At 33.4% G+C, this 71,590-nt stretch overlaps 7 protein-coding genes, 1 long non-coding RNA gene and 1 other non-coding gene across 11 annotated transcripts in view; 6 read left to right on the top strand and 3 right to left on the bottom strand.

The window, feature by feature from the left end:
• LOC108457344 (serine/threonine-protein kinase D6PKL2) overlaps positions 1-1,068 on the top strand; it is a 3,830-nt gene extending 2,762 nt beyond the window's left edge. The window contains exon 2 of the mRNA XM_017756699.2: positions 152-1,068. Coding sequence (XP_017612188.1) covers positions 152-947 — 796 coding nt within the window. The 3' untranslated portion in view covers positions 948-1,068. The remainder of the gene's footprint in view (positions 1-151) is intronic.
• Positions 1,069-19,229: 18,161 nt separating this feature from the next.
• LOC128295798 (small nucleolar RNA R71) lies at positions 19,230-19,336 on the top strand. The gene has a single exon (XR_008286348.1). It is a non-coding gene; the product is annotated as a small nucleolar RNA R71 (small nucleolar RNA).
• Positions 19,337-26,289: 6,953 nt separating this feature from the next.
• On the bottom strand, positions 26,290-27,243 carry LOC128295107 (uncharacterized). The gene is made up of 2 exons (XR_008285422.1): positions 26,953-27,243; positions 26,290-26,648 (listed from the first exon to the last, which is right to left on the bottom strand). It is a non-coding gene; the product is annotated as an uncharacterized LOC128295107 (long non-coding RNA).
• Positions 27,244-32,509: 5,266 nt separating this feature from the next.
• Positions 32,510-38,806, top strand: LOC108451935 (peptidyl-prolyl cis-trans isomerase CYP71). Of its 3 annotated transcripts, XR_001866324.2 has the most exons (14): positions 32,510-32,817; positions 33,116-33,201; positions 33,439-33,527; positions 34,473-34,712; positions 34,834-34,955; positions 35,197-35,272; positions 35,397-35,504; positions 35,582-35,758; positions 35,888-36,105; positions 36,505-36,637; positions 37,213-37,436; positions 37,867-38,020; positions 38,286-38,441; positions 38,524-38,806. XR_001866324.2 is itself a non-coding variant. In XM_017749647.2 (13 exons), the coding sequence occupies exons 1-13, from the start codon at positions 32,663-32,665 to the stop codon at positions 38,367-38,369; spliced, it is 1,866 nt and encodes a 621-aa protein (XP_017605136.1). In that variant the 5' UTR covers positions 32,510-32,662; the 3' UTR covers positions 38,370-38,806. The 3 variants fall into 3 exon arrangements, 2 of the variants coding, with proteins under 2 accessions (XP_017605136.1, XP_017605148.1); XM_017749647.2 differs by having other exon boundaries at positions 38,286-38,806; XM_017749659.2 differs by lacking the exons at positions 32,510-32,817; positions 33,116-33,201 and having other exon boundaries at positions 34,465-34,712; positions 38,286-38,806.
• A 466-nt stretch (positions 38,807-39,272) lies between these two features.
• Positions 39,273-40,575, bottom strand: LOC108451950 (60S acidic ribosomal protein P2-1-like). Its single transcript, XM_017749669.2, has 3 exons — positions 40,356-40,575; positions 39,612-39,841; positions 39,273-39,524 (listed from the first exon to the last, which is right to left on the bottom strand). The coding sequence occupies exons 1-3, from the start codon at positions 40,441-40,443 to the stop codon at positions 39,498-39,500; spliced, it is 345 nt and encodes a 114-aa protein (XP_017605158.1). The 5' UTR covers positions 40,444-40,575; the 3' UTR covers positions 39,273-39,497.
• Positions 40,576-41,067: 492 nt separating this feature from the next.
• Positions 41,068-44,596, top strand: LOC108467027 (uncharacterized). Its single transcript, XM_017767484.2, has 7 exons — positions 41,068-41,253; positions 41,944-42,024; positions 42,378-42,527; positions 42,724-42,797; positions 42,915-43,033; positions 43,763-43,846; positions 44,010-44,596. Exons 2-7 carry the CDS (start codon positions 42,018-42,020, stop codon positions 44,101-44,103), a joined length of 528 nt encoding a protein of 175 aa, XP_017622973.1. The 5' UTR covers positions 41,068-41,253; positions 41,944-42,017; the 3' UTR covers positions 44,104-44,596.
• Positions 44,597-46,072: 1,476 nt separating this feature from the next.
• LOC108471799 (pentatricopeptide repeat-containing protein At3g49170, chloroplastic-like) lies at positions 46,073-48,748 on the top strand. The gene has a single exon (XM_017773367.2). The coding sequence runs from the start codon at positions 46,073-46,075 to the stop codon at positions 48,746-48,748; it is 2,676 nt and encodes an 891-aa protein (XP_017628856.2).
• Positions 48,749-60,959: 12,211 nt separating this feature from the next.
• LOC108453135 (proteinaceous RNase P 2) lies at positions 60,960-64,091 on the top strand. Its single transcript, XM_017751075.2, has 6 exons — positions 60,960-62,049; positions 62,384-62,485; positions 62,611-62,786; positions 63,062-63,182; positions 63,551-63,619; positions 63,730-64,091. Exons 1-6 carry the CDS (start codon positions 61,012-61,014, stop codon positions 63,970-63,972), a joined length of 1,749 nt encoding a protein of 582 aa, XP_017606564.2. The 5' UTR covers positions 60,960-61,011; the 3' UTR covers positions 63,973-64,091.
• LOC108453150 (fatty acyl-CoA reductase 3-like) lies at positions 63,948-69,527 on the bottom strand. Its single transcript, XM_017751095.2, has 10 exons — positions 69,303-69,527; positions 69,108-69,211; positions 68,821-69,023; positions 68,632-68,732; positions 67,565-67,757; positions 65,448-65,609; positions 65,231-65,312; positions 64,872-65,141; positions 64,657-64,784; positions 63,948-64,573 (listed from the first exon to the last, which is right to left on the bottom strand). The coding sequence occupies exons 1-10, from the start codon at positions 69,379-69,381 to the stop codon at positions 64,420-64,422; spliced, it is 1,476 nt and encodes a 491-aa protein (XP_017606584.1). The 5' UTR covers positions 69,382-69,527; the 3' UTR covers positions 63,948-64,419.
• Positions 69,528-71,590: the final 2,063 nt, after the last annotated feature.

Genomic DNA, 71,590 nt, shown 5'->3' with positions numbered 1-71,590 from the left:
TGTCTATTATTTTTCTTTCTTTAACTCCACCTATCAATGGACCCTGGCTCGAGATTTTAGTATTATCAAGTTGTTGATCTTAATTAGTTTAATGAGATAATGATGAAACTGATTAAAATTATAGGTAGTTGATTATTCTTGGTGTCTCCAGGTTCTATGCATCAGAGGTGGTGGTGGCTTTAGAGTACCTCCATATGATGGGGATTGTTTACCGTGATCTAAAGCCTGAAAACGTGTTGGTTCGATCAGATGGTCACATTATGCTCACGGATTTCGACCTTTCATTGAAATGCGATGAGTCCACATCAACGCCCCACATTGTTTCCGATCAAAAACCGCCGGTACCAGGTCTGCGGAATGACTATCCTAAAGATCATCCTCCTTTCACATCGTCTTCTTGCATCATCCCAAATTGTATTGTACCTGCTGTTTCATGTTTCCACCCACAACGCAAACGCAAAAAGAAGTCTGCCCATCGTGGTGGGCCTGAGTTTGTGGCAGAGCCCATTGATGTCCGGTCCATGTCTTTCGTAGGGACACATGAATATTTGGCACCGGAAATTGTGTCCGGTGAGGGCCACGGTAGCCCTGTGGATTGGTGGACATTGGGGATCTTTATGTATGAACTGTTTTATGGGGTAACACCGTTCAAGGGCGTGGACCATGAGCTAACCTTGGCCAACATTGTGGCTCGAGCCCTTGAGTTCCCTAAAGAACCCATGGTTCCTGCAGCGGCTAAAGATCTTATTTCCCAGCTGTTGGTGAAGGATCCTCCAAGGCGTTTAGGGTCCACAATGGGTGCATCAGCCATCAAGCACCACCCATTCTTCCAAGGGGTCAATTGGGCATTGCTAAGATGCACGACCCCACCATATGTACCTCCACCTTTTAGTAAAGAAGTTGTATCAGATGAAAGCTGTCCAGAGACCCCAGTAGAGTATTATTAGGGTGAAGTAAAGAAATGATCAGTAAATTAAAAAAGAATCAAGCGTCCCCTATAGCAATCATGTAACTTGTGATTATACTTTTTGGAATCTATATTGCAACGAGTATTCATTTATCTTTAAATATCGGCATATATTATTGTAAGCCTCCAGTTGGAGGTTAATGTGTTGGTTCATTGGATTCCGACAATGCATTTGTAAAAAACAATCGATATGGACACGGGAAGAGGAAAGCCGGTGGCGTCGAGCGTGATAGGCTGTCCACCGATCACGGAGGGTAGGAGAATACACGAGGGAAAGGAAATTGGTGCCTTTTAAGATGATTGCCCCTACCATGTGGTTTGTTTACTACATAGGGAAAATGTGGGGACTTTTGCCATGATTCCTTTAGATCGGCTCACATGATCACTGCGTACTTCCATGTTGATGCCATCCAATGGTTTAATTTTTATTTCTTTGGCATCTACTGCAAATCCAAACAACAATGTTATATGTAAATGAAGTTATCGTATATGTAAAAGAATGTCATAATGGTATATTTTTGGCTCTACTACTGTATTGTACTAGATTTCATGTATTCTTACTTTTATAATCTTCCTTTTAATATTTCAACTTCTTAATTTTCTTTTATCATGTTGCATGTTGACTAATAAAATATTGCCACATGTCACTTTTTTTACACGTTACTAATTACGTCATTTATGTTTTTAGGATCAAAGTACCATGTTAAGGTTCTATTTAGATAATTAAGAGTAATTGGATAAAAGTTGTAATTACAACGAATTGTAATTTGCTAAATATGTTTGTTTGACATAATGTAATTAAATCATAATTTCCTATATCATATTTGATAGTATAAATTGTAATTACACAATTGCATAATCTATACGTTTTAAAAATATTAATTATAATTATTATAAAAATTTATTAGTACAATAAAAAATTCTAAATGAGTAATAAAAATCAAATCATCATATGTAATATTAGGCCAAGAAAGTAATTTATAATATGATTATTAATAAAAGAAAAATAAAATAAACATTATATGCAATTTTATCTAATTACTTTAGCGTTTCATACTTGTTGAGTTATTCTTTTTAACATTTAACATAAACTTGTTATCATCATTTGTCGGTCATTGACTGAATTTTTCATCTGAATCTAAATTTGTATCATTTAGAGTATTAAGATCTTCTTCTTTCATGTACTCTTCAAAGTATAAATCATCCAAATTTCACCTATAAATGAAGTAATGAAGTACGAAATATGCTAGCACAATCCAATCTCTCTCTTTTTTTTTATATATGTTATACTGAGGTGATGTTAATATGAGAAATCTTTTTTTTTTTAAACAACTAATGTCCTCTTAGTTACATTTCAAAGTTTTGAATGTCTCAAATTAAAAAAAGTCCATGAGCCTTTTCTAGTGCTTGTGTCTGGTACCATTCTCCCAAATGGTGCTGTACCCCACAAAATGATGTAAGAAAACCTTTTTATATTTGCATAACTAACATTTTATCATCAAAATTTTATCGAGGGCAAAATCGTCAAAATTTTACTAGGATAAAATTGAGTGAGAAAATTATTTAATATGTAGATATTAAAGTTTATTTTGGGAAATAGAAAAATTAAATCGGGTTGGATCATATTACAAGTACTCAGCCAAAAAGGTTCAAGAAGTACTCGCAATTGAACCCGATGTGAGAAAGGCCCAAAACCCCTCATATAACATGAAGAAGGCTGCAACCCTAGTAGAAATAGAATGGTGAGTCGTACACCCCTCTCCTACTCTAAGTACGATGTTGTTTTTCTATTTAAAATAAACCTCGATAACTTTACAAGGGTTTCTACCTTCTCTTACTATAAATAAATGGCACCGGTAAACCTATTGACAGAAATTTTGAGAGATTGTTATTCTACTGAAAAGTAGAGAGAATTTATTCTCAACTTATAAATATATTTTTCAAAATAACAATTTTACTGGTTTCTATTAAAGAAGAGAGAATTTTCATTTTCACTCCAAAAGGAAAACTTTTTCTAGTTCTATGTGTTAGTTTAATTGGTTCAAGCCCACACTCGAAGCAGTTTGTGGTACAAGAATAGCAAAGAAGATCATTTGGTTGAAAGCTGGAAAACATTAAGAATCCGCTTATCCAAAAAACATGTACGATTTCTGTCTAAGGTTTATTACTATAAATATCACAAACCGGGTCGATTTTTAAATTTTTAATATTCCGTTGTACACGAAAACTATTTTCAAACCGGGTTTTTTCCAACATGCTTCAACTGAGTAGTCTTCTTCGTTATCCTCAAGCTCATGTCTATCGAGTGTGGTCTCGCTTTAAATCAGAAAAATTTTCACAAAAATACAAGTGCGATAATTTAACAATTTCTTTAAACTTCTGGTCCAAGTTGTAAATAAGAAAAATATCTCTAGAAATTTTCTGAAATAATTTCTTCAGATAATTTTCTTGTAACACATGTATCCGTCGCCTGAATAAGGTTACAGAGTATTATTAAATAAATGGAACAGTAAATCATTCAATTCATAATCAAAGCAATCATAATCTATTTTCATTCAATTGCATTCATAATGTCCCTTAATCGAGCCCTCGATGCCCTAAAATTACTATAGAAACAGTCTGGGACTAAATTAGAAACATTTGGAAAAATTTAGGAAAAAGTTGAAAATTTTGAACTGAAGAGATCATATAGCCGTGTGGCCAGTTCGTGTGACTCACATGGCTGAGACACACACTCGTGTCTCAAGCCGTGTGGGTATTCGAAGTAGGGACACACGGTGTAACATCCTAAACCCGGCCTAGAAGTTTAGACCCAATCCCGGATGTCATATTGATCACTGAAGTGATCGTAGGTGAATTTTTACAAAACAAGTAGTCGCGTCAAACCAAATCATTTAATCGTTTAAATTCAGTCAATAAAAGTTATAGTTAAGTTACTATAAAACCGTAATTAAATAAACGTATAAAAATTAATATGGAACTCATATCACAACTTTATAAAACCTTACATTTCGAAACTGAATGACAAATAGAAACTGAAAATATATAACTTATATTGAATTTTCACCAAGACTGTTCGAGACCTCCGTACACCCAGTCTAACGTTAAAATTCTAAGAGGATACCTAAAAAAGAAACACTAAGAGGGGGTGAGCTACTCGAGCTCAGTGTGAGTTCGAAACAAAATAAGAGACAGAAGAAAAGAAAGTCCAATCAGTAGCACAACAGATCCTCAAATACTTACAGAGTCAGAAAGCATACTTGGGACAAATGTACCAATAAAACACAATATTCAGAGCATACCGAAACTCAACACAAGTGCTGAGCAGACAACAGAATACAGTCAACCAATCTCACAGTCAGATCTCATAGATAGATGTGTATGTAATGCAGTCAAGTGATGAAACCCACCCATCCAGCCAACACACCTTTCTGTCCCCCAATCACACCTCATAAGTGCTGTTTAAGCTCATCCAACCAAAACACACCACTTAGGACCTTGAAAGGCCGATACAACCCTACACACCACATATGTGAACCAAGCCACTCAGATGTTAATACGTAGCAGAGCTGGCTTATGTTTTGTACAGTACAATACGGTAATCCGCCGTACAGTCTTGTTACACTTATACTGCTAGATCAGATAATAGTACGCAGCAAAGCTGACGCACACGCAGTACAGCGTGAGAAATTGCCATACAATATATATTGTAAAACTGCCTGATCAGACCAGAATTAGACTCCCTTCTCTTCACAAACCCACCCAAAAACCTTTACTTAATGCAGGTGTATGCATGCACAAAAATTTAAGAACAGAGACATTTATACAATCAGTCAGACGGAACAGATATCGAGTCGAGAACACCCTCACTAAACTTAGCTAAGGTTCGGAGCACCTATATAAACCCATATTCAGATCAGAAATGCACACAGAATCAATATAAGTGTCCTAAACCACATGCTTGTGTGATCTAGCTGTGTGAAAATGCCTAGGCCATGTAGGAGGTCAAAAGCCCGTATAAAAAAGGGCACACATATAACAACTTGATTTTGGGGCTAGTTGGAACAGTGGTTTTGGGACCACAAATATGACGTATAAAAAATCATTTTTGTTATATTTTTATGGTCTATATTCTTATGGAACTATTCTGTGAAAATCTTGTTTGAAAATTTTGACGTTTGGGTACTCAATTTAGTCAAAAGGACTAAATCGTAAAAAGTACAAAAGTTGAGTTCTACTTGTTAATGGTGTCCAATTTCTATGAGATTTTAAATTAGAGGTACTTAGTTGGTAATTAATCATTGGATAAGTTAGTGGAAAAAAATGGACATGAATATGGAAAATTTCAAAGTTATGCATTAAGGGCATTTTGGTCATTTGGTAAATAAAAGAATAAAAAGGGAAAATTAAGTCAAAATTGGTGTCCATCTTCTTCTTCAAGTGTCGAAATTTTCATGCTTACCATAGCTAGGGTTTCTTCAACTTTCAAGCTTGATTGTAAGTATATCCTAACCCCGTTCTTAATGCTCTTTACATTTTTGAAGTCGTTATCATCCAATTTACCTATTTCTACCATTATTTTGAAGTAGTGTTCATGTTTAAAAATTTACTCATGTGTGACATGCATGTATTTTGATGTTTGGCATCAGATACAGGTAAATGGTGTTACATTTAGTGGTATCAGAGCTACGGTTTAGTCGGTTCTTGGACTAAAGTATCGTGTGTATGAGTTTAGCTATACATGCCATATATAAATTGTGATAGTGTGATGATTCCTGATAATTTTAAACTATGTTTTCATATAATAATGGATCTCGAACGAGCTGTGGCAGATGATATAGAAAGTAATGCGCTGACTCTCGCCCAAGGGACAGTGCCAGTTGAGAGTAGACCCATAACTGTGAGTCAAAGAGGAGAGGCTCAAGAAGCCTTCTTCCAGATGATGAACGAGTGGTTTTCAAGGTTCATTCGAACACACCTGGTCGCTCAACAACATGCTCCATCCCCTCCTAATACTCAACTTGTCCCTATAGTGCCTCAAGGTATGAACTTTATGAGATTGAATAGAACCTCGATTGAAAAGATCAGAAAGCAAGGGGTTGAAGAATTTAGAGCAAATATCGATAATGATCCCAAAAAAGTAGAATTTTGGCTCGAGAATTCTATTAGAGTATTCGATGAGTTATCTTGTATGCCCGATGAATGCTTGAAATGTGTTATATCTTTAATGAAGGACACATCATATCATTGGTAGAAGACACTAGTATCTGTGGTTCCGGAAAAGAGGGTTACATGAGAATTCTTTCAAGAGGAGTTTTGAAAGAAATATATCAGCAAGCGATTCATCGATTAGAAGCGTAAAGAATTTTTTGAGCTGAAATAGGACCGCATGTCAGTTCCTGAGTATGAAAGAGAGTTTGTTCGGCTCAGCAAGTATGCTAGAGAGTGTGTTTCCTCCAAAGCTATATGTATAAAAGGTTTAAAGACGGGCTTAATGAAGACATCAAACTGTTAGTGGGTATTCTTGAGCTGAAAGAATTTGTTGTGCTCATTGATCAGGATTGTAAAGTAGAGGAACTAACCAAAGAAAAGAGAAAAGCCGAGTTCGAGGCTAGAAATGCAAGAAAGAGGCCGACGAGTAAGTCGTTCCAATCTCAGTCTAAGAAATCTAGAGAGATGTATTCTCATTCTCATACTTCATTTGGGTTTTCAAATAGGAACCGTGAGAATCAGTATTCAAGTTATAAAGCTCAGACTACTTCTATTGCTAGCGTTGGTAATTGACCCCCTAGATCTGGATGCCCACATTGTGGAAGACGTCACCCTGGCTAGTGTGGAATGACTGACCGAGCTTGCTTTAAGTGTGGCTCACAAGATCACTTCATTAAAGATTACCCCGAGTTGACTGAAAAAGAAAAGTTTCAGAGTACAATATCGAGTAATACTACTTCTAGAAGGAGACCTCTGAGAAATACCAGGAATGGAGCCAGCAGCAGAAATGTGACGAAAGATTCAGCTGCAAAATCTGAAGCTCAAGCACCTGGTAGGGCCTATGCCATCCGTACTCACGAAGAAACGACATCTCCCGATGTTATCATTGGTACTTTTTCTTTTTATAATACTACTGTTATTGTTTTGATTGACCCAGGATCTACCCATTCATATGTATGCATGAATTTAGTAATTAGTAAGAATATGCCTATTGAGTCTACAGAATTTATGATTAAGGTGTCAAACCTTTTAGGCAATCATGTATTAGTTGATAAAGTATGCAAGAAATGTCCTTTAATGATTAGAAGTCAATGTTTTCCGGCTAACTTGATGTTGTTGCCGTTTGATGAATTTGATGTTATGTTGGGTATAGATTGGTTGATTATGCATGATACTGTAGTAAATTATAGATGGAAAGTCATTGAATTTAAATGTAAAAATAGTGAAATTCTTCGAGTTGAATCAGATGAGTCAAATAGATTTCCAAATGTGATTTCTTTGATGTTTGCTCAGAAATGTATAAGAAAAGGTTGTGAAGCCTATCTTGCTTATGTGTTGAATCCAAAGGAATATGAATTGAAAATTGAATCAGTGCCAGTAATGTGTGAATATTTTGATGTGTTTCCGGAAGTATTACCAGGTTTGCCTTAATTAGAGAAGTTGAGTTTGGTATTGATTTAGTCTCTAGGACTACACTGATATCGATAGCTCCGTATAGGATGACCCCGACCGAATTGAAGGAGTTGAAAACTCAGTTGCAAAAATTGACAGATAAGGGTTTTGCGAGACCGAATTATTGTCCCTAGGGTGCACCAGTATTGTTTGTAAAGAAGAAAGATGAATCTATGAGACTTTGCATCGATTATCGACAACTTATTAAAGTGACTATAAAGAACAAGTATCCCTTGCCGAGAATTGATGACTTGTTTGATCGGCTAAAAGCAGCAATAGTGTTTTCAAAGATAGATTTGAGATCCGGATACTACCAGCTGCGAGTTAAAGAGTCGGATGTGCCAAAGACTACTTTTAGGACAATATACGGGCACTATGAATTTCTTGTTATGCCTTTCGGACTAAAAAATGCTCCTACAGTTTTTATGGACTTAATTAACCGAATTTTCCAACCATATTTAGATAAGTTTGTGGTTGCTTTTATTGACGACATATTGATTTATTCTCGAGATGAGGCAGAGCATGCAGAGTACTTGAGAACTATTTTGCAGACTTTGAAAGAAAAATAGTTATATGCTAAGTTTAGTAAAAGTGAATTTTGGCTTTGAGAATTCAAATTTTTGGGACATATTGTTTCAGGTGATGGTATCTGACTTGATCCGAGTAAGATTTCTACTATTGTTGAGTGGAAATCACCAAAGAATGTTATGAGGTTAGAAGCTTTTTGGGATTAGCCGGTTATTACAGATGGTTTGTTAAAGGATTTTCTATGATCGCTACTCCTATGATGAGATTATTGCAAAAGGGTGGTAAGTTCGAGTGATCCGAAAAATTTCAAAAAAATTTTGAGAAGTTGAAGGCATTATTGACTGAAGCATCAGTTTTAGTACAACCTGAATCGGGGAAAGAGTTTGTAATTTATAGTGATGCATCATTGAATGGATTAGGATGTATGTTGATGCAAGAGGGAAAAGTGATAGCTTATGCCTCGAGATAGCTGAAACCGTACGAAAAGAACTACTCGACGCATGATTTAGAGCTGGCTGCCATTGTGTTTGCCTTGAAGATTTAGAGACATCATTTGTACGGTGAGAAATGTCATGTTTTTACTGATCATAAAAGTTTAAAGTATCTGATAACTCAAACAGATCTGAACTTGCGACAACGGAGATGGCTTGAGTTATTAAAAGACTACGAGCTAGTGATCGATTACCATTCAGGAAAGGCGAATGTAGTGGACGATGCTTTGAGTAGGAAATCTTTGTTTAACGATTCGATTCTAGCCAAGTTGAGAGCTAGACCGATGCTTCTTCAGCAGATTTGTGAAGCTCAAAAGTGTGATAGTGAGTTGCAAGCCAAGAGAATCCAGTGTGAATCGGACGATAACTCAGAATTTCATATTGACTCCGATGATTGTTTGAGATTTTGAGGTAGGATATGTATTCCTAAAGATATAGAGCTGATTCAGAAGATTCTTAATAAGGCACATAGTGGTTGTTTGTCTATTCATCCGGGCAGTACAAAAATGTATTATGATTTGAAGAAAATGTATTAGTGGTCAGGTATGAAATGAGATATTTCAGAGTTTATTTCGAAATGCTTGATTTGTCAAAAAGTAAAGACCGAACACCAAGTACCTTCGAGTTTACTCAACCTATGATGGTTCCCGAGTGGAAATAAGACAGAATTACCATGGATTGTGTGACAGGTTTACCTTTGACTCTGAAAAAGAATGATGCCGTTTGGGTTGTCGTGGACAGATTGATGAAATTGGCTCATTTTATACCAGTACATACTGATTACTCACTTGAGAAGCTTGCTGATTTTTACATTATTGAAATTGTTAGACTTCATAGAGTACCTATTTCTATTATATTGGATAGAGATCTGAGGTTCACTTCACGATTTTGGAAAAAGTTGAAAGAAGCTTTGGGTATGAAATTGAATTTTAGTACAGCTTTTCATCCATAAATCGATGGTCAATCTGATATAGTAATTCAGATTTTAGAAGATATGCTCCAATGTTGTGTTCTGGAATTCCAAGGTAGTTGGGAAAAATACCTACCGTTGGTTGAATTTGCCTACAATAACAGTTTTTAGTCGAGCATAAAAATGGCGCCTTATGAGGCATTGTATGGCCGAAAATGCTGAACTCCATTATGATGGATAGAGCTCAGAGAGAGTCAGATTCACGAGGTTGACTTGGCTAGAGAAACCGAAGAAAAAGTAAGGGTGATCCGTGATTGTTTGAAAGTTGCCTTAGATAGACAAAAGTCGTACGCAGATTTGAAAAGAAAGAAGATTGAATTTCAAATCGATGATAAGGTTTTTTTGAAAGTATCTCAATGGATGAAAATTCTAAGATTTGGCCGTAAAGGCAAGTTAAGTTCTCGATTTATTAGGCCGTATAAGATTACTAAAAGAATAAAACCGGTAACATATCGGTTAGCTTTACCATCTGAGTTGGAAATGATCCACAACATGTTTTATGTGTCTATGTTGTATCGTTATAGATTAAACCCTTCGCATGTGATTTCACCAACAGAAGTTGAGATTTTCTGAATCTGACTTACGGTGAGGATTTGATCAAGATATTAGCCTGGGAAGTAAAACAATTGAGAAATAAAAGTATATCTCTTGTGAAATTATTATGGCAAAGGTATGGGGTTGAAGAGGCTACTTGGGAGCCCGAAGAGACAATGAGAAAACAGTACCCAAACCTATTTTCTGGTAAGAATTTCGGAGACGAAAATCCCTAAAGGGGGGAGAGTTGTAACAGCTCGATTTTGGGGCTAGTCGGAACAGTGGTTTCGGGACCACGAATCTGATGTATAAAAATTAATTTTTATTATATTTTTATGTTCTATAGTTTTATGGAACTATTCTATGAAAATCTCATTCGAAAATTTTGACGTTTGGGCACTTAGTTTAGTCAAAAGGACTAAATCGTAAAAAGTGTAAAAGTTGAGTTCTACTTGTTAAAGGTGTCCAATTTCTATGAGGTTTTAAATCAGAGGTCCTTAGTTGGTAATTAGACCATTGGATAAGTTAGTGGACAAAAATGGACATGAATAGGTAAAATTTCAAAGTTATGCATTAAGGGCATTTTGGTCATTTAGTAAATAAAAGAATAAAAAAGGGAAAATTAAGTCAAAATTGGTGTCCAACTTCTTCTTCAAGTGCCGAAATTTCCATGTTCACCATAGCTAGGGTTTCTTCAATTTTCAAGCTTGAATCGTTTGATGCTCTTTACATTTTAATGCTCTTTACATTTTTGAATCGTTATCATCTGATTTACCTATTTCTACCATTATTTTGAAGTAAGGTTCATGTTTATAAATTTACCATGTGTGACATGCATGTATTTTGATGTTTGATGGAAAATATTATATGTTTAAGGTGTGATAAACAACTTTTACTAAGTGATTTTTAGTGAAAATGCATAAAAATGACTTATTTGTAAAAGTTGTAAAAATGAGTAGTAGAAATGTGATTTGATGAAAAATTTGGGCTGTTATGAGCATGATTTAGGTTTAGTTAGGCTTGGGTGACAAAAAAAATAGATACATTTCATTTTACGAGCCTAAGGACTAATTTGTAAAAATGTGAAAAGTTATGGGGTAAAACTGTAATTTTTTCATAATGTGATTTTTGGACAGCATTGAGTAATTTGATAATTAAATAAGTTAAATTTTCTATTATAGATAAATAAAAATGAAGTTCGGACCTTGATCGGGGGAAGAACAAGGTTATTGACGATTAAGTCTATTTCCTACTATTTTGTACTGAGGTAAGTTTGTGTGTAAATAATGCAATGTTATATTATGTATTTAATGCTTATTATTACATAAATTGTATGATTATTTCTATGGAAATATTCAACGAAGTTTCGACGATGAGAAAAACCCTGGTAGAACCTTAGGAATAGTTTAGGATATAAATGACATGTCACTAGGAAACCATGTGTTATGTGAACTATGTGCATCGGGTGCTGGACATGTACGTCCTACCGATGGCTGGATAGTCCGGCATGTGTTGTGGATACCTGACAGCTTGTGTGAGCAGCCCATGTAGTTACATCTTAATTGACAGCTTGTGTGAGTAGGCCCGTGATTAGCTTGTGTACGAGCCCTATGTGTTATGAGTTATGAGGTAGTATTGGCTACATATGTGGCACTTATGTGCAAGACTTTCTGTGTATCCGATGGTATTCGAAGTGTTCAACAAGTAATCTGAAAGGTATGTCAAAGTTGACAAAGTATGCAACTATGTTACGAGTTGGTACAGGTATGTATGTAAAACTCATGAGTATGAACTTTAGTATGAGATGAATTTTTGGTAAGAATGCTAATGAGTAAGTTGTGCCTAAGATACATGATGATATTTATGTTAACTTATGTTGAATAATTATATGAGCAATGTATGATTAATGTTGCATATTATTTACATGCAAACTTACTAAGCTTTAAAGTTTACTCCCCTTTTCTTTCCATTCCTTATAGTGTTGCCAAGCTAGCTCGGGGATCGAGGGACGTCGGAGCTTGATTCACACTATCGAACAATTGTTTTTGGTATACTTGGTTTCAGTATTTTGAGTATGGCATGTATAGGGACTTGGTCATTTTGTTATGTGTCATATTGGTTTAGCCAAATGTGTTGGCATTGTAATGGTTAATGATTCATTTTGTATATGGCTATTGGAAGTTGGCTAATATTAATTTTATTGGTCATTGGTGTGTCTATGTGATGATGCTTATCATGAAGATGAAATTGGCATGAATGGAAAAGAAACTATGTGATGTTTATGCATGATAGATGTTAGTATGTGGAAATGATGTATTGATATCTTGTTTGTGGCTGATTTGGTTGTATGTATATGCTTCGATTGGTGTTGCTTGTTGTTGTGTAGGTTGGTGCAAGAGAGGATGACAAAATGGCTTGGTAAATAGCCTTATTTTTGTCCACACAAGTAGAGACACAGCCGTGTGTCTCAACCGTGTGAAGGACACGGCCTAGGGACATGGGCGTGTGTCTAGGGCGTGTGAAATTTGCACCTATTTTATGAAAAATTTCGAAAATTAAATTTGCCACACGGCCTAGCACACGGGCGTGTGACTTGGCCATGTGACTTCCTTTGGTGCATGATGTCATAAACAGAGAGTTACACGGGTGAGGGACATGGGTGTGTATGACACACGACTAAGCCAAATAGGCGTGTCCCAAGCCACATGGGTGTGTGACCCTATTTTGATGAAAGATTTTCTAAGTGTTGTAGAATTTTCTAAAGTTCTTGGTTTAGTCTCGAACCACCTCCAATGCATGTTTTGGGCCTCATACATTCATTTTAGGGACGACATAAGAAAAAAAATAAATATAATCCTAATGATAAAACCAATTAATAATTAAAACTTAAAAACCAGTTTGCTATTTAACAACTTCAAAAATATATATATCACAGAATACGAACACTCAAAGACTCGAACCCAGAACCCAGAGATACACTAATACTCACACAACCACCAGACCAACAGGCCTATTCTATCATTTAAACACGAGAATAAACACTAAAGCTCGCCCTTCTCTATGAACCTAACCATAAAACCTTAAAACTTTTAGCTCCAAAATTCGAGGTGCTACAAGCGGCCATGTCCCAGCCTGCGTCCGTGCCCGTGTAACTCTCTGACTTGGCCACATGGCCAAGCCACACGCCCGTGTGCTAGGCCGTGTAACTCTCAAAATGCAACCCCAAAAACCTATATGGGATATATGGCCATGTCGCGACACACGGCTGAGACACAAGCCCGTGTCTTAGGCCGTGCCAATCCAAAATGAGTCTTAAAACATAAGTTTACCATTCCAAGTTTGCTTAGACCTTAAGAAACTCAAATACCAACCAAAATACCAAATCAAAACGACATTAATTAAAGCCAAAAATACACCAAAACCAACCTATTAAGTGCTTAACCAATATACCTTCATTGGTACCACAAGTATATATAATTATACATCAAAATAATCATCAATTCAACTCATCAATTCATTCAAGCAATACCTATCTAAATTACCTATCAAAGGTATCTCAATCACAAAATTTCTTTTATACATATCATTCACATTAGCATAAAAATTATTCCTCATTCACATATATCATAATAGTTGGCCATTTGCACAAAAGATCATACTTGATGCATACATATCTCAAAACATTAATAATAACAATACAAAAGCCTATTACATGCCATATAAACTAAGCTAAATATTCTAAAAACTACCGAATTAAGCTGGATAGTGTGACTTGAGCGTTGATCCGATCATTGATGTGATTTCTCATGATAATTTTTATATTTATGATTGATCGTACTTGAAAATTAGCTATTATCACGATGAAGGCAAGCGCACCTATCGAACAGTAGTATAGTTTATAGCAAGACCGGAATGTCGAACCCACAGGAACTAAAAGTATTAGTATTAACTTTCTTTTTATTATCTAGCCTAAAAATAAGGGAATTTGTTTTATCTAAACTAATTAACTAAACTAAGAATGTACAGAAAGTAAATTGGGGAAATACTTTTGGGAAAATTGATTGATTTAGACAATACCCAAGGGAAAAATCCACCTAGATTTCACTTGTTATTTGACTCTAAATTAGATGATTTATTCATTTGACTTAATCCGTAGAAATCCCTAATTTATATTATTATCTCTCTCGAGACTAACAACGTCTAACCCTAGGTTGATTAATTGAAATCTCTTTCTAATTAAAACCCCTAGTGTTGCATTAACTCGATCTAAGGATTCCCTTATTAGGTTTGACCCTAATCCGACAGCTTTATGTCGCCCTATGTCTAGGGTTGCAATCAACTCCGCTTAATTATGCTAGATCTACTCTTAGACAGAGACTTTTTCTCCTCTGAATAAGCACATCAATACTTGAATCAATATCCTGGAATATTAAAGCAAGAATTAAGAACACATAATTAAGATCAAATCAAATATTTATTATATAATTCAGAAAATAATAAAAAGATCCGTCTTAGGTTTCATTCCCCTTAGGTATTTAGGGGATTTAGTTCATATGTGTAAAAGAAAACATCTCAGAAGAATAATGATAACAAAACATAAAGAAACCCAAAAATCCCGAAGGAAATTGAAGGGAGATCTTCAGTCTTAAAGGAGAATCCGGCTTCTGAGATGGATCAATCGGCTTTCTTCGAGTAATTCCCTGCCTCCTACTCTGTGTGTCACCTCTAGGTACCTCATGGGGTGTTTATATAGGCTTTAGAATGCTTCAAAACCTTCAAGAGTGACCTTTTCCAAATAGGACTAGACTTGGGCTCAACAGGGACACGCCCCTGTGATACGCTCGTGTGAGGTGGCTTAGGTCGTGTTGCAATCTGTTAAATAGACACAGGCATATGAACTACCCGTGTGAGGAAGTCCAGGCCGTGTTGATTTTCCATGTTGACCAATTTTCTCCCTTTTTGGCCCGTTTCTCACTCTTTTTACTCTCCTATGCTCACCTAAGTATAAAACATGAAATTAAAAGATTAAAAGCATCGAATTCCACAAATCTGATGATAATTCATCCAAAAATATGCTAAGCATGGGATAAAAATATGTATAAATTATGACTTATCAAATACCCCCCACACTTAAGCGTTTGCTTATCTTCAAGCAAAATCCTCAACTCAAAATCAAAATAAAGTCTTCTCAACTTATAATTCTCATCAATAGTATCTCAAAATAATCCATAAGTAATCATACATTGAAAATTCAACTCGAAGAGCATCAAAATTTCAAACATTCCAAGTTGAGCATTTTATCACGAAAACATAGGTGTCTCCCCTCATATAAGTAATCACATTTGATTCAAAATATCATAGAGTTTCACATCCTCACTAAAGATTCACTCAAATCACTCGAGGTGTTTAAGGACAAGAAATTTAACACTCAACAGTCAATATGAAAAGTTATTACCATGGTCTTGCGTGAAAATCAAATCTCCACCAATATAAATTGAGATGATACATCAATCAAAAGGTCTTTAAAGGGTTGTAACGTGGCTTTGGTTAGGGGGTATGGTCACAAGCTAAAAGAAAAGGTTAGAAACGAGATTGAATTGAAAAATTACCTAACTAGAAAAATACTAAAAATCACAAATTACATTCCTAATTAGAAGATCCTAGAATTGAGCTTTTCTTAATGGAATATGGAATTAAATACTTAAGCTTAAAAATAAAAAATTACTACTAATATGTATGTATTTTTTTTAAGATCAAATCAAATATAACATAGAACTTTACTAATTATCAAAAATAAAACATAGCTAAGCAACTTATTCAAATCAAATCTCGACAAAAATAGGGATCAAATGAGGGGATTTCAACAATAATGGGTTATGGGTTAAAATTGAGGGTAAATTAATGAATGGCTTGTTAGGCTCAAGGGGGTTCACTAAGGGTTAATTATGAGGGTAGACTTTTGTGGAGTAAGTGGGTTAAACCTAAGTGCCTTTATCATCTCGACATATCAAATCAAATGGTGTGGTCTTGACATGCATAATCGAAGCAAGTTCTAGAATAACAAATCAATACTGATGCACTCATAGCAATAATAAAAGTGAGCATGAAAGAAATAATATATGCTCTAAAGGCTCAAGATCTCACAAAAATTATGGCTTTTTGAATGCTAAGAGATCAATGAAGTTATATTAGCTAATACTAGAAATAGTGATTACTAAAAACTTGATGAATAAAACAACGAAACAGAAATAAGAATTATTAAGCATGCAAATTACTAAGAATAAAAAAAGTATAAGTTAAGAATTAGAAAGAAATAAAATATAATTGGGTGAAAGGAAAACAAATGACAAATGAACGATGGTGGTGTTTGACGGAGGATGAGCGCGGCTTCAATGTGCAGCAGATGGCGGCGGCGGTTGGGCTGGTGCGACGGCCACGGGCATGGGCAGTGACGCCGTGGGGCGCACTAGGGTGAGAAGAGAGGAAAGAGGAAAGAGATAAGGGAGAAAATGGAAAAGAAATGAGAGTTAGGGGTGGCCGGTCGGTGGGGGGAAAAGAATTGTGGCGGCTAAGGTTAAGGTTTTTTAGGGAAATGGATGATTTAATAGTGGGGGTTTATATAGATTTTTGGGCACACGACCATGGGGCACGCTTGCGTGCCCTTATTTCAGCCCGTGTGTTTCATGATTTTCAAATTTGGGCGCGTGTAAAATTCGACCCAAGCCCATGTTTCTTGGGTATGTTAGTACACACGGTCTTGTCGCACGGTCGTGTCCTACTTCGTTCGCTTTTCTCACGCCCTTGTATATGTAAACACGCCCGTGTTATTTTGACAGTTTCAACCACGGGTGGTGGGCACGGGCGTGTCGCACGCCCGTGTTAATTTCTCAGTTTCTTCCACGGCTTATAGACACGGGCATGTCGCACGCCCGCGTTGATTTGGCAGAATTGTCCACAGCCATATCGAACGACTATGGCAACATATCAAATCCCGTGTTTTAGGAAACATTTACTCTGTTTTCACACGGCTGTATCGTATGGCTGTGTTTCCACCCGTAGTATGAGCATGGCTTAAGGCACGCCCGTGTGGATTTGAAAAATCTATGTACAAGGACTCAGTTAATGATTTAGATGTTAAAAACTAAAATTTTAAAGAAATCAACATTGTTAGTGCTCGAGTTGCCTCCCGTGAAGCGCTTATTTATAGGCTAAGCTCAACTTACCTCAAATTTGTGTGATTAAGGTGGATTGAGGAGTTGAGACTCCTCACCTCTACTGTAAATTTTATCAAAATAAGGTCTGAGTCAAGTATTATTTACCTTAAAAGTTTCGAATATAGTATGTGTTACCTCGACTGTACCATGTGGGAAGATGTTCATAAAGGGAGTCTTTCTGTTTGTATGCTTTTGATTTCTCATTGACAGGTGTTCGCCATTCATCTAGTTCATCGACCTGAAGTCTTCGTTCTTCATAAATAGGTCCTTTGTTGTTACTTGAACATAGCTCATGAATGCTCTTTGAATGTGTTTCCTACAAAGAAGGTTGCACCACATGATTAGTATTAGTAGCATAATTTATATAACCACCCTCAATATTTGATGTGTTATTCAAATTACAAGCTTGAAGAGTGATTGTTTCATCACCCACACGAAGTGTGAGTTCACCTATACCAACATCAATAATGGTTCTAGCAGTTGCTAAAAAGGGTCGTCCTAAAATCAAAGGTATGTTACTATCCTCTTCCATATCTAGAACAACAAAGTCTACTGGGTATATAAATTTATCGATTTTAACAAGAACATCTTCAATGATACCCCTAGGAAATCTAATAGTTTTATCAGCCAATTGAATGCTCATTCTAGTTTGTTTGGGTTTCCCAAGACCTAGCTATTTAAACATTTTATAAGGCATAACATTAATACTCGCCCCTAAATCAGCCAATGCATTATTCACGTTCAAACTACCAATTAAACAAGGAATCGTAAAACTTCCTAGATCTTTCAACTTGTTAGGTAGCTTATTCTGTAGAACGGCTAAGCAAACTGCGTTCAACTCTACATGCGTCGCCTCATCCAACTTTTGTTTATTTGCTAAAAGCTCCTTTAAAAACTTAACTGCGTTTGGCATTTACAAAAGGGCTTCAATAAACAGTAAGTTAATGTGTAATTTCTTTAATAGTTTAAGGAATTTACCAAATTGTTCGTCCATGTGGTCTTTCCTTGTAGCACTGGGGTATGGCACACGAGGTTTGTACTCTCTACTTACCGATTTTTACTCATTGTGGTCTGTCTCTCTTTTACTTTTACTTACCACAATTCATTGCCTCGGTTCTGGTTTAGGTTCAACTAACCCTTCCTTATCTTGAATGGTAATCGTATTGAGTTGTTCCATTAGGTTCGATTCAGTATTACTCGGCAAGCTACCTTGTGGTTGTTCAGAAACCAATTTGGCGAGTTGGCCTATCTGGGTTTCGAGCCCTTGAATCGACGCTTGTTGATTCTTAAGTGCTATCTCGGTATTCTAAAAACGAGTTTCTGACACCGAGATAAATTTCGTTAGCAACTCCTCAAGGTTCGGCTTCTTTTCCTGCTGGTAAGGTGGTTGCTGGAAACTTGGGGGTTGTTGTGGCCTTTGATTTCCCTAGCCACCCCATGAGAAGTTGGGATGGTTCCTCCAACCTACATTATAAGTGTTACTGTATGGGTTATTTTGATGTCTAGAATTATTATTACCCATATATTAAACGTGTTCCTCCTCGGTGCTAGGGTTGAAAGATTGATATTTTTTGTGCACTCCTCCTCCATTTGTATCGCACCTCTTCACTGGATGTACCTGAGTAAAACCATATAAACCGTCAATCTTTTTATTTAAAAGCTCTACCTGGTTAGATAGCATAGTAACCGCTTTGTTCTCATGACTTGCCACTGATAGTTATTTAGTGACATCTTTTCAATAAATTCATAAGCCTCTTCAGGTGTTTTGTTGTTTAAAGTTCCACCAGCGGCTGCGTCGATAAGTTGTCTTGTTGAGGGGTTCACACCGTTGTAAAAAAGTCTGAACCTGTAACCATAAAGGTAACCCATGGTGAGGGCACCTTCTCAATAGATCCTTGTATCTCTCTCATGCATCATAGAGTGTTTCTAGATCCATTTGCACAAAAGAAGAGATATCATTCCTCAACTTAGCCATTTTAGCCGGCGAAAAATATTTAAGTAAGAAATTTTCGGTCATTTGTTCCTAAGTAGTGATTGACCCTTGCGGTAAAGAGTTCAACCACTGTTTAGCCTGATTCCTCAACGAAAAGGGAAACAACCAAAGGCGAATGGCATCATCAGAAACACCTAGAAAATTTGCCAAATGAGTGTTTGGATCATCGTCCTGGAAACCATCAAACTGAACAAACTGTTGTACCATTTGAATCATGTTAGGTTTTAGTTCAAAATTATTTACAGCAATAGCAGGTCTAACTATACTCGATTCAGCTCCTATTAAACTAGGTTTAGCATAATCATACATAATACGAGGAGTAGGATTCTAATTTATTGGATCTGCAGCAACCACAAGAGGAAGCTGATTATTCTAATTTTTAACCATCTCCTCGGTTGTATTATGGATATCTTCCTCTTGTCCTTCCTCTATGTTTCTTAGGTTTCGCCTTATTTCTCTTCGGTTTCTGCGAGTTGTGCTTTCAATATCACTGTCAAAAAATAATGGTCCTAACAGGTTTCTTCTAGTCATAAACTATAAAAACCTGCCTAAAGAAAACAAAAGAAAATTTAGTAAAATTAACAAAAATAGAATTTAAATTGCAATAAAATAAATAGCTAAAGTAATAAAAATTAAGCGTTCCTAATATTTTAGTTCTCCGGCAACGGTACCAAAAACTTGATATGATTTCTCGTGATAAGCTTTATATTTTTTATTGATCGTACTTGAAAACTAACTATTATCACGATGAAGGCAAGCGCACCTATCGAACAGTAGTATAGTTTATAGCTAGACCGGAATGTCGAACCCACAGAAACTAAAAGTACTAGTATTAACTTTCTTTTTATTATCTAGCCTAAAAATAAGGGAATTTGTTTTATCTAAACTAATTAACTAAACTAAGAATGCACAGAAACTAAATTGGGGAAATACTTTTGGGAAAATTGATTAATTTAGACAATATCCAAGGGAAAAATCCACCTAGACTTCACTTGTTATTTGACTCTGAATTAGACGATTTATTCATTTGACTTGATCTATAGAAATCTCTAATTTATATTATTATTTCTCTCGAGACTAATAACGTCTAACCCTAGGTTGATTAATTGAAATCTCTTTCTAATTAAAACCCCTAGTGTTGCATTAACTCAATCTATGGATTCCCTTATTAGGTTTGACCCTAATACGGTAGATTTATGTCGCCCTATAGGGTTGCAATCAACTCCGCTTAATTATGCTAGATCTACTCTTTGACAGGGACTTTTTCTCTTCTGAATAAGCACATCAATACTTGAATCAATATCCTGGAATATTAAAGCAAGAATTAAGAACACATAATTAAGATCAAATCAAATATTTATCATATAATTCAGAAAATAATAACAAGATCTCTCTTAGGTTTTATTCCCCTTCGGTATTTAGGGGATTTAGTTCATATGTGTAAAAGAAAACATCTCAGAAGAATAATGATAACGAAACATAAAGAAACCCAAAAATCCCGAAGGAAATTGAAGGGAGATCTTTAGTCTTGAAGGAGAATCTGGCTTCTAAGATGGATCAATCGGCTTTCTTCGAGTAATTCCCTGCCTCCTACTCCGTGTGTCACCTCTGGTACCTCCTGGGGTGTTTATATAGGCTTTAGAATGCTTCAAAACCCTCAAGAGTGGCCTTTTCTAAATAGGACTAGACTTGGGCTCGACAAGGACACGCCCGTGTGAGGTGGCTTAGGTCGTGTTGTAATCTGTTAAATAGACACGGATGTTTGAACTACCCGTGTGAAGAAGTCCAGGCCGTGTTGATTTCCCACGTTAACCCATTTTCTCCGTTTCTGGCCCGTTTCTCGCTCGTTTTACTCTCTTATGCTCACCTAAGTATAAAACATAAAATTAAAGGATTAGGAGCATCGAATTCCACAAATCTGATGATAATTCATCCAAAAATATGCTAAGCATGGGATAAAAATATGTATAAATTACGACTTATCAATCGTCCAACCTTCCAACTATCTACAATGACATAAAAACAACACAAGTAAGCTTAATGAAGCTTAGTAAGTTCGACGCATTTAAACAAATAATCTTACCAAAGTAAATACAATAGTTCAAACAATAATAATCAACCAGAAGAATTCCTTGTCATCCACGATTTCAACTGATAAATTCATTTATGTTCAGATTAATATTCAATAAACAACAATATTTCATAATTTATTAAATAGATTTTCCATTCGAAGAACGACTTATAGATGAGAGTACATCATCAGATCAACCGAACACACCAGACAGAAGCTCATAAGAGCTGGTCAAACCAAAATACATCAAATAGAAGCTCATAATAGTTGATTCAATCAAAACATGCCAAACAGAAGCTCATAAGAGCTGATCCAATTGAAACACACCAGACAGAAACTCATAAAAGCTGATCCAACCGAAACATGCCAAACAGAGAGTATAACACGAGTGTTCGCAACAAATGTTGAACCTCGATTTATTTGGGTAATGTACAGATATCTCCCCCCAATACCATCTCCACTCCAAACCCTCGTAACACACCAAATCACGATTGTACTCTATCCCGCATTCAATCCAAACCGAGCATCAAATTCAATAATATATCTCAATTTACCATTCATTATCAACAATTAAAAATAAATATATAAGTTGTTCCATGATAATTTACTCAACAATTCATATTGATATTAAATTTTAAACCGTACGAGCTTACCTACACTGAATTATAGTAGTTGAAGAAGTTTAGGGACTATTCCGCTATTTTCTACTTCCACAAGTATAAACAGGATCTTGATCTAAAATATAGAATTCCTTGTTTATTAGCTTACGTTTCACATTCCAATTCATTTTGCAATTAGTACCCTTTTATTTTTTTGAATTTACACAATTACCCCAAACTTTTACAATTTTTTACAATTTAGTCCTTTAACCCGAAATTCATCAAATTAACCATTTTTCTCAAGTCAATATTTTGTCCAAATATACTAGGCCCTTAAAAAGTCCTAATAAATATTAATTTCACTATTAAACCCTAAAATTTTAACATTTTCACAATTTAATCCTATAATCAAAATCTAAAATCACTTTACAAATTCATCAAATAACGTAATCAAAGCTCCAAATACATGATATTCATTAAAACTAAATTCAATATTCATCAATGGCAACTTCTAAAATTTTTAACAAAATAAAAAACGAAGGTACATGCTAGCTGGACCTAGTTGCAACGATCTCAAAAACATAAAAATTACAAGAAACGGGAAAGAATTAAACTCACATGCAAAGAAATTGGCTTGGTCGATTCTCCTAGCTTGAGAAACTATGAAATTTGGCTATGGAAAATGTAAAATGAAGAAGAAACCTATTTCTTTTACTTAATTTTGTTTTTAATTTCCTTTAAGTTACAAATTTGCCATTAATGATCACCTTATTTTGTCATTTTCCCTTACTTTGCGGTCCCACTATATTGATTAGGGAATAATTATCACTTAAGTCATTCCTCAATTATTAATTAAACCATTTAATCATTTAAATGCATTATTTAACAAGTTTTGCACCTTTTTCAAGTTAGTCCATATCTCCTGATTAACTATCTAAACGTTCCGTCACCACTGAAAATCTGGTTGTTACTTTTCTCTCTACAACTTTCTCTTGAATTCAAGTGTGTGTAAAATAATAACTCATTTCTCTCTTTATAGGGAGAGTTTAAAGAGTTTAACTATAATTAAACTTAATAAGTTAGTATTAAATTAATATAATACTTATCAAGATATATATTAGATTAAATTTAATATTAAATATATTAAAATAATATTGTTTTTAGAATAGTTAATTTGATATCAAATTATCCAGTAGAGTCACAGTAGGAGTGTGATTCCTTCTCTACTTAATCACCGAAAGACCACCCATTGGCCACTCGAATGTCGTCAATGCTGCCGTCGACACTGTCGGTGCCATCGCAGGTGCGAAAACCTCATAGCACCCCAAGCCGCTTCAAATTGTTGTTGGTTCAATTTGGGCGATGATTTACTGGATCGATCTGGTCTCGCCATCGGTTAGATAGTCAATCCGGTTTGACCAGTTCTTAGGTTTCGGTATTGGTTTTGAGTTCTTGAGCACAATTTTCGATCTTAGGTCCAATTTTCAAGTTTAATTACCCATTGGGCCAATTGTCTGACTTGAAAATTAATTTACAAAAATATCATATTTATTTTAATTAATTTGATTAATTTAATTTTACTTGATTAAAATTAATTTTCTCAAAATTACTTAGATTTTCTAATTTAATTTTTCAAGAAAATTCTTTAATTAAATTTTCTATTTGAACAATTCTCACGACTGCCTAATTTAATTCCACATCGAATATATCAACTCAATTAAATTATTTCTAAAGTCTTAGAATTTTCTTCTGATTCAAATGCAGTCCAAATCGAGTTTTGGTTAAGCTAGCGGAGAGACCAATCAGACATATACAATTAGACTCGAGTAATTGCAATTATGTCCAGAAGCATCATTTCGGTAATTGACAATTTACTTAATCATAGAGGCAGTCCACAAGAAGTACCATGATTGAAAACTCCTTATTGTATACTCTTTACGAAAGTAATTCATCCAACTGTTTTGTCCAATGACCTCGTTATTGGCAAAATGAGTTTGAAAAATGCAGTGAAAAATAAATTTAGGGAAAAAAAAGAATTTAAAGAATTTTTCCAAAACAAAATCTTGGTTATGATATCTAAAGTAATAAAAACTTAATCAAAATTGTACCTAACTTATCTAGGTAAGCGCTTCAACCAAGTGGTCTTTTCCGCTATCCTTAAGCTCACGTCTACTGAGTGTGGGCTTGCTTCGAATCAGAAAAAAATTTTCTCCAAACTTTTGGGTCAAGTTGTAAATCAAAAAAATATCTCTAGAAATTTTCTAGAATAATCTCTTCCGAGAATTTTCTCTCTATAACTTTCCCTTGAATTTAAGTGTATATAAATAATGACCTAAGGCTCTCTTTATATAGGAGAGTTTAGAGAGTTCAACTATGATTAAAGTTAATAGATTTAATAATTAATTAATATAATATTTATCAAGATAAATATTATATTAATTAAATATTAAATCTTATTAAAATAATAGAATATAGATAAATATTAAATTAAATTTAATATTAAACTATTAAAATAATATTATTTTTGAATAATTAATTTGAAATCGGATTCTCTAGTAGAGTCCCAGTAGGAGTGTAACTCTTCCACTGCTCAACCACCAACGACCAACTGCCGTCAGTCACCGGGACGCCGTTGTCGCGGCCACTGACAGTGACACCGCCATGTCTAATGATGCAGGTGTGACACCCTTACGCCACCCCAAGTCAGTTCAGCTGCTATTGGTTCAGTCCGGGTCAATGATGATCTGACCGGTCCGAGTCAAGCCACGGGTTGGACCATCGACCCAGTTTTACATATCGGGCCCAATTCAACCAGTTTTTGGGTCTTGGTCTCAGTCTTGATTTTGGGCTATCAAGGCCAATTTACGATTTCAAGTCCAATTTTCAAATTTAACTACCCATTGAGCTAATTGTCTGACTTGAAAATGAACTTCCAAAAATATTATATTATTTTTAATTAATTTGATTAATTTAATTTTACTTGATCAAAATTAATTTTTCCAAAAATTACTTAGATTTTCCAAATTAATTTTTCAAGAAAATTCTTTAATCAAATTCTCTAGTTGACCAATTTTTACGACCACCTAATTTAATTTCACATTAAATAAATCGACTCAATTAAATTATTTCCAAAATCGTAAAATTTTCTTTTAATTCAAATATAGTCCAATTAAGCTTTTGTTGAGCTAGCAATGAGACCAATCAAACATATACAATTAGGCTCTAGTGATTGCAATTATGACCAGAAGCATCGTTCTGATAATTCGTAATTACTTAATCATGGAGTCAGTCCATGAGAAGTATCATGATTCAGAACTTCTTATTGTATACTCTTTACAAAAGCAATTCATCCAACTGCTTTATCCAATGACCTCGTCATATGTGTGTTACCCTCATATGATAATATTGATTCCTTTGAGTTAAATCTGTTCACTCAATACAATCTTATTTTATCTCATTGTAACCATTGTATCTTCTTAATGTTTAATATGATCACTGTCAACAAATGATTGTGATAAATTGCTTGTTCGAGAAAGAGCAACTCATGGCCATGTTCCATATTTATCAATCCACATAATGCCAATGAGAGGATATCATTAACTCTTTAATTGAGTTATGAATTTCACTGTTGCTAGTAAAGACATGCCATACACAAGTTATGTACCCAACATACTGGCAATAAACTCGATCATCTTTAGAATATAAGCCTCTACTTACATCAAAGCACATGAGTTGCATACGTATGGTCAGTGACTAACTCAGGATTTAGGTAAATCACACCATGAACGTCACAAGTGAATTAATTCACAAACGGATTCAGAATTAATTCAGTTTTGGGTCTAGTCCTTTGTATCATTCTACAAATGAGTACATCTATGTCTTTACTCGTGGAGTCAACTGCTCGGATAGCCTAGACTTGCCATATCCCCAACTGGGATTGTAGATGACATAATAATCTTTCTTCGTATTTGAATCAAATGCTTACTTTGATTCTTTTATGGGATTACGGACGCATTTAGATTATCTATTGAAGTAAGTTGTCTTTCTCACAATGTAAACATTCTTTACAATGCCACTTATCTTCAGTTTGAACTTTAGACAATCAATGAGCTAATATTTGCTTATCACAATTTTGCTATGCATGAAAAATATAAAAGACAAAAAATAAAAAAGACGTAATAGTGACATGTGAAATTAACTTTATTTATTTATCATCATTCAAATAATAGAAAACAGTTACATGTTTACTACAATATGGGCACATTTCCTAGCATTCGTCATGTATGTGTTACCCTTGTAATAAGCCCATTTCGCCCGGGCTTATATCAGAACCAAAACCAAAATAAAACAGAAAAAGGTAAAAACCCCGAAAACAATAAAAGTCCATTAGTCCAAAACAGTCCATGACCCAATTACATAAAACAACCCAAATAAACCCAGCCCAATTACTAAATAACCCAAATCCCAGCCCATTCCTAAAATAGCCTAGATGGCCCAAACTTCGGCTCCAAGAGCTGAAACCCTAGGACCAGTTTGTGCCGTAGCCTCGCATGGAATCAGCCCCAACGAACGTCCCCTCTGTCCACGCCCACGAACAGCTTCTCCACGTCATACACACCTGCAACAGAAAACAGCCACAAGCAATGGACAGCAAATAACAGCAAATGACAGCAATGAAATTTGTATTTATTTATTTATTTATTTAATTTTTTCGGCTATAAAACCGAATGAAATCGAATGTAAATGGGATCTTCTTTTTGAGAGAAATATGAAATCAAAACGCATAGATACTTTTGAAAAAATATTCAGAAGGAAAAAGGTAATTCATTCATCAATTTTGGCCTTTATTTTTCTATTTCTATTTCTTTCTTATTGGTGAATCTGTTACGCAAATATAAAAACGAGGAAGAGAGTTTGCTTACCAGTCATTTGGCGTCGATCCAATTGGTGTTTGCTCCTCCGATCCAAAGGCACACGGATCCCTAGGGCCGGTTGAAGCCATGGCGGAGATGAAAGCTAATTTCGGCGCCGTTGAGGTTCGCATGAGAGGTTAAGAGTTTTAAAGAAATGATTTAGGGCTTTCTTTTGAGGAAATAATCCGCTAATTGATGTTTAGGATAGATTTTAGCTTTTATGTGTTTAAAAATGGTGTTGTTTTAAGCCATGCGGATTGGCGTTGAAACGGCATCATTTCATGATGCAACCCGATGACCCGACCTGGTTTCTCTTAAGATCCGCTTGTCTCATAGGGAGGGGATAATTGCGCATGCGGTCCTGCCACATTTCCATTATGTTTTAATACATTCTGTTTTGTTTTCAATTTCTCCCCTTAATTTCAATACTGTTTCAAATTAGTCTGTTTCTAAACGTTTCATTTTAGAATTTGGTTCATTTGCACTTTTAGCCCTCTTAGGTTTGCCCGTGTTGTGTTTTGGTCCTAGGTTTGCGCGTGTTGTATTTTGGTCCTTCATATTGTTTTAATAGTTTTATTTACCTGTAAATTGTTTCTTTGATTTTATTTTTATTTTAATGGATTTTTTATTTTATTTTTTCCCTTTCTTCGTAATTCTTTTATTTTCTTTAAAATTTATTTATTATTCATCTCTACCTTGAATTATTTTACTGATTTTGCATTGTTCTAGCTTATTGTTTTATACTTTTCTTTTATATATATATATATATATATATATATATATATATTTGAAAAAAGATTGTCTTATTTTATAATTTGTCCATTTAAAATCCACTTTTATATTTTTCTATGTTTTAAAGATCTACTTGATATTCAATTTAATGCTAATATGCATACATATTAAATTATTTTTGTTCAAATTACACATTATTAATTTCATATTATTTTATGTAAATATTTTCCTTTAAATCTTTATGTGTATATATATATATATATATTTCTATTAAATTTATTTATGTATATAATTTGTTTATTTATGTATATTTATTTATATTAAACACTTTCACAAATTAACATATTTGTATATACATTATTTATATTTGGTTTTCAGTTTCATATATATCATTAGTTAAATCAATTTGTTTTATTTCAAATTATTCTATATATTATTATTTTGAATTTCTTTTATATAATATATAGTATAATAATCATTTATATTTTCTTAGTTTTATATATATATAAATTATTTCAAATTCTAGCACGTGTTATTCCTTTGTATATTTTTCATATGGTTTTTAAATTGTTTTGTAATATATTGGTTCCTAGTTTTCATATTGTTTTGCATATTATATGTCATTTTTGGTTTTTATGTTATTTCATATATTATTGCTGCATGTTATTTATTCTTTTTTATTATATCAATTGTTCTCCAATCATGTTTAAAAATTTGGTTACATTTTTGGATTAGTTACATGTTATTGTTTGTTTTGTTAGTTGGTTAAATAAGATTATATTATCTTCATTCACCAAGGATTGTACTTTATGTGTGCATATTATCCCATGTTTATTATTTCTCTTTTTGTACAAGTATTGCTTTGTAATTACCAACTTTTTAAAATTCCCATTTTATTTCAAGTCAAATTAACGCATTTTGAACTGGTTTTACAATTATTCATTTAAAAATACTTCAAAACGGAGGGCAATGTTTGATGTTTGGAAATTTGGGGAATCGTGCCCTATCGTGCTGGGTTTCGATTTTCCGTTTGTTCAAAATAATAAAAAATTCCTTTAGAATTTCACTCGTTTTTTTCTAAACTCTAAAACAAGGCAATGTTCAATGTTTGGAAATTCGAAGAATCGTGTCCTACTGTGCTGGGTTTCGATTTTTTGTCGAACTAAATAATTGGGCATCCTTTTGTGATTTTCAACGTATGAGCTTTTGGAAGTCAAAAATTAATCGTGTCTTCGAAGGTATAAAGGATTGTGTCCTATCGTGCTAGATGTGATGCTGTATTCCTTTGAAATAAGAGAATTTTGACGATCAAATTGAGCCATTCAAATGTTTTAAAAGGGACCATATTTCAAAATATTTTTAAATCTTAGACATAAGGATAGTACTTAATCAATTTGGTACCAATTTTGGGCGTAGTGAGGGTGCTAATCCTACGTCATATGTAATTGGCTCCCGAACTCGTTTTCTCAAATTTACGTAGGTCAAAATTGATTTAAATGGAATAAAATATTTTATCAGGTGATCCAACCACACTTAAACAAAAGGATTGGTGGCGGCTCTACACTTTGTTTTAAAAGTCGATCCCCGTTTTTTCCTAAAATAAAAAAATGGTTTCGACAACCCTCATATGATATCCTTGATTCATTTGAGTTAAATTCGTTCACTCAATACAATCCTGTTTTATCTTATTGTCACCATTGTGTCTTCTTAATAATTAATATAATCATTGTCAACAAATGACTGTGATAAATTGCTTGTTTGAGAACAAGCAACCTATCACCACATTTAATATTTATCAATCCACATAATGCCAATGAGAGTATATCATTAACTCTTTAATCGACCTGTGAATTTCATTTTTTCTAGTAAACCCATGCCATATACAAGTCATGTACCCAACATATCGGTTATGGGCTCGATCATCTTTAGAGCATAAGACTTCCCTTAAAGCATGTGAGTTACATACACATGATCAATGGCTAACTTAGGATTTAGGTAAATCATACCATTAACGTCATAAGTGAACTAATTCACAAATGGTTTCAGAATTAATTCATCTTGGGTCTAGTCCAATATATCATTCGTCCAATGAATACATCTATTTCTCTACCTGTGGAGTCAATTGCTCAAATAGCTAAGACTAGCCATCTCTCCAATTGGAATTGTAGACAACAAAATAATCCTTCTAAGTATTTGAATCAAATACTCACTTTGATTCTTTTATGGGATTTCAGACTCATTTAGATTATCTATTGAAGTAAGTTGTCTTTTTTGCAATGTAATCATTCTTTACAATGTCATTTATCTGCAGTTTGAACTTTAGACAATCAATAAGCTATCTTGGCACAATTTGGCTATACATGCAAAATAAAAAATAAAAAAAATAAAAAAAGACATAATATGAAATGTGAAATTAATTTTATTTATTTATTTATCGTTCAAAAACATAGAAAATAATTACATGTTTACTACAATATGGACACATTTCCCAACAATAATTATATATGAACAACAAAAATCGAACCTTACTTGATGCAATTACGTTTTTGCTCCGAATTATTCCTTACAAAACGCCTTGCAAACTTCTTCCTCTTGTGATTCTTTGCGCAATTTAGTTTGCTCGAAATTTCTTTATGGCAGTCAATGCTTAAAACCATCCTTTTATACAACAAGAGTGAGTGACAATTGATTCAGAAAATATTTTCAGGATATCTCACGGGTGAGTGGGAAGTTTGCACGCGTTGAATTTGGTAGAGGGAAAACGCTTCACATAGGGTGCATTTTCAATGACATGCCAGAAACTTCACTGAAAACACGCCTAGCTAGACACGTTTTCAGTGCAATGTCAGAAAATTGCACTTAAAGTGCATCCAGCTGGATGCATTTTCAACTGACATGGTACAAAAATTCGTGCAGTTGGGCAGGCTTTCAGTGTATTCTTCTGACATTGCATTGAAAACGCGCCTTACGTGGATTGTTTTTCTACTACCAAATTCAACTCCTACAAACTTCCCACTCACACATGAGATATCCTGGGATAATATATTTTGAAAATTTTTTATCGACCTCAACGTGCCGTAAACTACGGGTGATCAAAACTCGATTCCATTCGAAAAATCGAAAAAAATATGAATTAAGAGTTAATCGAATTGAGTAGTTTGATTTTTGATTTCGGATCGAATTAAATTTTACAATTCGAATATACGACTGTTGTTAATACCCTTTTGGTACCTATCATTTTTTAAAAATTACATGGGCTCTAAATAGTTTTAAAATTTTAAAAATAATATTAATTTTGTAACTCAAAAAGTTATAAAAAGTTTCTAAAGAATATATAAAATATATAAAATGTAAAAAAAACCTTAATCCATTATTTCATAAACCCTAAAAACCTTAACCTTACAAAACCCTAACCCTAAAACCTTAACAAAAATCTAAACCCTAACCCTAAAGCAATTAAAAGAACAAAAACAATAAAATAACTCTAGCCAATGGAGAGAGAACAAAGCATTTTCTTGCCAATCTATTGAGCTGGACACGTCTTCGTTTTTCGACCTAATTCGATAAATTTTAAAAAAATCTACCTAATTTGATAATTTTCCAAAAAAAATCGGTATTTTTAAGTATTTTAGCCACAAATCCATCCATTAATTAATATACTATCATAAATAATATACTATAATAAGAAATTATAAATATATTATTTTAATATATTTTATAATCCATCATCAATTAAAATATTTTAATTTTGTAATAAATCATCAATACTATTATAAAAATAATTTATTTATAATATCATTTATCATGAATTAATATATCATCAATATTATTATTATAAAAATAATTTATCTGTAATATTATTATTTACCTTAATGATATAATTAATAAAAAATCCATAATATTACATTAATTTCTGTTACTCGTAATAAATAGATATTGTTTTTATTTTGATAAGATTTTTCATTTAAAAATTTGATGAAATAGCTGTAATATAATTTTATTAAAAAATAATGAATATTAAAAATAAAAATAAATGAAAATGGAGAGAGTGCCACATGGCGCAAAGGTAGGGTATGTAACTTGTTATAATGAATATGATTATTAATAGTAAAAAGATCATATTTAAAACCTAATGTAAAAATAGGATTCACTTTAAATATAATTAAAAATGAAGTATTGTGAAACTCAAAATATCTATTTTGCTTCTTTACCTTCTTTTATATATATATATATATATATATATATATATATATATATATATATATAGATATATATAGTTTTAGTTAATACAGTTTATAATTTTATATTACAATAATCACATAAATTTTTAATTGTATGAATTGAGCTAGGATTAAATCTGATTAAATTTTTTTGATATTTATGACTCTTAGAAAATTTAAATTATTTGCATAATGATAATTAAAAAATTATCTTATAATTTTAGAAAATAAATTATCAATTTCATATATATTTTTGATAATTTTAGAATGTTTCACAGATTTTTCAGAATTATCATTTATTTTAAAAATCTAAATGTATTGAATGGATATTTTAGCTATAGTTTAAATGCCAAATTAGTTACTAGTTCACTAAGTTAACGTAGCACATCATCATTTGATTTGTGATAATGAAAGTTAATTGACTAATGACCAAATTATAACAAACTAATAATGTTGGTGACTATTATAATAATTTTTTAAAGTTAAGTGATTGAAAAGTAATTTTAACATTAGTTTAATGATATTTTATATATTTTACCCATAAAAAAAGCATTTTAAAACCATAAATGGGCCATCGCCTATAAATATGGGCTTAATGCTGAATCCACTGGGCTAAGATTTTGAAATAGAGACCCATACAGACCTATATTCTGTCTTTTTCTTCTTTATTTCCTTTCTTCTTCATCATCATCTTCCCCTTTCTCCCTCTTTTTGCATACATCTCAGAACAGGAAAAAGAAAAAAAGGTAAAGAGAAAAACAGCGCAAATGGAAGAACCTCAAAACGGAAACGAAAAGTTAAATACTATCGCAGAGGAAGAGGAGGAGCCGGTTATAGGACCAGGACCCGCCCCTCGAGCTCGACCCAAGCGCCCGCTCCAATTTGAACAAGCATATCTCGATTCCCTTCCTTCAGCTAACATGTAACTTTCTTCTTCTTCTTCTTCTTCTTCTTCTCATTTCAGTAATTATTTATTTATTGGAATTTTGTCGCTTTCTCATGGTTTCCTTAGGGTTTAATGAAATTGTCTTCTTTGCTTTGGAGTTTAGGGTTTTGAATTCAAGCTTCAGCCTTTTTTCATTTTGTTTTTTTAAGTGAAAAAAGAAGCAAGGAGCAAAGGAAACGAAAAAATAAACCTTAATTTCTTTGTACTGAAGTTGTGAATAAAGAGCTCCAAGAGCTCATGATGTATGCCTCTTTTTTGTGTGTGTGATTTCTAGGTATGAGAAAAGCTATATGCATCGAGATGTAGTTACTCATGTTGCTGTATCGTCCGCAGATTTTTTCATCACTGGAAGTGTTGATGGTAAGCTTTATGATGTCAATATTTATAAAACAATATCTAAAAGTCCCAATATTGTATTGATAAAAAAAAGTTGTCATTATCTAAAGTCTGCTTTAAGTGTATATATGCTTCTTTCCTCATTCGGGTTTTTGGTTTAAATTTTATCAGTAATATTTGAGGCTTTAACAGTGAATGGGATTTTGATACTGGCTTATAGATTGCTTGTCTTCATTTTACTTATTTATTTATTTTTACTAGGGCATTTGAAATTTTGGAAGAAGAAAGCGGTTGGGATTGAGTTTGCAAAGCATTTTAGATCCCACCTGGATCCCATTGAAGGTCTAGCGGTGAGCTTTCCCTCTTATTTCCCATATGCATATTGTGTTTAAAGTTTAAATCTTTTTTTTTTTCTTCTCAATTGCTCTATGCTTCAATTAATAATATTATGCGCGTAGGCTGTAGCTTATTGTAGTTATTTTACATGCACATTAAAATTGCTTATTGCTGATAGGCCTCTTTTTTTATTTTATTGACTGCTATGGAAGGTTTAAGTGAAAGTTGGTGTTATTGTGATAATTAACACCAGCTATTCTGAATTACTTAGTTAATTTCTGATCTCCTGTCTAATTACATTTGTCACTGCTTTTTAATAGCGGATTTTTATTTCATTGACAATGAACCCATGATTGCTTTAGATTGCTAGTCCACCTAGATCTTGCACAGGCTATTTGTTATCTTCTTTCATCCAGTGAATTTTTGTTTCTGTTGGTGTTCTGATTTTTGTATTTTCCCCATGATTGCTGTTTAAAGATGTAGAGGACTAACCTTTCCGAAAAGAAAAAAAAAGATGTAGAGGACTATAATGACTCGTATATCATTTTGATGTTTTAATCCTTCATTTATTTAAGAGCTGTATATCATCGACAACTTCATAAGATTTTTAAATATTATGCTATTGAAAACTGATGTTTCTATAAAATACAAAGGTATAGTTAAAGACTGTTATCAGCATTGTTTAGTTTTACTCACTTCTCTTTTTCTCTCTCTCCATAGTTCCTATATGTGATTTTGATTTGATAGATACATTTCTCGGAAGTGAATGTTTGAACTATATGGGTGTTTCTGCATTTCGTTGTTTATGATTTGTTTTAACATTCAGAATTTTCTTTTGAATCTGCTCGCCCTTTAGGTTTTTTTTTTTTTTTTTTTAAGGTATTTTATCATCTTTCATTTAGTCTTCTATGAGTTTGTTGTTGGTGCATTCATCAACCATGACTTGTTCAGCTATGCAGGTTAGTGCAGATGGTTTACTTTGCTGTACAATTTCTAGTGACCGCTCTGTAAAGGTATATGATGTGGTCAACTATGACATGATGGTTATGATTCGCCTACCTTATGTTCCTGGTGCTGTTGAATGGGTCTACAAGCAAGGCGATGTCAAAGCTAAGCTTGCCATTAGTGATAGAAATTCATCATTGGTCCATATATATGATGCACGAGCTGGTTCAAACGAACCCATCATTTCTAGAGAGGTATCTATACTTTGTTGAAAGTTTTCACGATTATCAATTTTTGAACTTTTCTCCTTTTACTTTTGTTTATAAGTTAACTGATTTCTGTTTTCATTTTCCCGCTTGGACTAATATTTTCCAGATACACCTGGGGCCCGTGAAAGTAATGAGGTACAATTCTGCATTTGACATTGTAATATCTGGTGATGAGAAAGGAATTATTGAGTACTGGAGCCCTGCCACACTTCAGTTTCCAGAAAGCGAGTATGTGCCAATGTTCACGTATACAATCATTAGCAATGTACTCTAGTTTCATGGAAGATTTACAGTTTTAGCTCCATTTAAAGATGAATATTTTCTTGTTTGGATTACAGATTACTGTTGAAACTTTCTTTCTATTGTTAGGCGAATGCTGTAGTCTGATTATGGTGTTGACATGTTGAGCATTTCACTTGTTGATGCACATTGTCTGCTATTTCAAAATTTGTATATATGCTGCATGCAGGGTGAATTTTAGATTGAAAAGTGATACTAATCTCTTTGAAATTGCAAAATGCAAGACAACTATTTCTGCAATTGAGGTACAAAACTCTTCCATTGGAGTTGGTTTTTCTCTGGATTTCTTTGCTATGATTCTTTTGAATGCTTCTTGTAAATTATTAAAATTTTCATTCTTTTTTTCTACTTCATTTTATTGCTATTCAGGTCAGCCCGGATGGTAAGCAATTTTCTATTACATCGCCTGATCGCAGGATACGTGTGTTTTGGTTCAGAACTGGTAAATTAAGGCGAGTTTATGATGAATCACTTGAGGTAAAAGTTAGTGAGCAGTGGATTTTTACATAAATCCTTTTTGGAATTGCTAACAATTGTCAGTACCCTTTGAGTAGGTAGCTCAAGATCTTCAGAGAAGTGATGCTCCCATGTATCGGCTGGAAGCTATCGACTTTGGCAGAAGAATGGCTGTTGAGAAGGAAATTGAGAAAACTGAAACTGCACCTCAACCGAATGCAGTTTTTGATGAAAGCTCTAATTTCCTCATATATGCTACACTTCTGGGGATAAAAGTAAGAAACTGTTTCCTTAATAGATTCTACAGCAAATAACAAGCTGAACTATTTTTTAGAACAAACAATAAGTACAAATTTTTATGCTCTCTAAATTCTCTAATACTTGTTCATATTTCATTTTGATAGATGGTTAATTTACACACCAATAAAGTTGCTCGAATACTTGGAAAGGTTGAGAGTAATGACAGATTCTTGAGAATTGCATTATATCAAGGTGATCGAAGCAGCAAGAAAGTGAGAAAAATTCCTGCTGCTGCAGCAAATGTCAATGAAAGTAAAGACCCATTAACAGATCCAACTCTCTTGTGTTGTGCTTTCAAGAAGCATAGGATCTATCTATTCAGGTATAAGAATCTGCAGCACGACATCTACTGGCTAGCAACAGCATGTTTGAATTTAGAATTCTCATGTAATGCTTCATGCCAAAAAGGGTGACTTGCAACACTCCATGGATGAATCACCATTGAGAACTTATCTATTGAGGTCTGATGGATGATCAGTTATTGATGTCATAAGCTCACAGCAAAATATAAATTTATTTGGATAAAAAGTCAGGTGTCATAGTGCATTGCCATCTATATTGACAACATTTCACATGTCTGGCTTATGTGCTTTCATAGGTTGTTCCTTTAAAAATAAATTTCACCATAACTTTGAGGTGTCTATCTACAATTTATAGTTAATATTCTGTTTCTCCTTTGGGTTACATATAATTACTCTGATGGTTTTAATGATTTATATAGTCGACGAGAGCCAGAAGAACCTGAAGATGCCACAAAAGGAAGGGATGTCTTCAATGAAAAGCCACCTGCTGATGAGCTTCTGGCTGTATCTGATATTGGAAAAGCAGTTACAACTTCTCTTCCTGACAATGTGGTGAGTTTTCTTTCTGTAATGTGCATGGAAAAGGAAAAACTTCGAGTTGTTGTGCCCTCCTTGGTTCTGTTCTCAATATTGACCATAAGAGAGTTTAATAAGGAAAAATGCATAACAATGATGACACCTTTGTTCGAAGCTTTGAGAGTATAAAGGAAATGGCATATGGCATAACATTTTTAAATTTTACTTGAGAATAATTAGTTTGAAACTTCTATAAGACATGAATTAGGACAGGGTACTAAAGGAATTCCTTTATGACCTCCCTCTCTTTCTCTTTGTCCTTTTTGTTGCATGGAAATAATCAAATCAAATTTTGTCAAGAAGTTTAATGGTTATTAGACTGATCAGAGCAGTTATTAGAACAAAATATCTATTTGAAACCTTTTGTCTCCACAGACAAAGAATTATATTGTTCTAGAAGTTAAAAAGGTTATAGGCATGTAGGGAATGGTTCTTTTTATTTTCAGCGGAGGGTTCTTTTAAGTATATCATCTATGACATAGTTTAGTTCCTTATCTTCATTTTATGTGCATGTCTTGGATTATTTTCTGATTGGCTATCTATTCTTCCAGATACTGCACACCACGATGGGCGACATTCACATGAGACTCTACCCAGAAGAATGTCCAAAAACTGTGGAGAACTTTACTACACACTGTCGGAATGGCTATTATGATAATCTAATCTTTCACCGTGTCATCAAAGGATTCATGATACAAACAGGAGATCCATTGGGAGATGGCACTGGTGGGCAGTCTATTTGGGGAAGGGAATTTGAGGATGAGTTTCATAAAAGGTAACTGTTTAGCTTTTTCTAGATTAAGCATTAGCATTTTTGCCACCTGGAACTTGTAGCACCTGGAATTTGTAGCACCTGGAATTTTGAGGTGTGAATTTGGTGCATTAATTGGAGGATCACACTGACTTTATATTTGCTACATTCTGACCTCTATCCTGTTTGTACCCCCTTCCTGTTGGCTCTTGCCTTCAATGATGATCATGTTAGCTTTGCTTATTGGAGGCTTTCCATAAATGTTATAGGGAATACAGTTGGTTTGGCATTATGCTGGAATTTATTTGATATACAACGATGCAAATATGTTTTACTTCCTTGGTATACTAGTATTAATGTTCTTAGGTTATCAGTCTCATGGTTTTTATTTATTGGATTTATAACTGCTTTAAAGCTCAACTGATTGCTGGATGGAACATTTCTACCCTTGCAGTTTACGACATGACAGGCCTTTCACAGTGTCGATGGCTAATGCTGGCCCCAATACGAATGGCTCACAGTTCTTTATAACCACAGTGGCTACTCCATGGTTGGACAATAAGCATACGGTATTTGGTAGAGTTGTTAAGGGAATGGATGTGGTGCAGGTATGTACATCTCTACAGTCACTATCATATGGCTGCTGCTTGCTTTTTTTTATTCCCTACACACACATGCATATTCTTACGAGAGGATTCAGTATGTTTTTTGCTTTGCTTCTCAAACGATGAAAAATATATAAATATTGAAGGTTTTGAATTAATAGTCCCTGTAATTGAATTCCTTCTTTGTTGTTTGAATTATTTTTGGAACTTAGCATATGTGATGTCCTGGTATGTATACTGTCTTATTATTCTCATGCACTGTTGGCAGGGTATTGAGAAAGTGAAGACAGACAAAGCTGACAAGCCATATCAAGATGTTAAAATCTTAAATGTGACTGTGCCAAAGTCTTAAGAGTTGCTTGCCATGGTGAATTATATCTTGGATATTGTTTGACCTGCATTAACAATTGGCCATGAGAAGCTGGTTGGTTTGTTTAGTCCATGTTAGAACGTTCATTTTACCAATGTTCAGCTTCCATATTGGTTCTAATTTGTTTAGCCAGCAGGTCAAAGATTATTGTGTTGGAGCACTTTCACATTGCCAGGAATATCAGACTAGAACATGATTGGAATCAGAATACTTTTTCCCTCATCAAGCGGTCATAGGCTGAGCAGTCGTTGAACTTTTGTTTTATGTTAATCTTCCTGAATTATATGACTTTTGCCCGATGTAGAATTTTGATATTTCATTATCGAGTGGTACCAACTACCAAATATAGATTGTATATTTCCAGCCTGGTAAGGGTTTTTCTTTGAATTACATGGAGAAAACTGGTTTTATATTTAAAACTCTGGCCATGATTATGCATGTGATATTTTTAACATACTCTTCTTGCCATTGTCATTATTTTGTTAGCAAGTGGAAAAGTTTTTTCATATCAATTTGAACTTATTTAATCATTAATGAATGTTCTTTACTTTACACCTAAATGAATACATTTGTATCGTTAATGCGAAGGGCTTAATCAATTAGGGCATGGTACAAAATTGAGAAATTATTACCCCAGTTTAATTTTATCCCCTCCGTCAATAGCATGATCCACTATTTACTCTTTTAGCAACTTCTTTGCTTATCTTATTATATCATTCCTCCCATACCTTAATGACTCAATGCCTTTGTACTTTGTAGGCACAGCATTAAATCAACCAGATTTCAGCAATTCCCAAGTACATATGTAACAGAACAAAACTGGGTTTCACGGTTATCCATGGCATGTATCTCAAGCCTAAAAAGAAAATGCATGAAGGGAAAAGAGAAACAAAACCACAGATTTATTCCGTCACTAAAGTATAGCTAGAAATATAAGGTATTCTGCATCATTCAGCAAACTCAACCATGAGCAGCAGCAATCCAGAAATCCACGATTATAACAAGTGCGTCACTATTTTTTACTATATTCCAAGAATATCTAAAACCATGTCCAACTACATAACCACTACTAACTGCATATAAGAAGTCTTTGATATTTGCAATACTTGCTTAGTCGAAGAGGCTGAAACCCATATCCTGCATCCAAAAAGGAGATTATATCAGTAAAAGCCACAACAATAAAGGGAATGGGTACAACTCAATTTCTGAGATTGAAATGATTACATCATCGGACTCTTCCTTCTCCTCAACTTTCTCCTCTTTCTTGGTCTCGGCAGCAGGTGCATCACCAGCACCACCACCGGTTGTAGGAGCTGCAACAGCAACACCACCACCACCACCAGACGGAACTGAAGCCAGCTTCTCCCTTCCACTTGCAATTAGCTCGGTTATATCTTTTCCTTTGACTTCGGATAAAAGCATCTCTATCTTATCATCATCAGCCTCAGCTCCAACTACGACATATTAAACGAAAAAAGGGTAAAAAAAAATTGTTCCTGTACGAATGCCAAAGAATCCTCCAAGAATTTGATTCCACTTCCCAACATTCAGCTTTGGTGTTAGGGTTAGAGCGCTACTAATTTATTGGGTCCGCAATTTGAGAATATAGGAAGGAACACAGATGCTGAAATCCAATCTTATATACTCCTAAAGATGACTATATGAATCATGTGAGCTAAGGCTTGGTTTTTACAACTTCCTTTCTGCTATTTGTAAATATTTACTACTTGGAAGTTAAAATAATGATATATACTGACAAATGTTCGAAAATTTTTCACTAAAAAAGAGATACGTAGTAGATTCCCATAAATTGGGTTCAAATAGACCATATGCCTAAAAATGGAGGAACAAACAAATCATAGCTAAATTAAACCCTAAAAGATAAGTGAAGCACCACCGAATCAAAGATAGAGTTAAAAGAATACAGTAGATGTAAGACAAAAAAAGAGTTGAGGGAAAAAAAAAAACCTGATCCGAGAATAGCCTTCAAATCATCGGCAGAAGGGTTTGTGTTCCCTCCCAAAACGGCAAGCAAGAAAGCGGCTATCACCTTCATTTTGACGGAGGTGCTGTGGATGAACAACGGTGGTTGATTATTTGATGAGTGTGGAAATCTTTTAAGGTTTTTGTTTACTACTTTTTTGGTGGACCAGAACAAAGCAATCTAATTTCAAACGTATTTTATCAATAAAGTATAAAAATAGTCACTTTGTTTGTATTATATTAGATTTTAGTTATTTTGAAATATCATGTTTTAGGTATTTACATTATTATTTTATTATTAATTAATTACTCTACCATTAAATTCCGTTACCTTCCTAATGGTAGTCTTATGTGGCAGTTCAAATAAGTTTTAAATATCAACTTAAATGGTCAGATGCTGGGATGAAAGTAGATTTTTAATTAAATAAATTTAATTTGAACTGTCACGTAAGATATCTAAGTTGACATTCAAAATTTATTTAGATTGCCATATAGGATCGTTGTTAAGGAGGTAACAGAGTTTAACGGTAGAATGACCACTTTGTAATAAAATAATAACATAAATGACTAAAACATAACATTTCAAACATAAATAATTAAAATATAATCTGAAACAAACAAAAATAATTATTTTTATAGTTTACCCTATTTTTTTATTACTCTTATTTCGCCCAAAAGCGATAATGCAGACAAGGGGCCCTAAATGGGCCTAAATGCCATCATCCAAAGGAATCTTTCATTTTTATTACCAGCCGGTAATCAATGAATTTTAAGGTTTTTAGGTTTTCTCCAACCGGTGGTCTTCCCCAATTAAGCAAAATAATCCTCCCAATTTTCGAAACCCTAACTTTGTTCTTCCATTCCATTCTCTGTCAATTTCGAGGTATCTTTACAGCGTGCTTTGTTTTTTTTTTAACTCGTTTCTTGGCTTCATTTTTCTCGGTTGTTATATTGTTTAGGTACTTTTTTTTTCTTTGCTTAATTCGAAATGGGTGTTTTGCCTTCCATAACTGATAGCGTTAAATGCTGTATTTGAGGTCAAATTTTTTTGTTGATTTTATCTGTGGGTTTTGTGCATTGAATTACCTGTTTTAACTAATGGGTCAGATGTATTTGCTGATAATATGCTTAGGATGTGGCTTTGCTTTACTTGTAATGTTATTCTTAGGTTTATGAGATATTTTAGCGTCTCGTTAGTGCTTTTAAGTTCAAATGCTTGTTAATAAGTTAGTGCATTTTCGTTTATATAGGCATCTCTTTTTAACTAGTGAGTGGCTTTGCTTTAGTTGTAATGTTAGGTTTATGGGATATTCAGAGTTGATGTAATGATCGAATTTGATTTCTGTATTTGCTTTAATTTGTTTTTGTTTTGATGTCTTCTTACTAATTGCTTCTATTTAGTAACAGGTAAGGTACAATAATGATTAAGAAACTTTGCACGTTTCAACAGTACAATAATACCCCATTTGAATCTCTCTTTGCTTCGATCTGGCCGTAGGCATTGTTGTTACAAATATTCCAATAATGATTAAGAAACTTTGTTGATTCTATTCTCTTCTTTTTTATTTCACAGGTTTTAACTGACGCTGAGCAATAATTGAATACCAAGTTCATCTTACTAGGTGGAAAGCTAACTAGAAAGCAGCCATGGATGGTATGTGAAGGTTTTTCTTTTTTTAGTTTAGATGTCTGTTATTGCAGTTTTAAGTAAAGGATTTTTGGTTTTTGGTTTCAAAGTTTTAAGGCGATAGCTTTTGCTTGTGATTTTACTTTAAATGTGAAAGATTTTTCATTTTTGTTATATTCTGGACTATGGCTGAACATGGTTATTGTTTTGAAATTGAAATTAGTACCTAGCAATTGTTAAATGTTTAACATAAATATTGTGTTCATGTCTCTGCAAAGATATATGAATTTTGCTTTCTATCAATTCTAGTTATTGTTTAAAATTATGAATGACCAATACTCATTGACTGATTTTCTTTGTTACCTGCTGTATTGTTTCAGTTGATTCACAACCAACTATGGAGGAAACTATATTGGTTGGTGATGACCTAATGATGGGGCCACCATCTCCTGTCATCCCACAAGAAATCGCATCTCATGTGCTTGAAGGTGTCGAGTTATGTGATGGGATCTTACGGAATTTATTTTTGTGTAAGTTGTGTTTTTAACTTAACAATCTTTATGTAAAAGGCGGAGTATGTATAGCATTGATTGACTGATATTAAATCTTCATTCTTTTTGGTGACTTGATTGATTATTTGCTTAATTTTGCCAAATGATAGACCAAATACTTTCTTATGCATTTCGTGTACAGCCGTACATTCTTTATGATTGCTGTATGCTGTAGGTTTGCAGATTAATGATATCGAGCCTTTCTGTCAAGATGAGCTGGCATTATATAGACAATGTGCTGAAAAGAGGGTAAGGTTTCTAATGGTTATTCCTGTTGCATGAATAAGTACATCGAATTAGCTTTCTTGAGTTTCTTCCAAAAAAAAAAAAGGCTTTCTTGAGGTTGTTTGAAAATCTGAGTTTCAGGACAAGGAACTAAGGCAACGGCTTCAAGATAGCGAGAGAAAGTTGGGGTTGTCAATGCCTTTTGATCAAGCAAAGGAAAGAGCTAGTCAGCTTCAATCAGAAGTCACATCATTGGAGAGGTAATTGATTAAGATTTTATTAATGTCTTTTGCAAGAATCCGTGAATCTTGGTAGTCCTAAAATATTGTGCTTTTTGCATTTGTTACTTGGTAGTACCGAGTCAAGATTCTTGAGCATTCAATTGCAAAGCTAAATTGCTTTATCAATATTGATAAATCTTCTATAGGAAGTTGCAAATATCAGCGTTTCTGATGTCTTAGTACCAGCTCTATGAAAATTAAAGATCCAACTTATAACTCTTTGAAGTATCTTACTTTCATAGTTGCAATAGCATTTCTGATGTCTTAGTACCAGCTCTATGAAAATTAAAGACCCAACTTATAACTCTTTGAATATCTTACTTTCATAGTTGCTCTTTGCTATTGCAGCATCTTGGATGAATAAAAGTATGGATAAAGTAGGAAGGTAACATGTTCTTGTTGAGGAACCATTTTGTCCTATTTACTTGGCCTCGGATGTAAGTGGTGGATACGGATGTCTGACATGGATATATTGAATTTGTTCTAAGTTTTTTCTGTGTACTGATATGTGTGGGACTCAAGTGTTAGACACGGTACTGGAAGGAAAATGAGTTTGTTTTACAAAGGATTTGCCCCTAGTTAATTATCATCCTTTATATTTGTTCCCTTTACCAACCATAGCATTTTGTTTTTCTATTTACAGTCGTATAGAATTATTTAATCACAATTGAAACTGAATGATATCATGTATTCATGACTATTCTATAGGCGGTTGATTCTGGCAAGTGGAATTGAAGGCATTGAAGGATTTCGTCAAAGATGGAGTCTGCATGGACGACTTACAGATACCAAGTAATGCTTGTGATTTACAAAAAATCCTTTTATCTTCTCCGTACATTGTATGTTCATTAGTAGAATCCCATAAATGAATCTTCTTGATCATTCTTTTATACCAAAATTTGAGTAATCTGGTAAACAAGACATGTTTGTTTAATCCTACGTTAAGTATGTGCAGGAAAAGGCTGGAATCCTTAAAACTGGGGATGGAGAAGAGAAAAGAGGATGAACCAAGCAAAACACCAACCAGGAAAAGTGGATTCTTTTGGTAACAGTGGTGGCCTTAGGTGCTTATAACAAGAAGATGCATAACGAGGGTCCATCTTAAAAGACATGGGTCTCGGTTTAGCGTGCTGTAGGCTGTAGGTAATACGAGGATGGAATTTATTAGTTGTGAAATCCTTGTTCTGTTCCACCCTCCTTGAAGATCAATGCCAAAGTACTTTGAAAATATGATGGGGGGTGTTGAGCTTTTTTTTTTGTTTTTGTTTTTTTTTTTCCCATTTTACAAATTCCGTCCTCCAAATCACATCTTCAGCTATAGTTTGATATGAGTATGTTCATTTGAAATTATATTTTTGTATTCCTCTGTGGGAACTAAGGTGTTGATGTTGTTGGGCTGGATGGGTTAAATTAAGAATTGACTAATCCTATAGATTGGATTGTCCAAAAAATATATGTTTTTAGATTCTTATAATCTAATCCATACATTTGTAAGCCAATCCATACATTCAATCCAAAAAGTATATTTTAGGTTGTTAATAATGTTAATTTTTTTATTAAATTTATTGGTGTGATATTTGAAATAAAAATTTTACTTGATAGTAAACTTGGATTTAAAAAATAATTTTAATAATTTTAACAGTTAAATTTAAATTTTGAAATTTAAAATGTAGAGATAATTTTAAGTTTATAAAGAATAAAGTGATTTATGGCATATTTAAATACTTTTTAAATTGACATATTTGTATAGTGTCATACCTATATGTGTGTCCATATCTTATCCCTCATAAAGCAAAAAAGTTAAAATGTGTTTCAAGTCCTTGGACTCTGTGTATTGGTAATTTAATCTCTTTATTTTATTTATATGAATTTAGTTATTTAATTTTCAGATTTCAATATTTTATTCAAGTTTTTAACTTCGTTAAATTTTTTGTTAATATTATTTGGTGTGATATTTTAAAATAAAATATACTCATTTAGTAGTCATGTAACAATACAAATGATGTTGAAATTAACTTGAATTTAATAGAAGTAATTTAAAAATATTAATAATTAGACTTGTATTTTTAAATTCGAAAGATAGAGATTAAATTCCTTGAAATAAAAGTGGAGGACTAAAAGTTTACAAAATAAAGAGATTAAATTCTTTGAAGTAAAGATAGAAAGACTAAATTTTAAATAAGAGGAGTAGAAAGGCTTGGAAAATATTAAAAAAAAACTTAAAACTAAAATTATATCTTAATCTAAAATCACATCGTCTTGTTTAATTTATTTTTTAGATACTGGAGTTCGCTTAAATTTGAAAAATCAACTTATTTATCCAACAAATAATTTAATTTAATTAACTATTTTAAATATTTTTAGTGAAGCTCACCTGCATAAGACGTTGGGGAAGAGTATGGAGAAAAAACTGAAAAATTTAGGATGGAAAGTGAAATTCATAAACAATAAGGGTAGAGGGAGGATTTAATTGAAAAATAAATAATATTTAGCGACGACAAATATGATTGGGAGATACTTGTGTGTAAAAGACTTATGAGATGATAATGCAATTAATTTATTTAATTTTCTCCAGCTGCCCATGGTCATCTTGGCTAGGAGTGGTGGAACATAAATCAGTTGATCTCTTATCCATCCATGGAATGAAACACCCACCACCATCCATAATTTCCCATTCCACTTCTTCCTTGTCAACTCTGAACTGTTATTCCTCGCAGAAAAAGCAAAGGAACCTTGCAAAGAAATTGCCACAACATAATCTCCATGCACTTCCTCCTCACATGCTCTTCCATTATCCCTTCTTCCCCTCCTTTTCTTCTTCTTCAAAGCCATACTCCCAAACTAACCCATTTCCCTCAACTCAATCACATCACCCCTCACAATTCACAACACCTAAAACTAACCCATTTCCTTAAACCCCATGCTAATCCAAAACCACCTCTTTTTTACTTCAATCTCCACCTTCAGCTCTATATCAATGCTGGTTTCATGCAAGAGGCGCGCGATCTATTTGACTCAATGCCTGAAAGAACTCTGATATCTTGGACCATCCTCATGTCAGGTTATGCCAAACATGGTCCTAGTGCGGAAGCGTTGGCATTGTTCAAAGAGATGCTGTCGTCTGGTGATAATCATAAAACACGCCTACGTCCTGACTCCTATGTTTATGCGGTTGTGTTGAGAAGTTGTGGAGAAATGAGAGAATTGGGGTTTGGGAAAGGAGTTCATGGCCAAGTTTTGAAGAAAGGAGAGGCTTTTCTTGATGGGTTTTTAGAGAATTCTTTGGTGAATATGTATTCAAGTTGTGGCCAATTGGAAGATGCTGTTTTGATTTTTGACGGGATTGAGAAGCCTGGTTTGGTTGCTTGGAGTTCAATGTTAAGTGCTTACGTGAAAAATGGATTTGAAAAAGAGGGTTTGAGTGTTTTCCTTGATATGGTCTCTAAGGGAATTAAGTTGGATGCTTTTGTGTTTTCAATGGTTATCAAGGCATGTTCCAACTTGGAGGAGTTAAACTTGGGAATTCAAGTACATGGTTTAATGGTTAAGAAAGGGTTTGGGAAAGGGTCTTGTTTGTTTTTGGACAATAGCTTAATGGATTTTTATGCAAAATGTAAGGATTTGAGGGGATTAAGAAACGTTTTTGATCAGCTGTACGAGAAAGATTTAGTTTCTTGGAACACATTAATTATGGGTTATGTACATAATTTTTATTACTTTGAAGCTCTTAGGAGTTTTAGAGTTTTAATGCATGATATTTGTTATTGTGATGATTTCACCATAACAAGTATTCTCAAGGCAATTTCTAGTTTACATGACATGGGCTATGGTAGGCAGGTTCATGGATATATAGTTAGAACAGGTTTTGTATCAAATAGCTATGTAATGTGCTCTCTTCTGGATATGTATATTGAGTGCATTGAACATGAGAGCTGGGAACAATGGGAAAAAGTTCCTTTGAAGGTGTATGCTGGCTTAGAAAGAGGAGAAGCCAATGAGTGTATTATTATTGCAAGCATGCTAAAATGGTGCTCTCTGTTATCAAATCTTGATGCAGGGAAAGTATTCCACTCCTTGGCCAGCAAATTAGCTGTAGATTCTGATCCATATGTTATAAGCGCTTTGATTGACATGTATTCCAAGTGTGGGGTGCCAGATGCTGCTTTAAGGGTTTTCGAAAGAGTAGAAAACCCAGGCACCGTAACTTGGTCAGCTCTGATCTCTGGACTTTCTTGGAATGGGTGGTTTGTGGAAGCACTAACATGTTTCAATAAAATGCAGCTTAATGGTATTGAAGCAAATGAATTCACCTTAACATCTGTTATTCTGGCTTGTGTGGCTTTAGGTGATCTTAGAAAGGGAAGAGAATTGCATTGCAAGATACTCAAAACTTGTTATGAATCAAACGTTTCCATAGTTAACATGCTCATTAATCTTTACTCGCAATTATCAGATCACCGACAAGCGCTCAAGATATGTTCCTTGGTTTCAGATGCTGAGATCTCATGGAATTTATTGATACAGGCCAGCCTCAAGGCAAATGACTATGAAATGATTCACAAACTTCTCAGGAGGATTCAATCGTGCTTTGGGTACCTTGAACCGATCTCTGTTTGTGATATTTTCAGATCCTGTAGCAGCCCAGTGCTTTTGAATATGGGGATGCAAGCTCAGGCTTACATGACCAAAAGGGGTCTTCTTTCGCATCCTACAAGTGGAAATGGTCTCATTCAGATGTATTCCGGATGTGGACAAATTGCAGAGGCTGATTTGGTGTTTGAATCGATGCCTGAGAAGAGTTCTCTGTGTTGGACATCTATCATCTCCGCAAAAGTGGAACATGGACATCCATCTGAAGCTCTGACATTGTTTAACGAAATGCGGAGGAGGAATAAATTAGTAGACTCAAGCACATTAAAATCAATCTTGAAAGCATGCAGCCAGATGGGTCGAGTAGATAAGGCACATAGCCTATTAATGTCCATGGAAGTGGTTTACGGAGTTAAGCCATCGGAAGAGCATTATTCCTGCGTCATTGAAGCTTTTACTCGAGCTGGAATGCTTGAAGAACTTGAGAACTTCATCGATGAGGTTGTTGTAGATAAAAACGATACTAAGATTTGGAACACTCTTCTTTCATCGGCCCGTGTTATAGGTAACATGGACATGGCAAAATTTGCCTTGGAGAAGCTTTTGGAAATAGATCCAAATGACTGCTTTGCAAATCTAATGCTTGGCAAGGTCCTGGTGATGTTAGGTAAGTGGAAAGATGCATCGAAGACGAAAACATTAGGACCAAATTCCAGTTGCATAGAAGTGCAAAACAAAATATTTGAATTTGTCTCCGACCAAAAACCAAGTGAAGATGTGTTCTATAAGTTGGCTGAGATAGAAAGAGAGATGGAGGAGTTGGGATATGTAGAAGATAGAAACCATTTGCTGCATGATGCAGAAGAGGAAGAATATGATGGTGCAGGTCTTGGTCATACTGAGATGAAGGCCATCGCATTCGGGCTCTTATCGTTACCCCACAGAACGCCGGTAAGGGTGATTAAAAGCGTTAGGATGTGTGGTACTTGTCATCATGCATGCAAGTTTATGTCAACTTTTGTAGATCGAGAATTGGTTGTTAAGGACAATTGCACCTTTCACCATTTCAGAGATGGCAAATGCAGTTGTCGGGATTCATGGTAGAAGCTGCCCATGAAATATGTAACTATAGTCTATACATACAGATACATATAGATAGGCCATCTTGTTGGTGTTATTCTTATGATCAATGTATAAATAACGGTATTCATTCTTTAGATCTCAGATTATGTACTGGGAAGAATCTTTCCAAGCATATCACACAAGTAAAACTAAGGATTCATAATCGAATTGATGGTCAAAACTATTGAGTTTTGGTTAAATTATTAAAAACATATATAAAAAATTCATGGGTGGGTCACTCATCTCTCTTTCTTCTGCCATCTTTCTTGTTACTGATTACCATGGTGCAACCATCATGTCTGTTTTAGCTTACAAGTCCCTAGGCTGCATACATAGTTCGTCATTGTCGATGAAGATTCTACCTACTCAAGTAATTATCACTCAACCCATGTTTTATATGTCAGAAAAAATAAATAAGAAAACAGAAACAAGAAAAACAAAAAAATAGTAGGGTGGATAAACTACACTAATAGTCATCTACCTATTAGTAAATTCTTTTTTATTATTCAACCATGAAATATTATGAAATGACCACCTAATTATTAGTTTTTTTTCCTGTCATCCAATTATTCAATTGTCTTTTTTTTTTCACCAATTGGCTCCAGCTTTTAAAATTAGCATAATAGTAATTTTAATTCTCAATATTTATACATTGTATCAATTTAGTCTTGATTCTAAAAAAAATCTAACCCTCAATATTTACATTTTGTAACTTTTCATAATTAGATGACCAAAAAAGAAATTTATTAATAGTTGAGTGACCATTTTATAACTTTTCATAGTTGGATGACAAAAAAAACTTATAATTGGGTGACTAATAGTGTAGTTTACCCAAAATAATATTAGTAAAATATTATAGCTTTGAGGCATATAGAATATTTTGTTGAAGTTGTTAATATGATTTTAAGATACAATAAAGCTGTTAATATTATAAGCAAAAGGCTTAGTGCTCAATTTGACCCCGAATCATGTCTATTTTCTCATTTTAGTACTTAACCTTATTTTTGTCAAAGATTGATTTTTAAACAATCATTTCATTATCCAGTTCAACCCATTTTTTATATTGATTTTTTAAGAACCCATGTGGCACCAATAAGAACGTGCCACATGGCACCTTTCAACAAATCACAATATGCCATGTGGCACTTAGGCTTATTTAAAATAAAAAAGCATTGACCCATCATTAGTCAGACATTGACTGGTGTTGACTGTTGTTGATCGGTGTCAACAGATCATTGACTTGCGTTGACCGTCCACGTGGCGCTATTTGAATGCGCCACGGCACACTTCTTTTTTGTTTTTAATATTATATATAATATGTTGTTTAAAAATGTAAAAAATCATATATAATATATACATAATTAAAAAATGTTAAAAATAAAAATTCTAAAAAATCAAAATATTATATAAAATTGAAATTTTTATAAAAATTAAAAAAATATTTTTACTTTTAAAAATGAAAAAACTTCAATTTTCAAATATATTTTCTTTTTGAATTAGTTGTATATTATATATGTTTTTTAATTGCTTAAATATGTAAAAAACATATATAATATATAAATAATTCAAAAACATTTTAAAAAATTAAAAATATAAAATATAAAAATAAAAATTTTAAAAAATAAAAATGATGTAAGCTCCCCAACCCGGCTTAGACGCTAGAATCGAATTCGAAAGATTATATTAGTCACCGAAATTGTAACACCCTTAACCTGTATCCGTCGCCGAATTAGGGTTATGGAGCATTACTGTACGAACAGAACATTTAAACATACATTTCATACATTATTATAAACATAATATAAAACAACCATTCGCATACATATCGTCCCTAATTCAAGCCTTCGAGACCCTAGAAACACCTTAGAAACAATTTGAGACCAATTTGAAATTATTTGGAAAGTTTATGAAAAAGTTACAATTTTTTAATATAAGGGTCACACGACTGTGTGGCCAAGCTGTATGCCTCACATGGCTGAGGCACACACCCATGTTTTAGGTAGTATAACCTTTGAACTAGGGACACACGGTCATGTCCTAGTCCATGTCCTCACCCGTGTAACTTTCTTAATAGGGTCACACGGTCGTGTCACACGCCCATGTGCCAGGTCGTGTAATTCTAGAAATTGCCTCACACACTCGTGTGCCAGGCCGTGTGTTAGACCGTGTAACTGACTGACTTGTATGCAAAGAGATCTTTAGGGGACACACGATCGTGTCGCCAGGTCGTCTGTCACACAAGGCTGAGTCACACACCCGTGTCTCAGGCAGTATGGACCTAAAATTCACCCAAAACAAGACATTTTCAACACCAAATCATGCATAAACCTTTAGACACTATGTGCACATAATCAAAGCATTAAAACCTTATCAAAACATACATGTAATGACTAACTCAAGAGTCCTAAAATCAACTAACCAAAATGCTATTCAAGGCACCTCAAATGCAAACATAAAAATGCATATTTGGTCACATTTCCATCATCAATTATAATTCAACTTCTATCAAATCATGCCACAGGCATGACTATTAACATATCACTACAAACATACTATTTGAGCCATTCCATTCATGCATCACAAGTACCCAAAATGACACAATCCAACAATGTATCAAATGGTACCAACCAAGACAATTTGCACAAGTTATACATACCAAAACATCCATTAAACATTCAACTAAAAACCATTACAAGTCCACCTATACATGCCATTAGAACCTTAGCCAAAACATTCAAAAACTACCGATATTATGCTGGATAGTGTGATAGATCTCCAACGAGCTTCCAAATCGATCGAGTTTTTGATAATCTATAAAACATAGGAAAGAAACTACGTAAGCACATAATGTTTAGTAAGTTCACAAAAAATGAAACATAACTTACCATTTCATTTACATAACAATAAGCATAAGCAAAATGTAATTCAAACCACAAGCTTGGCACAAACCTAAATATCATTATCAATACACAAGTTAGTGCATTTATACAAAGCACATTTGGTTAACCACATCACAAGTCATTTCCATATGAAAATATATCATTTGAATCATTCATCCCTTCCATGAACATATGCATATTACCATTTGGAAACGTACCATTTCAATTCCTTTTCTTGCCCACTGAACCAACTAGAATATCATCAGATACTCAGAAAAATTCACACGAAGTGTGCTTAAACATATAACTGTAACATTTCTTTAACATCATTGCTCACACAAGCTATGAAATGGGCCTGCTTACACGAGCTGTGGGTCGGAATGTAAGCTACATGATACTGGTCACACGAGTTGTGGAGTATCCACAACAAATGTAGGACCTCAGCCATTGGTAGGACATTCAAGACCAGCACCCGAAACATAAAATCCCTAATGACATGTTATTTGTATCCTACGAATTCCTAAGGTTCAACTGGGACTTAATAACCGTCATAGCATTACTTTGGATATACATTGCTCAATATCATTATAAATACATAATAATATATAATTGAATAACCTGTAATAGCCTGTTTTCAGTGAATTCGGAATAGTGGTTTCGGGACCATAAATCCGAGTTAGAAAAAAAAATTAATTTAATATTATTGCATGGTCTGCATTATGATAGGAAAGACATATGAAAATTTTGTTATAAAAATTTTACCGATTACATGTTTAATTATAGAAAGGACCAAATTGCATAAAATGCAAAAGTTGAGTTCTAGTAGCTATAGGTAGTAAATAGCAATGGAATTCAAAACTGGAGGTCCCTTATATGGAAATTAGACAATTAAATGGAGTTAGTAGATAATTATAATGACTCATCCATGGAAATTCAAGAAAAAAAGGACTAAATTGAAATTTGAAATAATTAAAGATGATAAAAATCTAATATCATCTTATTTCATCATCTTCCCCAATTTACTTTTATGGAAACCCTAGCTAAGAGAAAAGACATCAAGCAAGCTTAATTAGGTAAGCAATCTTGTCCCGTTTTTAATATTTTTTACATTTTCGAGATAGTAATAACTTAATCTATCTATTTTGGAAATCAATTTGCAAAGTTATCAAAGTTTTAAAATTTTACCATGGATGAGTATGCTGAAATTTTGAAATTTATGGTAGAAAATGAAATGTTGTTGATAGATAAACAACTTTTGTAAAAAGAATTTTAATGAAATTGTGATTTAGGGATTAAATTGTAAAAATGTAAAATTCATGGAAAAATTCTAAATTTTATGAATTACATGGGATGTAAATGTTATATGGAAAATTTGGCTAGGCTTGGAATAAGGATTAAATTGCATGAATTTCCTTTTTTCCGAGCCTAATGACGAAATTGGAATTATTTAAAAGTATAGAGGCAAAATGATACTTTTGCCTAATATATAAGTTGGATTGAATTGAATATGAAATGTGTTAAATTGATGTTAAATTCATTTATATAGATCCAGAAAGATCAAATAAAGAATTAGATCGAGGAAAAGAAAAAGTATCAGATTAGTAGATTTTCGTACACGAGCAAGTGACAAGGTAAGTTCGTGTAACTAAATTGTGTATATTTATATGTTTGAATTGGATGTTTTATATGTGAATTGTATAAATGCCATATGTATAAAGTTGATCACATATCTGATAATGCTCGATAAGTAATAAGTGCCGTTTAAATAAATGAAACTCGATGGAGACAATATTTCCTATATTAATTGTGATCCTGCATATGTTGTGGACATACCATAGCTCGAAAGAGCATCCTGTTATAAGCTTTCTCGAGCTTCCCGTTACATGGTTCCTGCGAGCATCACGATCGTTATTGATCTTGTATGTGTTGCGGACATACCGCAGCTCTTTGTGAGCGTCCTGTTATATGATCGATATGGATCTTGCATATAATGCGGACATACTGCAGCTCTTTATGAGCGTCCTGATATAGGCTCTTTATGAGTTTCCTAATATGGCTCGCTTGAACTTCCTGTTATATGGCTATCCAGAGCTCCCTGATAATAACTCTTCGGAGTTACCTGTTATGCTCAATGAACTTCCTGTTTTAAACTCTTATGAGTTTCCTGTTATAGCTCGGATAAACTTCTTGTTACATGGCTCACATGAGCTTCCTGTTAGTTGGCTCGAGAGAGTGCTTCCTAATTATGTGCTCTAATGAGTACCCCTAAATATGAATTGACAGATTACAGTTTTGTACACTTTAAGTGTACTATATGTATGTCTATTGATATTTTAAATAAATTCAATAGGCAAAGTTCTGACATGGCTAAAATGAACTTGAAATGATTTGTCATGGAAAGATACATATTATATGGAAATATGATAAGAAAAGTATATGTATATGAAAGTTATTACATGATGAGCTCATTCATGTTTCTTAACAATTGTGTGAATTACAATGACTAACATGTTTTGATGAAGTTGGGTGTTTAGGCTATTAGCCAAATTTCTTGGATGCATTTTGTATGTTTACTTTAATGGAAATGAATGGTAAGTTAAATTTCCAGTTATACGAACTTACTAAGCATTAAACGCTTACTCTGTTTTATTTTCCTTTGTTTTATAGTACTCGAAAGCTCGTAAAGGTTGGAAGCTGGTCGGAGTATCATCACACTATCCCTTAGCTCATTTTGGTACAACTAGAAAACTAATTTTGGTCATAATGGCATGTATAGGCTAATTAGCCAATGTTGGCTGTCGAAACCATTTTTAAAATCAGGTTTTGGAAAATGGGAATCGACTTTAAACGAAAACAGGAGTCGCCACCAACTTTTTTAGGTGTGATTGGATCACCTTTTAAACATTTTGTTTTAAAATCATTAGTTTTGGTCCATGAAATAAAAGAACGGGTTCGGGAGTCAGTTACGTACGGGGAAGGATTAGCACCCTCGTAATGCCCAAAAATTGGTACTTAATTAATTATCAAATGTCTTTAAGGTCGGAAATTTAAAAATTTTAAGATGCAATCCTCTTTTTAAAATATTTTGATTTTGAAAATTGGGTTTCGCTTGTATCAAAATATTGACACTAAGTTAACTTTTTTGGAAATCCCTATCTCGAAACGATAAAACGCCACATCCAGTAAGTTAGGACACAACGCTTTGAAATTCCAAGACAGTTGCTCGTATTTTGAAAATCTCAAATCTTAGAAGGGTACTTGACTATTCGAACTCAACGAGAAAAGTTGCAACCCAATAAGTTAGGGCACTACTTTTCTCAAAGCTTCCAAACACCAAGCATTGCCTTTTGAAAACTTTGAAGTCTTGTTTTTTAAGCCGATGCATAAAGGAGCATATTAACATAACATACGAGATAACATGTTATAACAATAGGTAAATAAAAGCATAACAGCATAAGTATCATACACTAACTAACATATATATAAGAAGTAAAATATGACAATTTTTAAACAGGAAAAATATACATAAAACGCAAGACATATTTAAGAAGGATAGGTAAAAAACCTTAAACATATAATTCAACATATATTTAAACATACAAATGATGCATGACATATAATTTTAACACATATATATAAAATGTATTTGTAAATAAATTATAAAAGTCATATAAAACATAACATAGCAATTAATTCTAAAGTAAAAGCAAATATTGTATAAAAATAAAACATGAGTTCTAAAATATATGTATAATATAAACAATTGATAAATAGAATGAGCATACATAAAATGTGATATTTAATAATATAATATATGATAAAAAATATTTACAAGAATAATAATTATGTGAAAAATATAAAATATATTGGTATATCAAATGTAAAAGAATTGATATTTATAATAATTATATAATATATAAGTATAAGTTTAAAATAATATGAAATAGGTAATTAATGATGAAATATATGTATTATTATAATATTTTAATATCTTCAAAATGTGTAATAATAGAATATGAATAAAGTAATTATTAATCATATAAATAAAAATAAGTATATAATACAATTTAAAATCTTTAATGATAATAATGTATAGATAAAAAACATAATAATATAAAAATGACATAATATAAAATAATTATAATATATAATATGAAAGTATATATATATATATAAATAATTAATAATATATAATTCAAGTAAAATATAATAATAATATATAAATAAGAATGTGAAATAATAATATTTTGTGAAAAGTGATATATAATAACAATAATATATAATAAAATAATTATATAATATGATATAAAAATAAGATTAAAAATAAAACAAATAACAATATAAAAAGTTTTATATATATAATAATAATAGAAATAAATATATGGGGTTAAATTTAATGTTCAGCAAAATTACAGGGGTGAATTTAAAAAAATAAAGCTGAATTAAGGTCCTAATTAAAACACGCGCGAAACTAAAGGGACTCATTGGGCAAATTGCCCTATTCTCAAAACGACTGCGTTTTAATCTTGGACTTAAAACAACTACTGTAGGGACTAAATTAAAACTAAAACAAAATAATAGGGCCAAATCATAAATAAAATAAAGCGTAATTATAAACGTAAAAAGGTGGAAGGACCGATTGAGTAATTAATCCAATCCTCAAAACAAGCGGATCCTTCCCGGGTAACCGGGTCAACGCGCGGATCCTGATCCTAGAAACGACGTCGTTTTACCGGTGTTATAAAAGTAAAATCAAAGCTTAAAATTATCATTTTTACAAACACTCAAAAAAAAAAAAAACAGAGAGAAATCTAGAATTCTCTCAGAGCTCCGGTTTAGGGCCATCATTGCTCGTCCTTGAGCTCTGCCGCGCGTGGTCTTTACGCGCCGACGCGCCATTCTAAGGACCACCGTACACGGTGGCTAAGGTTCGAAAAACCCTTTCTTTCCCTCGCCAATCGCCAGGTAACTTCTTTCCCTTTCTATTTTCTTTAGTTTTTTGTTTAAAAAAAATGGAAGATTTGTATATGTATGAAAGAAAATACGCAGGTAAGTAAAGAAAATAACAGTCTGTTTACCTTCTCAACTGAAACTACTTTTTTATTTATATATGTGTTTCGAAAAGTTTACACCCGTTCGCTTTTCTCTGTTTCTTTTTGCTTTTTTTTTGTTTCTGTATGTATTCTCTCTGCTATTGTGTATCTATGTAAAAAACCTCCCTCTTTACAGATTTATGAAAGGCTTTATAGCCTTAAACTACTACCTATTTTGGAAAGAAATCGGAGGATTTCTTTCCATTTCCTGTTCTAGTATATTTGCTACCTTTTTTGCTTTGATTTCTTTCCTTTTCTTGCAGGTAACTTGCGAGGATCTCGATGGTGACCGTGCTGGGCACGACACAATGCTGAAGTCACGGCCCACTGGTGGAGGCGTGATCGGTGGCCGAGCTGGTGTGTCGAAGGGCCTCGGGACAGTGCCTTGATGGTGGCCTTGATTTCGGGAATTGGACAGACGCTCCCCGAATATTCTAGAAGCAATTGCGGCGCGATAATGTTCAGGAAACCCTAGGGTTTCTTATTCCTCTTAAGTCATTTGGGCCTTTTGGGCTGCTGCTGTATACGGGTCAAGGGTGTAAAGGGGCTTACTGGGTAATGTTTGAGTTGGGTTGGCTATTGTGGGTTAGGTCGGGTTTGAGGGTGTAATTTGGGTCATACGGGTAGTGCTTTTTGGTTTTAAGTTTTGGGCCGGTAGTGTTTGGGCTTTGTAACCTAGACTTGGACTGTTTAATAAATAATTATTTATTTATCTATTTTCATTTGGTCTTAAGGCCCGGTTAAATTTGGGCTATTACATTGGCATGATAATGTTTTGGTTGTAACTAGCTATTGAAATGGCTAGTGTTAAGCATATTTTGATGTAGTTATATAAGGCCTTATTATGCTTGATGTATGTATTGAAATGGTTGAATGGTGGAAGTTACATAAATATATTAATAGTTGCATGAATGGGTAAAATGTACTTATATGTTTATATGGTCATTTAGGTAAGATGAAATATTTGGATAAATGGGATGTTATGACATGTATTGAACTTGAAATTGGCTTGAATTAAAGGTTTTATTGTGACTTGTAATAGTACAAAAATTGGTTGGATAGGTTGATGCTAGGTTGGGTGAGAAATAAGGCTTGGAAATGACCTTATTTTGTCTACACAGGCAGAGACACGAGCGTGTGTCTCAACCGTGTGTGACACATGGCCATGCGCATGAGTGTGTGGTTTGGCCGTGTGTCCCCTGCATTTTAAAATCAGAGAAACAAAATGCTTCAAGTTACTCACACAGGCGGAGACATGGGCGTGTGTATCAGCAGTGTATGTCACACGGCTTAGCACATGGGTGTGAGACTTGGTCGTGTGACCCCTGCACTTAATTATTGAAAATTAAATTTGTTCACACGGCCTAGCACACTGGTGTGTGGTTAGCCGTGTAACTCAAGTCATAGAGTTACACGGGTATGGACATGGGTTGGGATATGGCCGTGTGCCTCATATTGAATGCCCACATGGCCTAGGACACGAGTGTGTCACTTGGCTGTGTGAGCCACACGGCCTAGCCACATGGGCATGTATCCCCTATACCTAAGAAAAATTTTGAAATTTCACAAAAAATTCCTTTAGTTCCCGATTTAGTCCCGACTTGCTTCAAATGCATAAATTGGACCTCGAGGGTTCATTTAAGAGACAGTATGATTGAATATGATTGGTTTCAGATATGAATAGTAAATAACATGAATTAATTTTATTTGTTTTTTAAACTTCGGTAATGCTCCGTAACCTTATTCCAGCGACGGATATGGGTTAGGGGTGTTACATAACTTAAATATAGTAATCCATACATACGAACTTACCTCAACGACTAAGGCGTAGAAACGAAGTTGAACTAAGCTGAGGCTTTAGCTTTTCCCCGATCTAAATTCGTACGTGGTCTATCTTGATCTAAATAGACAAATTCAATCCATTTAATATGCATAGTATTCAATTTAGTCAATATTTCATATTTAAGCAAAATTACTATTTTACCATTAACCTTTTAACTTTTCACAATTTAGTCTTTAAGCTAATAAATTGAAATTTAAGCATTTTAATCCGCTTTTCAAGCTAAAAAATTTCTCTAGGGACTTAAACCAACCCATACCAATCATCATTTCATAAATTTAACATGAAATTTTACTATTTTTACAAACAAGTCCCTAAATGCAATTTTCATAAAAAATCACTTTTCAAAACTTGTTTATTTATCAAAAAAGACTCATAATCTATCATTAAACATCAAGAATCATACAAAATCATTCATGGCGTAACCCTCAATCTTTAACAATTTTAAAAATTGATCCCCAGGCTAGCTAGATTAAGCTAAAATAACTTTAAAAACATAGAAATCATTAAAGACAGGGTTGAAAACACTTACATGCAAGTAATTATTGTAGTCGAATCAATAAACCCTAAAAATGAATATTTTGATTTTGAAATTCAGTGGAAAAAGATGGAGTCATTTTAGTTTTATTTATTTTAACCTTAATTACACATTTACCTTTTTAACCTTTAAAAGCATTCAAAATTTCAATAAAACCTCGCCATGAATATCCACTAACTATAGAAATGGTCTAATTACCATCGAAGTCCCCTCACTTTAAAGTTTCATAGATATTTGACACCTTTAACCAATAGAACTCTACTTTTGTACTTTTTTTACGATTTATTCCTTTTCACTTAATTAATCATGCAAATGTCAAAATTTCTTAATGAAATTTTAATACAACCTTACTAAAGTCCCATAGACATTAAAATAATAAAAAATAATAATTTACTCGTTATATTTGTGATCCCGAAACCATTGTTCCTAGTTCACTAAAAACGGATTGTTAAAGGAATGGTCCAGTAAACTATCCGATTTCACTAAAAACGGATTGTTACAGGAATGGTCCAGTAAACTATCGAAGTTTATAAAATAGTTGTATTAAAACATTTGTTTAATTTGAAATAAAATTTAGTTAAATTTTTAGAAAAACTCATGAGTTAATAAAAACTGATTTAATTATACACTTTTCTATAATGGTGATTTCCTTTGAAACTTTAGCTAATTCCTAGTTTATTTATTACCCAAAATTCAGTTATAACTTAGCAACGGATAGTGATATTCAATTTTTTTCACAGATATTAATTTAGTTTTAATTAAACTAAAACGAAATTATTTAGTGTATAATCAAATCTAATTCCAAGTTCATTATCCTAAATTCAAATTAAAAAAATCATGCATGCGAAATAACCCTAAATCTGAATCCCATGCTATAATATAAATAATTAAGTTCCAAAATAACATGAATTATAAAAATAAGCCTAATAATAACACTTTCATATAAACAAAATGTTTCCTAGCCTTCCGTATATCATGTCCACGTCCTAACCTGATGTGTTATTTGTAGAAAAAGAAATAAAAAGGGGGTAAGCTATGAAGCTCAGTGTGAGTTTCATCACAAGAAAATTGGTGCAAACGATTAAGCATACAGAAACACGACACATAGAATAACTCACGATAGCAATTTCAGAATATTGATATCTCAAATCATTCAACAATACATATATAACATATTAGAAATCTCAAAATTGTATGTGCATGCTTTATAAATGCAATACAGTTTTGGTTTAACAAAAAAAGTCCTATCCCACCACTACATACAACAATATGAGTTCCTCTTAACTCCGACCACTTACACATAGGGTTATGGTTTTAACCATCAATGGTTTGCAGATAAATTGCCCATGACTGTGGACACACAACAAAAACACTGTAGATGGAATCTTTAAACTCATACTTGTATATATATTATAGATTATACCTTTTAATAAGATACCATTTTATAAGGTTGTATCACTTTACAAAACAATGTAATATAAAATTATGACTTTATAAGATAACTTTACACACAAAAATTATCTCTTTACAACTCAATTATTCATAAAAAATTATAATTTACTAAATTTTTAAAATAATAAAATATTATTATCCACCATAAATATCTCTGTTTTAGTAAAGAAAATTGAATCTTGATTTTTGGACCATTACTTTACTTAGAATCAGTATGGCATACATATGTATATGATTGGTAATACCAATTTGAAATGATTATTTTAAAATTTCTTGTTCATTGAGAAATGTTACTTTCTATTTTAATAATAATAATCTATTTTAATAATAATAATACTACTAATAATATGCTTTTTTCATTTTATGTGTTGAAAGCTTAATTGATAAAGCAGAGCTTAAAGCCCAAAGTAAAATTACAGAGTCAGCCCAGCTCTAGCTTATAAATGATATGTAACGGCAACTTCCCCAGAATCCCAGCAATCAAAGGAAAAGGCAGGGTTTTTGCGGTTCTGATATTGAGGCAAATCTTTAGGGTTTTATATCCGGGGAAAGTAGTATCCATGGCTACCCCAAGCCATCACCAAAACCCCATTCCTTCAACCAAGAAAAAGAAAACCCACAAAAACCCTGAAGCCAATTTTCTTTATGAACTCAATTCTTGCTCCAAATCCAAAGACCTCAAAGGCGCTATTTCCCTTTACGACTCTGCTCTTTCCAGCAATACTCGCCTCAACCAGTCCCATTTCAACACCCTGCTTTACCTTTGCTCCACTTTTGCCACCGACCCTGACTCCAAAGATCTTGCTTTACGATACGGGTTTCGAGTTTTTGACCACATGATGGCCTTAAATATCCACCCTAATGAAGCTTCTATTACCTCCATTGCCCGTTTATCCGCGGCCAAAGGTGATGGTGATTACGCTTTTGAAATGGTTAAGAAGTTGGGTGATTATCAGGTTTCGCCACGGCTTCGTACTTACGAGCCTGCATTGTTTTGTTTTTGCCAGAAGTTGGAAGCAGAGAAGGCTTATGAAGTTGAGGAGGATATAGATAAGATGGGGTTGAGCTTGGAGGAACCTCAAATTGCCGCTTTATTGAAACTAAGTGCGGATACGGGGAGAGGGGAGAGAGTTTATAATTACTTGCATAAGTTGAGGAGGAGCGTGAGGTGGGTCAGTGAGGAAACATGCAAGGTTTTGGAGGACTGGTTTCGCTGTAAAGCAAGCGAGATTGGTTCTGATGTGGGTTCAGTGAAAGAAGCGATTTTGAGGAATGGTGGGGGGTGGCATGGGTTAGGGTGGATTGGGGAAGGGAAATGGGTGGTGAAGAAAGGGAATGTCGAGCCGAATGGTCGATGTTGCTGCTGCGGGGAGCAGTTGGATTGTGTTGATATTGATGATGTGGAGACTGAGAAGTTTGCTCTTTCAGTTGCAGGATTGGCTTTGGAGAGAGAGGTTAAGGCTAACTTTAGGGAGTTTCAGGTGAGGAACATATTTGCAAGTTGCTCCTTTTTCATTATGCAATGTTTTTTATTTTTTATTTTTATGATTGATTATATATATGTTAAGTGAAATAAACCTCTAAAACGGAGTTGTAGGCAACTAGGTTTAGACTTTATACCATTAGTGCAGGTTGACACTCCGAATTTTGTTGTTCCTGTTGCAGAATGTTTAATATTTTGATTAATTTGTTTGTTACAATTTCATTATAATATTGACATGTAAAATGATATCTTGATATTGCAAATTCCCACTGTACCTAATTCTTACAGTTTCTCCTTTATGATTTACTTATTCATTTATATCATTAATAAAGGATTGGTTGGAAAAAAATGCGGATTATGAAGCCATAGTGGACGGAGCAAATATTGGGCTCTACCAACAAAATTTTGCAGAGGGTGGATTCAGTGTTCTTCAGGTTGTATATCCAACTGTTGGCTTGTCTACTCTGCTTTCATATTGTGCTCACTCAATTTCTGTTACTAATTGTTATTCTTTATTTATTATTATTGTTTTTTTTTTGTAAAAATTGCAATAGAACAGCTTAATGCCGTCATAAAAGAAATGTATACTAGAAGTGGGAATAAATGGCCACTTGTCATCCTGCATAATAAGCGTGTGCGAGCCCTCTTGGAAAATCCTTCCCATAGAAAGTTGGTTGAAGAATGGATGGCTAATGGTGTTCTTTATACAACACCACATGGCTCCAATGATGATTGGTATGGATGTTGAAAAGACAAGCTAACTTTGATTCATTTGTTCATTCCACATGTTAAATCTGATTTAATATCTTATTTTTTGTTCAATCTGACTCGGCACTTTTTTTATAACTTGAGAAGTCTCCCTATGCTTGCGCTATATAATTTAGTATTTGAAGGGGATACAGTGCTGGTGTGCACTATTGGTGGCACAGAGTTCATGCAGGATTGTTCTGGTTTTCAATTGCTAATTGATGCTAATTTGATTGTAATAAAAAGAATTCTTCTATCTACAGGTATTGGCTTTATGCCACTGTAAAACTTAGATGTCTGCTTGTGACAAATGATGAAATGCGGGATCACATTTTTGAACTCCTAGGAAGTAGCTTCTTTCTCAAATGGAAAGAAAGGCACCAGGTTTGTGCTGTCTGCAAACCTACTTGACATATGATCTTTCTTCTACTTTTCATATTAGTTGTTCTTGTTCTGATGTAATAAAAAGCATATTTGGCAATATTTTTAAAATTTACATTTACCTTTTTCTTTTATTTTTCTGCATCAGAAATGCCACTTAGGTTGGACCAGTCTATGACTCTGTATAAGACATTTTCTTCTATTCTCTGATAAGTTGGCAAATGGTCCAATTCTGATTTTGGACATGGATTTTAATGCTTGACTTTCTATTTTGACATTTGTTTGAATTCTCAAGGAAAGGCTCTTACTCAGTTCATGATTAGCATTAAACCGGATCCCATTTTGCAAAATGATTTTGGTTTTATTTGCAGGTTCGATATACATTTCTGAAAGGAGCCCTGAAACTTCAGATGCCACCTGCATACTCTATCGTCATTCAGGTATTCATGGGTTATTTGTTGATGTATTTTCATATCGGTCAAGGTCATGATTTAGCTGCTGTCAAACTGTAGTTTCCATTGGAATATAAAGAAATGAATGTGTGTTTCAGGAATCCGAAAAAGGATCATGGCATGTTCCCATTGTATGTGAGAGCGACGAGGAGTCATTGAGAAGTTGGCTCTGCATTACCAAGCCAGGTGGATGTGAAGATGAAGGTAAAACTGGTTCCACCATGGAAACTTGTGAAATTGTTGATGGTCCCTGCTGCAAGTCAAGTGAGAATAGGAATAATGAAAAGTGTGATGATAAAACCACATCCATGACAGGTAAAAGGAAGGAGAGATCCCCATGATTCACATTGCTACTGTTATTCAATTTATAAGTGGCAAAGCCTGTTTCAAAGCCCACAGTTCTTTTGCACTTGTACCATTGAACCTGCCAATCCAAATAATCTTCCAATTTTGGGTCAAAGTTTACACTTGCAACAATTTCACCTCTTCTATTAGTTTAAACCGACAACCTGTCTGGTCCGACAAATCTCAAAAAACAACGAACGGAATACCATAACATGGTTGCTTCAGTTGGGTATCTCAAATCCCGAAAACTTGGAACACATACATGCACATATGATATATTCATGAAGGCAATATATATTAGAAACACACTGATGGATATGGTTTGATGATATTCTGAACACACTTTTCGTCAACAGCTAAACATAATATTCATGCTGCCACACTAATTATACCATGAATTTGAAAAGCATTAAGGAAATATTTCCCTTATTTTGCCCCTTAAATCACTTGAAAATGTATTTTACGATGCCAGGAATATGAATGTTCATGAAGTAATCTTCCCAATCAATGCTTTTAGGGTCGAAATAGAGCATATCGTTCTCCACCAAGCTCGTTCTTGCTGTCATTCGCAACTTCTCGGTGTTTAAATCATCGAAACTGTACTCAACAAAACTGTGAAGTTAATTTTCCTTTTTGTAAACAGAGATTGAATGAGAGTAAGAAAGTAGAAGAGGACATACGTGGCATTGAAGAACAAGTAAGGTCTGTAAATGTCGACCAATCTCATGACCCAGTTGATCTTCCTATTCAGATTGCTGTAAACACCTTGAAAGAAATGACAGAAGGCTGCATTAGCCAATTCCAATCCCTGCAAACACACATGAAATGATAATTTTGTTGAATAAGGAGGAACCCCATTAAAGGGAGGTTGAAAAGAAAGGTTATAGAGGGGTACCTTCAAAAGAAGCAAGTAACGAAATGCCATGTATCTTTGGAAGCTATCCATGCTGTTCATAACCGTAACCTTGCTAACAATCACAGGTTTTCCATCTTTGTTGATCCATGGATTCTTGGTGAAGTAGCGGAAGCCATAGTCTTGAAGATTAGAATACCTTAGGGGGTTTCTGATTGAGGAACCTACTTGGTAAATGGTTTGGGGTTCTTGATGTCTTGCCTCAGCTATCATTGCTACAATTATGGCGTTCACCACCATGTCTGCTGGTATCTGCAATTATTATATAATCAACAACCCATCCCAATTAGCATTCATTGATAAATGGAAAATTTGTATAATAATATAAAAATAAAACTCACCACATCAACTATTGCCTCCAGATCTCCCAGGAAGAATGTCAATTTGCCTTTTGCATAACCAACTGCTAGGCTATCAATGGTTCTATCATAAACACATATACAAGTACTAGTTAAAAAGGAAAAAAAAATCCAAGGCAAGAATTACTCATTATAGCTTAGCTTAATTCCAAAATATCTATTTCCCAATAAAAAAAATTATAGAATGAAATAGAAATACCTGATTCCTTCGACCCAACCAGGGAAGGGTTCTTTGTAAGTGCTAGTTACGATGGTAGGGCGAATGATGACTGCTGGTATAATGTCTTTTAATTCCCCCACCATCATTTCTCCCATTGCCTTGGTAAACACATACGTGTTTGGCCATCCATACCGCCTTGCCCTGTTTCATTTTCCCTTTTCTTTTTATTTTACGATATATTATTATTTATAAAACAAAAATATTTCTACCAAACTTAATTGTTTGCGTAAAACAAGCTTATGGATAGAATCACATTGTCTTTTCTTGGAAAAATATATTAATATTGTTAGTATCATGACTTATCTTTCTGATTGTATAAATATATGATACTAATCATAAATATCTAGTAAGATATATGGAATCAAATTTAAAAGTTGAAACACATGACAGCCAACAGAAATTGCATACTTATGGAGACCCCACTATAAATTCTGTCCTATTCATGAATAAATGTTTTGTCTAGATATGCGAAGATTAGATGAAGGGAAAAATGGCTGTTGTTTTTGCTCTTTGCTTTTAATTTCATCAGTTTTGGCCGGCAGGGGTTGTGTGTGTTTGGTGTATAATTCACCACCTTATTAATGTCCTCATCTTTCTACTCTTCCAACTTTTAAATTTTCGTCATTCAACTTTTAATTTTAACATTTTAGTTTTTCTACTTGTTTGAATCAAAAAGTAAAATTAGTGTAATTAATATCATTATTAAATCTGAATGTGTTAAGGATTTTAATTTTTAAATTAAGCTTTTCAATATTGAAATGCCACATGTTCAAACTTAACGAAACCCATTAATAATATCATCATTTGAACTTTAATTTTCAAATAAAAATATATAGGAGTGTTTGGTAAACAGAGTTTTGAGTCTTTTTTAGCTGATTTGGGCATAAATAGAGGATTGAGTAGTCAAACCATTTAATTGTAGTGTTCAGTGAATGAAACTTTGTAAGAGTTTGTTGAGTTAAAACATTCAAAATAGCAAATGCAGACAACTGATTGGGAATGACATATCTAATCATGCTTTCTCAAAAGTTGCTCTCTTTGCCACATGCTCTCAAAACTAATGAGATACGTGGAATGAGATATTTATCTATTCTTTCAATATTTATGTACTCTTAATTTATTTTCAATTTATCCTTCAATATTTATGTACTCTTAATTTATTTTCAGTTTACTTATGTCAAATGATTTCTTATGCAATTTCATATTAATTGAAATATGCTACTTGACAAATTTATCCAGAGTATGATATAATTATCACTAATTTACATACTAAGAACATGATATAATTATCACTAAGAATATAGTTTACAATTATATTGATAGACTATTAATATTTATAAATTTCCACAAGGTTAATATTTGTAAATAAGGAACTTAATAAACTTGTTTATTTAAATTTTCAAAAATATTAACTAATTAATTTCTATAATGGATGTTTTAATTTATTGGTAATGGTGTTTTTATTTCAATAATTTCACCCGATAAAGACTAAAATATTATAAATTAATAAATATTTAACAATAAAATGTATCATGCTTTAATTTGTCAAACACTTTTAAATAAACAGTTAATAGAATTAATTAATCAAATTAATTAATAGAATCAGTCGATCAAACCAACTATTATCTAATTGCCAAACAAGGCCATAGAAACTTAAAAATATAATAATATCTAAAATTTTCATTTATTTATTGTATGTATATTTAGATGTATTTTTGTGATGATAAATAGTTGAACCAATTATCAAATATAAAGTTATTTGTTTGTTTTTTTAAATATTAATCTTTAATTATTAAAAAATGAAAAATAGCAAAAATTTTCAATTATTATTTGTTATATAAATGATAGCTTATAAGCTTTACTGAATGAATAGAGTGTATTAGATAGGTGGATGTCAAGTTACTATCATGTCAAAGTTCATGCACGTGAATCCTATCCTCTCTTATTTATTCATGTCGATGACAACTCCACCCATTACTATGACCTATTTAAGTTAACCATACTTTCTAAGGCTTAATTGAAGTCAAACACATATACATATTGATATTTTGTTTATTAACTGAAAAATAACATTAAAGAATTGGAAATGGAGTGACCTTTGAATGCCCAGATCTTTCATGGCAATGGTGATATCCTTATCAGAAGCACCTTGGAGACGGAGAAGATGAAGTTGATCCTCAACCACTTGCTTCTCAATGTTAACATCTAAGCCTGACACACCATTAAGTGTTTCCCCCATTCTGTATGAATTTTCAACTATAAGCCCAGACCTTTCCCCTGACACATATGCTGTCCAAAATAAATATTACACAACCATTAATTACTGCTTTCCTGCGTTTTTTTATATTTTGCATGAATGTTTAATACGGTATTTAAATTTAGTTTAATATTTAATTTAATATTTAAATTAAATAATATTATGTGATTTAATAAATATTTAACATATGTATTTTATTGAAAAATATAAATACTTAATTAGAATCAAAGAAAAATTCAGATATCAATTTTAAAATAGTTAAATATTAAATTTTAAAAAAATTAAATATCAAATTAAACATTAAAAGAAAATATAGGCACCAAATGATTGAATAGAATAGCAAAGGGTGGTGCTATAAAAAAAATAGCAAAGGGTGAAGAGTTTTCAACTCTTCTTCTATTTCTAAATATATTATATTGTGTTGCAAAAAGGAACCAACGAAAAAATCTTTGTTCTTTACCGAGTTCATTTCCGATAGGATGGGAATGAAAGGCATTTGTTTTAACGAATACGAATAATCTTTTATGTTTTGAATATACTTATCAAGTATATAATTAAGAATGAAATATATTTTTAATTAAAATATGTGATAAGTCTTTATACTTTTTATAAATTTAGAATTTAATCTCTTTATTTTTATTTCTAGGAATTTAGTCTCTTTATTTTTAGAATTTAAAATTCAAGTCCAATTATTAACATTGTTAATTTTTTGTTAAATTTGTTGGTATGAAATTTTAAAATAAAAAAGACACACACTTGATTGCCATGTAATGGAAAAACATATATTGTGGAATTTTGAAAAGTAAAACTAAATTCTAAGAAATAAAAGTATAGAGACTAAATTTTCAATTTATAAAAATAACAGAGACTTATGGAATATTTTAATTTTTTTTTTTGTATAGCAACCTGTGGATACGTGAACCAACACTTGTAGTTTGGCACATTTCTTGGCAAAGTCCACAACATATTTAGCTCCCAGTGTGTTGAGGCCTAGTGCCACATCATATCTACATTCAACAAACATTAAGATAAGTTTCTAATAATTTTTATGGCTTTTAAAAAAAAAAACAGAAATAAATTAAGTAGGTTATATACCTTTCATCAAAGTTGGTTGTTGCGGCAAGGTTAAGAAGAACATCGAGTTCCTTGCAAAGGAGTTGAAGCAAATCAGAATCATGGAGACCCAAATCTTGATGGGTTAAGTCACCTGGTATAACTGTAATTTTTTGTGATATAAAAGAGCTGAAATTGGTCCCACATTTCTTTTTCAGATTTCTGAACAGATCCTTCCCTACGATCTGTATCACAACAAAAATGGTGCAGTTGTTGAACAGATATGTGCTGCTTGAATAAATGATAGTAATAAATAGAAAGAAGAGAACCTCATGGTGCAAACGATGGATGGCGGATTTATGGTCGGCTGCTCTTACGAGAAGATATAATTTCTTGACATTGGGTTGAACTCTTAATATTTTCTCCACAAATACTGCATTTCAAAAGGGAAGCAAATTAAAACATTCGTACGTGTGGTGTGGGCTTTAATAAATTAAATGAATAAAAGGAGGAGTTGCTGTTACTCTTTGCCAAAAACCCAGTTCCACCAGTGACTAGAATGGATTTGTTATCAAGGAACTGAAGAGCACTTCCTAATTCCATCACAAAGTAAGGACAGAAAGAGAGGAACCAAAAAGGGAAAAATAAGAAAGGAGGGATGATAGTGAGGGTAGAGTGTAAAGGAAAGGATTGCTTATAAAAGGAAATCCAATGATCATTCAGCTGGAGGGGATGATGAATTAGATTATATAGAGAGAAAGGGTGGGCAATTTATGAGGGGTGGCGTACACCTAAGTAGTTGGGACGTGTAATTGCTTTTCCGTGCCCCTTGCTCCTCCTTTATATTTTCACTTTCTTTATGGAATTAATAAAATATATGATGAAATTTAAAAATCATATCAAAATAAATTATTATGCTATTTTGCTTTCACAATATTTGGGTAGAAAAATAAAATCAGGCATGCAATGTAAGAAATGCGTGAAGGGTGAACTACAATAAGAATCAGCAATTAAGGTATTGCGGTTTGAGGGTTTGTGCTGACATACGTACTTTTCCTCGACTCCCATGGCCATGCATGTCTGTCTTATGGCTACTTTGTACCATCACCTGATAGAGGCGATGCTAGAAAATACTTTTAAGGGAGGTTACAATTAAATTATAATTTTTATGATAGTAAAATATAATTTTATTATTTTAATAGTTTATATATTTATAACTTTTAATGATTAAATTAAATTTTTATATTTTTAAGGGGCAAAGTGTAATTTTATCTTTATTAATTTAAAATTTTAAAAATTTCAAAAAACTTAAATAGAAAAATTTTTATTTTAGGGTCAGAGCCCCTACTACCCTAACTACGCACTTGCACCTAACCCTTTTTCTAAACGTATATCTCCAATTCCTATTTCGTGTTGAATATGATTTTATTTAAATTTTATTACTCAAATTCAATTTCAAAGAAAAATATATAATTTTTTTGACTCATACATGATTGATTGCATGTGTTTATAAATTGAGTTAAATTAGGTTCAACTTCAATATATGTATCGTATACATATGTTCAAGTCTTGTCTAGTTTAAAATATAAATATAAAATATTGTTCAAATTTATTCATATTTGTAAATAATAAACTCGAGCTAATTTAAACTCGTCCATTATTTTTAAAGTTTTTAAAATATATTATTTTTCTTTAATATTTAGTAAAATACATATACATTACTTTTACTACTGTTATATATATTTATTAAAATTTTAAATATAAACAACTTAACATATCTAATATATATTATAGCAATTTAAAGTCACAATTAAGGAAATAATTCTTATGTGGCACATCTTATAAGCTACCATCTGTCACAATAATAAATTGGCACGTGAAATTATAATAAAGAGTATAGAAAGAAATAATTAAAATAAAAAGTAAAAGAATTATAATAAGAGTAAAAAGATTAATATATTTTATCTAATAAAAGTGGTTTGGGATTATCATCAAAAATAGGGTTTACAGTAAGTATCAAAACAAACTACAAAAATAAAAGAGCAAGAATATCAAATTATTGCAAGAAATGACTAAAATTACGATGACTTTTCAATGCCATTTAATGTTATACTTATAGCAATTATTGCAAGATTTGACTTCTGTTGGAAGCTTTTTTTAACCTATAAAATATAAATATTGTTAGGGTTTGGGAATCGATAGCCCAAGTGACTGGTAGGATCTGGACCTCCGATTCGGATGAACTTGACTCGGAAAAAGAATATTCGCCTACAGGCATAGTCAACTGAGGACCTCGGGGGAATGCAAGATGTTCGCAAAGATAGCTCATGCGGGAAGCTCGTGAGGGGAGCTCATGTAAGCATCGCATGAATGAGGTCGTAATAGGAGAGTTCGCGTAAGCTTCGTAGGGACGAGGCACGTGCCACGTCCACGAAGAGGACCCCTGCTCGTGACTGGCAAGTGCGAGGTTCATTGGGAGAGTCAGTTCCAGGGTCAGAAAAGACCGTGTGCTCCGCAAGCAAGCGTCCAAAAAGCCGAAGGAGGCCCAGATAATGTTAGCACTAGGGATAGGGAATGTCAGTACCTTCAGCCCAAAGGCCAAGACAAAATAGTGGGTCCTATTATGAGTTGTAATAAGAACTCACCTTGTTATTTTGCCTCTTTAGCTTAGCTTCTCCGAACGCTGGCGCCTCCTTCATCCTAGCAGCTAAGCATAACAATCATGTATTGATTAATCTAAAGGTGTTTAACTATTGAAACCCATATTCCACAATTACCCAGAACTTTTGAGATTTCATACTCTATTTTTTTT

The sequence above is a fragment of the Gossypium arboreum genome, chromosome 7 (genome assembly GCF_025698485.1).
Source record: "Gossypium arboreum isolate Shixiya-1 chromosome 7, ASM2569848v2, whole genome shotgun sequence".
NCBI lineage: Eukaryota > Viridiplantae > Streptophyta > Magnoliopsida > Malvales > Malvaceae > Gossypium > Gossypium arboreum.
The sequence above is the reverse complement of the archived record's forward strand: the minus strand, read 5'-3'. Positions and strand labels throughout refer to the sequence as shown.

Coding starts and splice junctions, on each gene's coding strand:
- LOC108453135 (XM_017751075.2), top strand. CDS start 61,012: ATGATATGTAACGGCAACTTCCCCAGAATCCCAGCAATCAAAGGAAAA. Junction 62,787..63,061: donor CATGGCTCCAATGATGATTG/GTATGGATGTTG, acceptor TTCTATCTACAG/GTATTGGCTTTATGCCACTG. Junction 63,183..63,550: donor AATGGAAAGAAAGGCACCAG/GTTTGTGCTGTC, acceptor TTTTATTTGCAG/GTTCGATATACATTTCTGAA.
- LOC108471799 (XM_017773367.2), top strand. CDS start 46,073: ATGCCTGAAAGAACTCTGATATCTTGGACCATCCTCATGTCAGGTTAT.
- LOC108451935 (XM_017749647.2), top strand. CDS start 32,663: ATGGAAGAACCTCAAAACGGAAACGAAAAGTTAAATACTATCGCAGAG. Junction 34,713..34,833: donor AACCCATCATTTCTAGAGAG/GTATCTATACTT, acceptor AATATTTTCCAG/ATACACCTGGGGCCCGTGAA. Junction 35,273..35,396: donor CAACTATTTCTGCAATTGAG/GTACAAAACTCT, acceptor ATTGCTATTCAG/GTCAGCCCGGATGGTAAGCA.
- LOC108451950 (XM_017749669.2), bottom strand. CDS start 40,443: ATGAAGGTGATAGCCGCTTTCTTGCTTGCCGTTTTGGGAGGGAACACA. Junction 39,842..40,355: donor GAAGGCTATTCTCGGATCAG/GTTTTTTTTTTT, acceptor AATATGTCGTAG/TTGGAGCTGAGGCTGATGAT. Junction 39,525..39,611: donor AGAAGGAAGAGTCCGATGAT/GTAATCATTTCA, acceptor TTTTGGATGCAG/GATATGGGTTTCAGCCTCTT.
- LOC108467027 (XM_017767484.2), top strand. Junction 42,798..42,914: donor GACAATGTGCTGAAAAGAGG/GTAAGGTTTCTA, acceptor TCTGAGTTTCAG/GACAAGGAACTAAGGCAACG. Junction 43,034..43,762: donor GAAGTCACATCATTGGAGAG/GTAATTGATTAA, acceptor ACTATTCTATAG/GCGGTTGATTCTGGCAAGTG.
- LOC108453150 (XM_017751095.2), bottom strand. CDS start 69,381: ATGGAATTAGGAAGTGCTCTTCAGTTCCTTGATAACAAATCCATTCTA. Junction 65,610..67,564: donor AAAGATCTGGGCATTCAAAG/GTCACTCCATTT, acceptor AAAATGAAACAG/GGCAAGGCGGTATGGATGGC. Junction 65,313..65,447: donor GGTTGGGTCGAAGGAATCAG/GTATTTCTATTT, acceptor TGTTTATGATAG/AACCATTGATAGCCTAGCAG.